The sequence below is a fragment of the Pelobates fuscus genome, chromosome 5, assembly GCF_036172605.1.
Source record: "Pelobates fuscus isolate aPelFus1 chromosome 5, aPelFus1.pri, whole genome shotgun sequence".
Classification (NCBI taxonomy): domain Eukaryota; kingdom Metazoa; phylum Chordata; class Amphibia; order Anura; family Pelobatidae; genus Pelobates; species Pelobates fuscus.
The window spans coordinates 300,723,617-300,795,705 of NC_086321.1; the positions used below are offsets into that span (position 1 = coordinate 300,723,617).

Sequence of the window (72,089 nt, forward strand, 5' to 3'; positions counted from 1 at the left end):
GGACCTGAGATGAGGCACCTGTAACAGGGAGGGGTGCAGAACCAAGGAGTTGGCTAGACTCCCAAATATATATAGGAAACATGGGGGGATGGTTGCACTCACCTAAACATGCTTAAATGGGGTGCTGCTGGGGGCCATATTATACAATAAATACACAAGATCCAGCGCACTCTCCTATCTACTAAACAGCAACTTCAATGTTGACAGATTTTATTAGTTTGTAAAAGTTTTTTTTAAAAACACCTAATCTAGGCAAAAAAATGGGGATTTAGTTACATTATATGATCATACATTGCATAAGCCTGCCACAACGTCAATGTACCCCATCTTTGGCAGGTCCTACTCTCACAGTCTAATGTCTGCTCTTATGAGATTAACCACTTACTTGGGAAAAAATTCCATCTGAGGCTCTCTGCAGTACAAGGCTAAATAGGGACCTGAGATGAGGCACCTGTAACAGGGAGGGGTGCAGACCTAATCCCCCCATGAGTGCAACCATCCCCCCATGTTTCCTATATATATTTGGGAGTCTAGCCAACTCCTTGGTTCTGCACCCCTCCCTGTTACAGGTGCCTCATCTCAGGTCCCTATTTAGCCTTGTACTGCAGAGAGCCTCAGATGGAATTTTTTCCCAAGTAAGTGGTTAATCTCATAAGAGCAGACATTAGACTGTGAGAGTAGGACCTGCCAAAGATGGGGTACATTGACGTTGTGGCAGGCTTATGCAATGTATGATCATATAATGTAACTAAATCCCCATTTTTTTGCCTAGATTAGGTGTTTTTAAAAAAAAACTTTTACAAACTAATAAAATCTGTCAACATTGAAGTTGCTGTTTAGTAGATAGGAGAGTGCGCTGGATCTTGTGTATTTATTGTATAATATGGCCCCCAGCAGCACCCCATTTAAGCATGTTTAGGTGAGTGCAACCATCCCCCCATGTTTCCTATATATATTTGGGAGTCTAGCCAACTCCTTGGTTCTGCACCCCTCCCTGTTACAGGTGCCTCATCTCAGGTCCCTATTTAGCCTTGTACTGCAGAGAGCCTCAGATGGAATTTTTTCCCAAGTAAGTGGTTAATCTCATAAGAGCAGACATTAGACTGTGAGAGTAGGACCTGCCAAAGATGGGGTACATTGACGTTGTGGCAGGCTTATGCAATGTATGATCATATAATGTAACTAAATCCCCATTTTTTTTGCCTAGATTAGGTGTTTTTAAAAAAAACTTTTACAAACTAATAAAATCTGTCAACATTGAAGTTGCTGTTTAGTAGATAGGAGAGTGCGCTGGATCTTGTGTATTTATTGTATAATATGGCCCCCAGCAGCACCCCATTTACGCATGTTTAGGTGAGTGCAACCATCCCCCCATGTTTCCTATATATATTTGGGAGTCTAGCCAACTCCTTGGTTCTGCACCCCTCCCTGTTACAGGTGCCTCATCTCAGGTCCCTATTTAGCCTTGTACTGCAGAGAGCCTCAGATGGAATTTTTTCCCAAGTAAGTGGTTAATCTCATAAGAGCAGACATTAGACTGTGAGAGTAGGACCTGCCAAAGATGGGGTACATTGACGTTGTGGCAGGCTTATGCAATGTATGATCATATAATGTAACTAAATCCCCATTTTTTTGCCTAGATTAGGTGTTTTTAAAAAAAACTTTTACAAACTAATAAAATCTGTCAACATTGAAGTTGCTGTTTAGTAGATAGGAGAGTGCGCTGGATCTTGTGTATTTATTGTATAATATGGCCCCCAGCAGCACCCCATTTAAGCATGTTTAGGTGAGTGCAACCATCCCCCCATGTTTCCTATATATATTTGGGAGTCTAGCCAACTCCTTGGTTCTGCACCCCTCCCTGTTACAGGTGCCTCATCTCAGGTCCCTATTTAGCCTTGTACTGCAGAGAGCCTCAGATGGAATTTTTTCCCAAGTAAGTGGTTAATCTCATAAGAGCAGACATTAGACTGTGAGAGTAGGACCTGCCAAAGATGGGGTACATTGACGTTGTGGCAGGCTTATGCAATGTATGATCATATAATGTAACTAAATCCCCATTTTTTTGCCTAGATTAGGTGTTTTTAAAAAAAACTTTTACAAACTAATAAAATCTGTCAACATTGAAGTTGCTGTTTAGTAGATAGGAGAGTGCGCTGGATCTTGTGTATTTATTATATATATATATATATATATATATAATATAAAAATAAATACGTTAAAAATGAAAAAAATAATTCAAAGATATATATATATATATATATTTCAAAAAATTGTCACTTGGCACACCACCTTTAATTGAACAAATAGATAGTACTCGCCTGGCTGCTATTCGTATGCGTTGAATATATAGAAAGTAAAATGAATCACGATGCACTCTCAAGATCCTTGATAAAGACCCAGAAGGGGTCGAAACGTTGATTTGATATGCACAGCATGTAATATTTGGAAATACACTTTATTTGATTTTTCAAGACCTGAGAGCGCAGTGATTAATTTTACTTATATATATACATACATATACAAAGAAATTAATCTCTTGGCACTCACCCTTTCAAAACAATCATCAAATATTTCAGCCTAGGTGCAATCCCACTTAGAATATATAAACAGAAATGAAGAGATGCATTCTCAGGACTTGTATAACATCAAAGATTAACCGATGTTTCAACCCATTCGGGTCTTTCTCAAAGTCACCTTGAGAAAGACCCGAATGGGTCGAAACGTCGGTTAATCTTTCTGTTTATTTCTTTATTTCTTTATATATATATGTGTGTGTGTGTAATTTCGTTCTAACTGTATTTTGATATTGGAACGAAATAATATATATCTATATACATAAATAAAAAAGTTAATCACTTGGCATGCACCCTTCCTCCTCCTATGTGGATATTATTTTGCCTTGGTGCAATCCCACATTATAGAATATATACAGCAAAGTAAGAGATGCACTCTCAGGTCTTTTAACAAATAAGCTGGTGTTTATTTCAAATAAGGTTTCAACATATAGTCCAATCAATGTTTCGACCCGTTCGGGTCTTTTCAAGATCAATATATTAACATAAATGCAATCTATATATAGAAAACATATAAGTGTACTCACCAATAGTGATAGACACCCTCAATCCCTCCGTGTGTACCCGGAAGTGGCTACCGGTGGTCACGTGACGTGACGTGATTGATGCGTGGTGACATGCTGTTGCTACGATACCAGTAAACAAGTGATTAGATCCTCGGAAAGCATCTCCGTGGGAGCATTAAAGCGTTCACTTTAGTTGGAGAGATCAGCTGTGACGGTAGGTACCATCACTGGGAGCATAATATGGACACTTCAATAAGATCCCAGAATGACTCCTATGTTTAAGTCCCCCTGTGCCAACTGTGGTTGCCATGTGTGTCTAATGTAATTATCGTTAGTGTTAAATGTTAGTGTGCTCTCCTATCTTGCTAATAGGTGTAATCAACTAGGTGGATTTGACTGTGGAGCCTGTACAGTTGGAAGGATATGCATTAGCTGGATAGCAATAATTGCTGATTTGCATATTGCTGTGTCGGCAGGCAGGAGAAATATTTTATGTTTATTATTGTCTTCCCCACCCCTCTATAAATACGTTATGTTATTATAAGTTCCTGTATCTTTTCTGATATGATTTGGTAACTGTATTTTATTCAGCAAGGTTGATGTAACAAACATATGGGCAAGTCCCAAGTAAAATAAAATATTGTATGTTTGCTTTATTTGGAACTGGGTGTTTTGAGTCTTATTTGGAATTCTGGTAACAGTCTTCGAACCTGTTGGCTGGCTGCACCCTGGGATTAATCAAGAGAACTAAGCCTGAGAGGCGCACGTGTCTTTGTAAAGGCAATAGCAATCACTGTAAGCAGCGCTGCAGAGGGGATAATACCTGCCTGGAAGGAGAGCTGCAGAAGAATAGGCAAAGTGGACGCTATCTGCCTGGAAGAAGGAGGGTAGCGGAATAGACAGAGAGGGCAATACCTGTCTAGAAGAAGGGCTGCAGTGGAATAGGTAGAGCCGCAGAAGGGATGATACCTGCCTGGAAGGAGCCTGGTCGGGTGTAAAAGCTCCAAAGAGACCCAAGTCAAGCCTCGGCGACTGGGGTTGAAGCACTTCAGGGTCCCTGTAAGCGGCTAGAAAGCGGACTGGGCGGAGGTACTCAATTGGAGTACAGAAGCTCTGTCACAGCAGCTATAGTACAGTCAGAGAATTTGGCTGTAGTGTCAAGGAATATAGGGGATGTAGTGTGGGAGGATGCAGATGCAGTGTAAGGGTTTTGAGTGCTATGGCATTTAGGGTAGAGGCCATAGTGTAGAGGGAGATAGGGGTTGTAGTGTTGAAAGATATATATATATATATATATATATATATATATATATATATACCCTGTATGCAGGGTTGGAATCACATTTTAGTCACATATAGGCCCTGAATTCTTGGGTTTTCCTCATATGAATATAACCCCAAATATTATTAAATCCAGAATAGGCCAAGAAATGCCAGTTACTAAAAGGGATGTCATGAACTGTAACGGAATGAACCTTGGACTGTCACCCTTATTCCTGCTATGGGTTGTCCATAGCTTGTGAACCCTGTTTTTCCTATGTTTTGTGCTCCTAGTCCCTGGATCATCTTGTTCTTTCCCCTGTTCATCTGGCTGTTCGGTAAAATAGCAGCCACCTCGTCTCTTAATGTATTGTTCGACAACCGAACAAATTACTGAACGGCCAGACCACCCATATGTGGAGTGTGCCGCTCATTAACCCCAGTAACCTCTGTTCACACCTTCTCCAACCGCAATAACCTGAACATTCCAAGCGGTCGGCTGGGTGGCCGCCGTTCGTATGTGCGAACAAAGACAGCGTTGTTTGGTCATCTAGTGCATGGAACCTTTTTGGGCAGGCCCCTCGTGTGCAGTCAGTATAAACTATACCCCGTTGGCGTTTCAGTAGCGTTCGTGGGATCTGAGCGCATTTCAGATATCTTGGGCGCTATGACCCAGGCTAATCAGGATTTTAGTACTTAAGGGGGTACCTTATGGGGAAATGTATATATTGGGGTGGTTAACATTGTACATGTCCTGGACCTGAGAGTTAATGTATTTATGTTGTGTACTTTGTCTCAGTCTACTCTCAGGTCCAGTGGGGAATGCCCCTGGAATGTGTATTTAGAAACCCCTTGCATGGGGATTCACATAAAAGACCGTGTGCGGCTCCATTAAAATCAGTTATACCCCCAGAGCTGAGTGTCGTCCAGTTGCTGGGGAGGTGGTGGGAGATTCCTGGAATACTATGTTTGGCTGTTCCCTTGGAGTGTTCTATTTGTTCCTGAGTGCATGTTAGAGTAACCAGCGGAGGAGAGTTCCTGCTAGGACTAGCGCTCCACTACATGAGTTACATCTACAAGCAATTCAATGCTGGCCTAGCAGTTGTCAAGGAGAAAGATGTTGCAAATATTTGCCTCCAGACTTACATGCAGCCTGTAGTTTACATGTGAATGCCTGTGTAACTGAAGCTGCATATGAAATATCAAGATGTTTGATTTTGGAATCAGTTTAGTTTGGGTAGCTGCCTCAATTTATCCTGTGGATATTTGCTGAATTCTTTAAAATATTCCATATCTCTATTTCCCTAAGTACATTGTTAGTGTCCTGAGATGTAATTTTCAGATTTTTAAACCAATACAAAAAAAATAAATAAATATTTTTTATTTTTTTTAAATCATGTGTGGTACTCAGCAAGATGCTGATCACGTTACAAGCCCAGTAGCTCACTTATTTCTAAATCTAACTTCTTTTACATTGCAGTAGGGATACACTCTCAGTCAGCTTCGAAACTCCAGTGCCACAATCCCATATTTTGCAATGTGCATAGAATTAGGTATAACAAATAAGCTCATGTATATGTAAGAGATGACTCCGTGGAGGTTATGTATAAAAATATGTAATTTTCACTTTTTAGTCTTTTTAATATATATTTTAGGAGCTGGTTTTTTTTTGGTTTTTTTTTTCTCAAGTCTATTTACTACCTAGTTTGAGCCAAAATATTCCTTACTGCACCTCTTCTGTTTTACCTTTGTGTTTCATTTTGGTTTTCTTATTTTGGGATCAAAGATCTGAAACTGCCACCATATAAAAAAAAAGGTAACGAAAAAAACTCTTGACATTTTGAAAAAAAAAATCAATAAACTTACCGGTTTCTATTTGTACATTTTACATATTAGATTGTACATGTTGCTATATTATAGATGTCACACAGTGAAATGGCTCTTTAAGTACTTATGAAATGTATATATTTAATATATGTGCAAAATAAAGCTGAGTTGAGGTTAACAGCTGTTGTGTTCCACGTCTTATCAAAAAGGCTATTGGATACTCAACTAAACCTCCCCTCCAGTATCTTGCAGATACAGGGCCTCTATTTAAGAAATACACAATTGTCAGGATCACTGCTTTATTCAAGACACAATTGGAGCACCAAGGCAACTACAGATATTTGGACTTGTTTCACAACCCCCAACACTCGCTATGAAACAAGAGGGGCTGTTAATCTGTTCTCAGCCAGCAAAGAGACCTGCTGAGTTTTAATTAACTATGCCCTGTCCAGAATCATAGCATTCTATTATTGTACCTACATATACAATGACAAACTGTAAGAGGTTTTATTCCAAGTCTTTAGCGTATTTTTCATACAGCTTGTCATGTCTATTTATTGACACACCACTCCTATTTATTAAGCAGACATGGACTCCTCGTAAATTACTTAAATCATCTGCAGCAATGCTTGCAATTAAAATCTAAAAATGTAAACTATATAATTGGATGAATTTATTTTAAAGCCATATTTCCAATCTGTAAAATACTAAGGAAGCACTAAAGATTGTCATTAAATATGCACTCCCTGGTATATAATATTGTGCCTTGTTTAAGGCAAAACAAGTTTGCATTCTTCCCCCCCTCCCCCCCTTATAGTAAGGAGTGTTTGTCTGTACTAATTTTAACTAAGATCCTTTTTTTCTAACAGGATACCCTTTATTGTAGCTATCATAACAATTACAGCCTGCTGTAGGGGTAATGGTGCCAGAAGTACCCTGACCATAATTCCCTAGTAAAGAATGACACAGGGAAAAGAGGGCTAAAGAGACGGGGGAGAGAGAGACACACAGGGAAAGGGGGGAGAAAGAGACAGGGAGGGGAGAAAGAGACAGGGGGGAGAGAGAGAGACACACAGGGAAAGGGGGGAGAAAGAGACAAAGAGGGAGAAAGGAGAGAGACATACAAGGGGAGGGGGAGAAAGACGCAGAGGGGGAATAGAGACTGGGAAGGAGAGGGGAGACATTGACACAGAGGAGCAGTGAGGGGGAGAAAGAAACATACAGAGGGACTGGGGGGAGACAAAAAGGCACACAGATGGGCTGGAGATAAAAAGAGGCACACATAGGGGCTGTATATATCACTGGTGGATGGGGGGCAACAAGGCAATTCCCCCCCTCCACGTGGATCTCCCCTGCCAGCTGATCTCCCTCCCCGTTCCACAGGCACCGTGCGGGCAGCCGGTAGGGGAGGGAGGAAGAGAGGACCCGGGAGCTCAGCTCCTCTGGGTCCTTCTCGCGCAAGCACATAGCATTGCCACGGCAACGCTCCAGCTCTCACTAGGGTGAACTCTAGCCCCGGAGCTATGGGATAGAGTTCACTTTCACCACTGTGACCACCACCAGGTCGCAGTAGTGAGAGTGAACTCTAGCCCCATACACACACTGCCCCCACAAACACACACTGTCCCCACACACATTCACACACTGCCCCCCCATACACTACACATCCACACACTACACCCCCCCCAACACACACACACACTGAACCTTTCACACACACTGCACCCCTCACACATTGCACCACTGCTCCTATACCCGACTACAGCCCCATATCCCAGCAGACTCCAGGTAAGTTGTCAAACTGTTCCTAAACGGTTTGACTACTTACTCTGGGAGGGTGTCCCGGCACTTCTGGCACCATAACCACTACACAGAGGAGTAGTGGTTATTGAGCATGGAATATTTCTTTAAATAATCTACAAGTGCCCCTCCCGGAATCAGGCTCTGGATCCATCAGGCTCTGGATCCGCCACTGGGATATGACATGTATATTAATGTGTGTAATTTATATATGTATATAGAGAGAGTCTTTGGGTCCAGTTGCTGGGTCAGTCCAGCAGGTGGCGTCTGGAGCTCCAGTTGCCATGGGAACTGCGCTGCAGGTGATGGAATCCTCTTCTCAAGCTGCTGTCTCTGCTATGATGCCACCAGCGGTTCCTGGGGTGCCGTCAGGTGAGTCATGTCTTCCTGTGCTGGCTGGGGCGTCTGCGCTAGCGGGGTTCATGTCAGGTTTGCAGGATCTCCTCTCAGTGGGAGTGGGGTGCGCTGGCGCTGGAGGCTCAGGGGTTGGATGGTCAGCTGCGCTCAGCGTCATACCCGCCTGTCGCGGCGGTGTGTCCCGTGGGGGGGGTGGGCTCAGTACCCTGCCTCTTCCACGTTGGGGGCTGTGCCCCCTCTCCCCTGCACAGTCGCGGGGTGTGGGGGTGACCTGGGGGCTTTGGATGGCGTCACGGATATGGCAAAAGGGCAGCTTACAGAGATTGGTCGGGACAAGGAAGGGTAGGACTCGGACGAAGATAATGATAAGTTCCGTTATAGGAAATTCCTATAATTTCTATATTTCCTATAAAGACGTTGGGGAATTGGGTTCGGTCATTCGCTATCTTGGCGGGCGTTATTGGGGAGAGGGCTCCCGAGCATTGCTCGGCGCTATTTTGCTAACTGGACACCAGTTGGAATGCGTGTCGTAATTCTGGTGGCCTGGGTTGGTGGCGCTATGATGAACAATTTTGTCAGCGCCTTGCGGTCCGGCCCTCTGTAGCATGGGTTTGCATGGACATTGGCCCCTGGCTCTCCATCATGACCTGGCCAATGGCGCATCAAGGGGGGTTGTCCTTCTCTCTTGGGGAGCGGTGGGAGGGGGTGGCTCCGCCCCATCGGCCTCGCAGCAACGACCAGATTGTTGCTGGGAGTTTCACATCAGTCAATGTCAGTGGGGCGGGTCATGCCGCTTTAAGCATGAATGCTCCCATCGTGGTGGGGCACACTAGGCCTCCCGCTGTTTCAAGCGGGGTAAGTCCAGGGAGAAAGGGATCTTGGGGGCTCAGAGCAACGACACTGGTGCTTGTAGGCGCCATGCGCCCATGGCTCGACCGCTATTGAAATCGGCGGGCTTTGGGTCTCTTGCTGGAGGGTGTCGCCCATGGCTTCTGGATCCCCTTCTTGGAGCGCCCAGTTTCTGGGGGCGGTGCAGAACTTGAAGTCGGTGCTCGACTTCCCTCAGGTGGTGCTGGATAAGCTCCTGAAGGAGGTAGCGGGGTCATTTGAGGCCACGCAGCTTCCCAATTTGCGGGTGTCCCCCTTGGGCTTGGTGCCCAAGAAGGAGGCAGGGAAGTTTCATCTGATTCATCGTTTGTCCTACCCTCAAGGGGGTTCGGTGAAAGATGTCTCTGCGGAGCTGTGTCAGGTGTCTTATGCATCCTTCGATGCTGCGGTGTGCATGGTCCTGCGGTGTGCGGTGGGCCCTGGGGCATTGCTGGCGGAGGCCGATGTCGAAGCGGTGTTCCGCTTGTTGCTTGTTCATCTGGACTGTCATCACCTCCTGGGTGGTGCAGTGGCGGATCCGGGGGAGGGGGCAACGGGGCAATCAGCTGGCAGGGGAGGAAGAGAGGTTGAGGGGCTGTGCCGGGATGTGGCGGTGGCTAGGGGTCTGAGGAAGATGCAGCTGTGCCAGCTGCAGTCTCTGTTGGGGAGGTTGACCTTCCCCTGCCGGATCGTACCCATGGGGCGGGTGTTCAGCAGGCGCCTGGTGCCAGCGACTACCGGGGCCGAGGCATATTATCCGCCTCACGAGGCAATTGCGGGATGACCTGGAGGTCTGGGATTCCTTCCTGACAGAGTATAATAGTATAGCAGTTGCCAGAGGTGTCCAGTTCGGACTTGCACTGCTATACAGACGCTGCTGGCTCTGTCTGGTTTGACCAGGGATCTTACCTTCCTGGAGCTTTTTCCCATTGTGGTGGCATTGGAATTGTGGGGTTGGGAGCTACGGGACCGTCAGGTCGTTTTTCACTGCAACAACCTGGGGGTTGTCCAGGCGCTTAACCAGCTCTCGGCTTCTTCTCTTCCGGTAATGTGCCTGCTCCAGTGCCTCGTGCTCCGGTGCCTGTGTCTTAATGTGTTGTGTTGGTCCAGTTCCTCTTGGGCCAGGTATTCCAAGGTATGGGTGGAATGGCAGGCGCTGGAGTCAGAGGTGGGTATCTTGCGGGTTCGCCTGCTCGTTACAGGGTCTGTTGTGGCTGCTGGAGCATTGGGGTTTCAGCGGGTATGATGCCCTCGGCGATATCCTCGCGCTTGTCCAGGATGAGTTTTCTGTTCAAGCACCAGGGTTGGGAGGATGTCACCACGGAGTTTCTGGTGTGGCAGGCGGTGAAGGGCCTGCGCAGGGGTCGGTTTACTGCGGATCCAAGGAGGCCGGTTTTGTTGGCCCTATTGGCAGGCTACTCAGACAATGAGGTGCGGCTTTTTCGCCTTGCCATGAGGTTTGGGGAATTGGTGAGTCCGAGCAGGTCGGCCGGTGGGGGGATCCTATTTGCGGATGTGCGTGAGGGTCAGGACCTGGTGTCCTTCAAGATTCATCCGTCAAAGACCGACATCTTTGGCAAGGGCAAGTGGGTAATGCTAGCAGCGGTCCCAGGATTGTCCACCTGTCTGGTCAGGGCGTTCAGGGAGTTCCGCGAGGTGCAGCCATTGATGGCTGGCCCTCTCATGGTACACGAGGATGGGAGCTTCCTCTCCCATTTTCAATTTGTCCGGGTTTTTCGCCGGGGTTGGCTGCTTTGGGGGTGGATGGCGAAGTGTTTGGTGGGCATTCGTTCCACATTGGCAGGCTGTGGGCTTGCTGGCTGTAAGCCTAACTGGTGGCCTGTGGGCTGGCTGGCTACTGGCCAGCCTGTGGGCTGGCTGGCCAGCCTGTGGGCTGGCTGGCCGGCCTGTGGGCTGGCTGGCTGGCAGGCTACTGGGGCACTTGTAGATTATTTAAAGAAATAATCCATGCACAATAACCACTACTGCTCTGTGTAGTCGTTATGGTGCCAGGAGGGGGTGGTGAGAAACTTTGGGAAGAAGGAATGAGATTGGCAAGGACGTGTTGGACAAGTACTGTATGACATCATGCAGATACTTACATGTTATTTATTTATGAGAATATTATGTAAAGTTATACGTTGAAGGAGTGATGCAGTATTTGTGTTTTAATAAATGCTGTGGCCTGTTACTTCCAAGATTCGGTTGTTATGGGCAAATGCAAATATTACAAGTTTTAGAATGGAATGTTGTATTTCTTAAACTGTGTACTTTGTCTTTAAGAGATATTGCAAATTGACAAGGTGTTAGAAATGGAACATATTGTTTTTCATAGATGTTTCTTTAAGCAATAATCTCAGTGCATAATATGTTTGCGCCATTTTGTCCCAGACGAATTACAATAACAATAATGCATAAACAAGATTCAAGGCTATGCTACGACTCTTTCAGTACACAATATACTGTGGTAACCCCAAGTTAATGGAACTTCCAAATCCGGGAATCTCCCGCGACTGTGCACTTACGTCTTAGTATAAACAACAGATAAGCTATTCAGACTTTAAGATGCCATCTTGAACTAAGTCAGGAAAATTTCCATGACGTATGCACCCTTTAGTTATGGCCTTGTATCTTTGCCAAAAGGGAGGTCCTAAATTGATTTAAAGTAGACAAGTTACTTTTTCATATATGAACTATGGTGATTCTAAAATGACGACACTTAAGGTATAAATAAGTGTACTTTTAAATGTTCACACACAGAGGAGAGACTTGGAGACAGACGCTGCTCCATCTTAAAATGACTGAGAGGCTGACATGATGACATGTTCAGAAGGGTATGTTAACCTATTAATGATATTTGCAAGCATTTAATTTCATCTTATAAACTCTGCTATAATGGATTTGATATGCCTATATTTATATTTTTATATAATAAATATCTAAAAGACAAAATCTATTGCTTCCAAGACAATCCTTATTTTATATTGTATTCTCAATTATTTATATATGTAAATAGAGGATCTCTTACTAACTATATAAAATTATGGCTAAGATATCTGTATGGTTAGCCCTGCTAAGTTCTATGCTTTAAGACATTATAGAGGTAAATAAGGGAACCGCCCACGGTTACAATTGGCGACCACGAAGGGACTTGTACTTGGAAGCTTTAACTATAAAATAATAAATACCTAGGTAACCTCTTATACGTAAGAGAAGACACAATACTTTGTCATGGCACAAGTCTTGAAATATCAAGAATCTAATGAGCTATTTGTAGCCCAGACTCAGAGAGAGATCTTCATCATGGAGAGATGATTTTAATGTGAACTTTTACAATGCACTTTAAGTTCAGGTGACAGGTACATTGTAATTAGCATACAATGCTGAAATTTTGTGGATCTTAATTAATATCATAAGAGAGCAAATATACATATTTGGTAAACTCCCTGATATGCCTAATACACCAGCACAGCATGGCCCATTAGTTCCAGGACAGTAGATTGCAGGCAGGGGGATATGTTCTCTTTGTAGCTGCGTAGTATCCATGCGCAGGAAAAAGATTAATGCAAAATGTTGTCAAAAGAAAAGTGATAAGACAGAGCGATGAAATTTGAAGTCTAATTCCAAGAATGCAAAGAAAATTGCATTGTAGCTTAATGAAAACATTCATGCAACAGACAGACAGGACTTTTAATTATTGCATTACTGCATTCTGGATTCTAATGTCCACTATATATGAAAAGTTTTATAAAACAGTGATAATTTCCATATTGTCAGTTACGCTAGCTGTTCATTAAAAATCAGGAATTATAACAGCATAACTGTTTTTGGAGTCTGGAGTTTCCAGCCAAGGTTGCGGAGATAGGAGACATGTAAACATTCCAAGGAATTGAGAAGTTGTTGTTTTATATTCCAAATTATGAACAACATTATTACATACAGCCATAAAGAGAAAGACATGGCTTTTAAATACATTCAGTGCAGTGCAATGCAGTACACTGCAGCATATATTTTATATAATATATGATAACTAGCTCATATTTGTTCCTAAACAGAGTTGAAATTATACTACCCTCCTAGAAAAAATGCAACCGGTGGTTATACATCCTTTGCTTCCCTAAATGCTCTGCAAAAATAAATATTTATAAAATGATTAAAAATAATATATATGTAAGATAAATCAGGGCAAAATAAAATTGTAACTATACAGGATCTCTGATAACTTTTAAACTGAAATTATTAAAGGCTTATTTAAATAAAATGTTATATACATTTACAGCTTTAAATGTGACCAAAATATACTAAATGATGTGTTAAGCAGCCAGCCCAATTCACTAGTATAGCATAAGTATTCTACTATTTAAAGTGCACAATTCCTGCACATAATGACTTTGCTTACTCAGGTACAGTATTTAGTCTATTGCAATGGCAGTATTAAAATCCACCAATTTTAAAAGGGAAAGCTTACTTAAATAACTGGTACTATCCCACTGTACCTGTAGTGCTAGCAGTAAGGAAATTAGAACAATGTTATTGTACTACTGACTGTAATCAGATCAGACACATGTAATCTCAGTGAATGTCATAAACTAGGTTTTCATAAAACATAAAATAAGATTAAATATCAAAGTTGTTTATATATAAATGTATATAGACTAGGTAATAAGAGCATTTACATGCATTCAGCAGCCTGCTCTCTCAGAGCCAGAAACGGATTTATAAAAAAATGTAAATAAAAAGTAGGTTTTTAAAAAGTCCACAGTCAACCACACATGAAGGGTGAAATAATTGCTTCTTTAAAAGCTATATGCTGCCGCAATTATGTATATAAATACAGATTAGGGCACAGCGTAGAAATAAAAATACAGTTTCAAATCTCATATATGGGGATTCAGTTCCACCACATATTGGTGTATCTTACACTAATTCCAGTGGTAGATAGTGCTAATACTGAAGGAGGCTAATTTTAATAATAATGAGTTGTAGGAGCATTGTAAATATAATAATGCAAAATTAGTTTGATATTGCAAAGCCTGCAATATTCTAAACAGACATTAAAATTTAAGAAAAAAAGAAAAATAATAATGCATAAAGAATAATGCATAAAAAATGCAGTGTCAATTAAAGTGATAATGATCTGATATAGTAAATCACATTGCATACAGGGGCGTATTAGCCGCGAGGCAAACAAGGCATTTGCCTTGGGCGGCATTTTTCACGGGGCGGCAAAAAAAGCCGCCCCCAAATGCCCAAGGCAAATGCCTTGTTAGCCTTGCGGCTAACAAGGCATGCTGGGCGGCCGGCAGGCTGCTGGGCAGTGCGGGTAGGTGGGCGGCCGGCGAGGGAGCACATCCTCTGAGCGGTCTGCTCAGCTCCCTCGCGCGCCGAAGAGTGAGGCTGGGAGCCGGAATATGACGTCGTCATATTCCGGCTCCGCCTCCCAGCATCACTCTGCGGCGCGCGAGGGAGCTGAGCAGACCGCTCAGAGGATGTGCTCCCTCGCCGGCCGCCCACCTACCCGCACTGCCCAGCAGCCACTGGACCACCAGGGAGACAGATACCCCCCCCAGCATTCCCAAAGGTAAGGAGGCTGGGGGGGTTAAATGTAAAAAAAAAAATGTATTAAATATGTGAGTGATTGAGTGTGTTTGTATGTCTGTTAGTGTGTCTGTGTGTGTATGTCTGTTAGTGTGTCTGTGTGTGTCTGTTAGTGTGTGTGTATGTCTGTAAGTGTGTGTGTGTATGTCTGTTAGTGTGTCTGTGTGTGTGTCTGTTAGTGTGTGGGCCTGTGTGTGTGTGTGTGTGTGTGTATGTCTGTTAGTGTGTGTGTATGTCTGTTTGTGTGTCTGTAAGTGTGTGTCTGTAAGTGTGTGTGTGTGTGTATGTCTGTTAGTGTGTCTGTGTGTGTCTGTTAGTGTGTGGGTCTGTGTGTGTGTCTGTTAGTGTGTCTGTTAGTGTGTCTGTTAGTGAGTGTGTCTGTTAGTGTGTGTGTGTTTCTGTTACCTAGTGTATGCGTATTTGTCAGTGAATGTGTGTGTGTGTATTTAGAAGGCGGGACGGGGGAAGGGTTGGGTGGGGGTGGCGCGGGTGGGGGGGGGAGGGTTGGGTGGGGGTGGCGTGGGCGGGAGGGGGGGGGCTGAGTTTTGTCCTGCCTAGGGCAGCACAAAACCAGGATACACCACTGATTGCATATCACATATCTGCTATATGAAAAGTATAATTAAGGTAACTTTACTGTCCAAAGCCCCCTCACATATATTTTATAGAATCTATACCAGTGATGGCGAACCTATGGCACGTGTGCCACAGGTGGCACGCCGGGCCCTCTCTGTGGGCACGCGGCCATAGCTTTGCCATCACTGCAGAGTAGGCGCCTGCCTGCCCGAAACGGCAGGTGCCTACTCTGCTTCCGTGTCGGGAGGACCGGAAGCAGGGGGGAGGGATCGAGGAAGCAGCTCTCCCGTCCTCCCGCGAGCTGTGTGGAGCGTTGCCGCACGTTACCATGGCAACGCTCCACACAGCATCGCGCGGTAGGACAGGAGAGCTGCAGGACCTGTCCTCCTGTCCTGCATACCACCACCGGACCACCAGGGATGGCTGTGTTCCCCCCCTCACCCTTCACCAAAGGTAACAAGAAGGGAAGGGGGGGATACTGATGTAATAACCTACCCCCCTTACCCACAGCACCCCTACTCCCAGCACCCTTACCCCCAGCACCCCTACTCCCTACTCCCAGCACCCCTACTCCTTCTACTCCCCCTACTCCCCCTACCCCCAGCACCCCTACTCCCACTACCCCCAGCACCCCTACTCCCACTATCGCCAGCACCCCTACTCCCACTACCCCCAGCACCCCTACTCCCACTACCCCCAGCACCCCTACTCCCACTACCCACAGCACCCCTACTCCCACTACCCACAGCACCCCTACTCCCACTACCCACAGCACCCCTACTCACAGCACCCCTACTCACAGCACCCCTACTCCCACTACCCACAGCACCCCTACTCCCACTACCCCCAGCACCCCTACTCCCACTACCCCCAGCACCCCTACTCCCAGCACCCACAGCACCCCTACTCCCAGCACCCCTATTCCCACTACCCACAACACTCCTACTCCCAGCACCCCTACTCCCACTATCCCCAGCACCCCTACTCCCACTACCCCCAGCACCCCTACTCCCACTACCCACAGCACCCCTACTCCCACTACCCACAGCACCCCTACTCCCAGCACCCCTACTCCCCCTACCCCCACTACCCCCAGCACCCCTACCCACAGCACCCCTACTCCCACTACCCCAGAATCCCTACTCCCACTACCCCCAGCACCCCTACTCCCACTACCCCCAGCACCCCTACTCCCACTACCTCAGCACCCCTACTCCCACTACCCCCAGCACCCCTACTCCCAGCACCCCTACTCCCACTACCCCCAGCACCCCTACTCCCAGCACCCCTACTCTCCCTACCCCCAGCACCCCTACTCCCTCTACCCCCAGCACCCCTACTCTCCCTACTCCCACTACCCACAGCACCCATACCCCCAGCACCCCTACCCCAGCACCCCTGCTCCCAGCACCCCTACCCCCCTTACCCACAGCACCCCTACCCACAGCACCCTTACCCACAGCACCCTTACCCACAGCACCCCTACCCCCAGCACCCCTACTCCCCCTACCCCAGCACCACTACCCCCAGCACCACTACCCCCAGCACCACTACCCACAGCACCCTTACCCACAGCACCCCTACCCACAGCACCCCTACTCCTCCTACCCACAGCACCCCTACCCCCAGCACCCCTGCTCCCAGCACCCCTCCCCCTTACCCACAGCACCCCTACCCACAGCACCCTTACCCACAGCACCCCTACCCCCAGCACCCCTACTCCCCCTACCCCAGCACCACTACCCCCAGCACCACTACCCACAGCACCCTTACCCACAGCACCCCTACCCACAGCACCCCTACTCCTCCTACCCACAGCACCCCTACCCCCAGCACCCCTACCCCCAGCACCCCTACCCCTGCACCCACAGCACCCCTACCCCCCTACACACAGGACCCCTATCCACAGCACCCCTACCCCCCTACACACAGGACCCCTACCCACAGCAGCCCTACACACAGCACCCCTACCCACAGCACCCCTACCCCCCTACCCACAGCATCCCTACCCCCCCTACCCACAGCACCCCTACCCCCCCACCCACAGCACCCCTACCCCCCCTACACACAGCACTCCTACCCCCCCACACACAGCACCCCTACCCCCCACACACACCACCCCTACCCCCCCACACACAGCACCCCTACCCCCCACACACACAGCACCCCTACCCCCCACACACACAGCACCCTTTCCCCCAAACACACACAGCACCCTTTCCCCCAAACACACACAGCACCCTTTCCCCCAAACACACACAGCACCCTTCCCCCCCCACACAGCACCCTTTCCCCCCACACAGCACCCTACCCCCCCACACACAGCACCCTACCCCCCCACACACAGCACCCTACCCCCCCACACACAGCACCCTACCCCCCCACACACAGCACCCCAACCCCCCACACACAGCACCCCAACCCCCCACACACAGCACCCCACCCCCCCACACAACATTACACACAGACACATACACTGCACCCCTCAGTGCAGTATATGTGTGTGTGTTCAGCAGTCTTTATGTATTCAGCAGTGTGTGTGTGTGTGTGTGTGTATTCAGCAGACTGTGTACTCAGCAGTGTGCGTGTATTTAGCGGACTGTGTGTGTATTTAGCAGTCTGTCTGTGTCTCGGTGTGTGTATGTATTAAGCAGTTGGTGTGTGAATCTGTTCAGCAGTCTGTGTGTATGTATTGCATTTGTTGGAGATACTAATATAAGCTTAATTTATATCATTATTTAACATTTTTAGAATTTAACTCTCTGTTGTGTTCTTCTTTTAAAACAAAAGTTGTTAACTGTACGAGTAGTTTTTTTCTAAACGTAAACCTCAGTATTCAGGTTTAATTGCCATGTTGGCACTTTGAGGGAAAAAAAAGTTGGCATGTATTGCGGTTTGGGCACTCGGGCTCAAAAAGGTTCGCCATCACTGATCTATACTTTTCTGTGGTCACCTCCAAAGAAGCCTCTGAAACTGGGGTGCTCATCCTAAAAGGAATCCGATTTCACACTTAAAAAAATAAAAATAAATAAATAAATAAATTATAATAATAGAAGAGGTATTGTGGGAACATCCAGAACATGCATTTTTGTATATAATCTTAATTTGCAGATATTTTATACCTTAAAGACATATAAAGGATATTTAATTAAATATTCAGGTATCTTTAAAAATTAAGCAATGTTAAAATAGATAAATAAATAATAATAAAAATATATATATATATATATTTTTACCACAATATAAACAGCTTTGTTAAACAGATTTTAGTACAAGTACTTATGTCAAGAAATATACCGGATCCGTTTACAACAGGCAGGTTTAGCATAAATGAAAAGTGGGGGATTCATTATTGCCCGAGAAATCTCTGAACATATTCAGAATTTTTGAGAGCAGCAAGTACAGATAGCAGATTGCAATGGACACCAATACAATATTGCTTTGCCGATTGAGGTCAGAGCTTTAAAGAATAAATAAATAAATGTTCTATAGCTCGCTAGACCACTGGCTTTTAATGAACAGTTTGCACAACACTCATAAAATAGTTTGTTATACTGCACAGTATAGCTGTGACAAAATAATATACAGAGTAAAAATGCTATTTCACTGTTTAATAGACTTACCCAGTATTTAGGGACGACATGTTTCTTCCAAAGTCATCGGGACTTTGAGGGAGGTTCTAGCTATGTTTGTTTAATTAATTAATTTACTAAAGAAAAAAAAAAGTTGTTTTTTTCCCTGCAAGTGAATTTCAGCGCAAGGTCATTTTGTGTTCACAGACTATTCGGATTTTTAAAAAAAGCTGTTCTTTATCTCACACTACGAACGGCCTTGTAATTCCTATCCACACTAAAAGTTGGCTTTTAAATTTAATTGTTTTAACTTTAATATATCATAGTTAATACAGAGGAAAAAGTATATTGAAAGTATATTAATTGATAGGATTTCATTTATCTATTTTGGTCCACTGTAAACTGATCTCTAGTCTCAGTCTGGTGTTCAAACTGTTTTTCTTACGATACGTTGTGTGTTTATATCCACAACTGCATTTTGCTTTGTGGTAACAAATTGAAAGCCTGGCATTGTAATACGTGTACGGACATGCTTATAACAAAGCATGGTCCCTCTCCTCATATAGTTGGCCGTTAACAGGCACTTTGATGCAATGTGTCTGTGGTCACTGGATCACATTGCATACCCTATCTCTCAGTCATGATGCAGAGTTTATGCTTGCAAGGATATCCAACCTTATCCACCTGGTATCCGTATAAATACTCCTATCGTTTAGAGGGGTTAATTACATAATAACCATTGAAGGTAATATGTTGGTTGTTCTTCCTATAGAGGAAAGATAGACTTGCCCAAAAGCTTTTTCATGGCTAGGACAAGCTCCTATAGAGAGAGGTAATGTACTTCTGACTCCTGAAAAGGAATATTGGTGGTCCAATATGGGAAATACTGTAATTCATGTGTTTAGTAATCATAAGCATTTGCTTGTTGTCACATTACTGATGTACGGTTTATTGAAATATTACTATCTAACGTACTTTTTGAATTACTATACATTGGAAGTTATCAACATCTCATGGTTATGAATATGCTTTTGTATGTGTTGATGCATGTACCAGGTTTACTTGGATATATCCTGTGCGAAGTGCAACCTCTGATACCACGTTTTCTAGTCTCACTTCCTTAGTATGCATTTGATAATCCCAGGACCATCCATTTGGATGGTGGTCCTGCAGTTACTGCAAAGGAAACCTAAAACTGGGCAACCACATTTGGGTTACTTTGGGATTTCAGTGCCCCAACCACCCCCAAAGTAGTGGGGTTGTGGTCTGGGAAAATGCTGAGGTTAAATGATTATTAACCAAGTTACTAGTTGCTTGCCCCACACAGTGGTATCTATTTATTCCTATGGTACATGTGAGCATTCACAACATACCTGATGATACAAATGGTGAGACACCATATGAAATGTTACATGTTTTTCACTGACAAACATATTTCTGCACCAGGGAGAGCTTAGAACCATTGGTTCTATTAGAGAAATTTAGGGAAAAATTTTTTTCAGCCCATCTCACCATGCACCACCAACTTTTTCTTACTGTTGGCCAGTTTGTCCTGGAGAGGGTGACTCCGAGAACTTTTACTACAGAGAACAATCAGAGCCAACAGAGAACAGTAAGTTTTGATATTTTACTAACAGGACGTTCACAGAACCACTGACTGACACAGTGAATGCTGTTAAAGATGACAAGATAAAACAAACAGAGGATGACAGAAATGCCACCAGAACACAGCCACCAGAATCATAGCCACATAACAGACTGAATCATGATCTGACATCTGAACCTGCAAATGTGAAGGAGAAAGGATGAACAGACAGGCGTGATACATTCACAGTTAACATGGAATGAATGAAAAATGAATCATAGACATCATTATAAGAAAGACTGGAGAAAACAGAGACTGAACCTGAATTATCTTATACAGTAAGAAAGAAATGCAAAGATGGAAGCAAAAGGATGCTAGAAAATTGGTTATGGTGTCTCCTTCTTACAATCTGCAGCATTATCATAACATCAACCCTAGCTGTCGTTTTAAAACTGCATTGGGATTATGTTAACAAGCAGGAAGCACCTGAACTGAATTGGACTGCACATTATACAAGTTCTGTGATCGTGAGGACTTCCTCCAAGAACTATCTCAAAAGGAGAGACATAGCTCACCTACACTGGTATTTCACAAGGAACCTATTGAAGATCATTCCAAAAACCGATTATACATGAGAGAGATGTGATTGGACTATTTCAAATCCTAATAATGGACTCAACGATGATGGCAAAGCATGCTGAAATCAGAAAAAGATGGGACAGATGCTTGTGAAAGACTTTGGATGCACCTATGAAGGTGATGTAAGAAAAGACTGCAATATAGTTTATCATTGAATGACTACCGCAAACAGCCTTCTTATGCTGAAAAGAAGTGCTATGTTAATTCTAGACATTGCTATTATCCAGACAGAAGATGACCGGAAAAAGAAATAAAGGCTGATAATTGTCAACACCCAGCTGTTTCTCAAGATGGAACATGGTACTGAGAAAACCTGACTGACTATCAAAGCGCCTCACAGTACAAGACACAGATTGTTGCCTACAACTCAGAAAACGTGGTTAATAGGAAGGAGCAGAAGAAGAGGAATATAGATTTCCTACTGGAGTGAAAAACCATCCTGGAACAATATTCTGTAACAATGAACTTTACAATGACATTTGGTGGCATATGAATTTAAATTCGGCAGAAACATATCAACTAACGAAAGAAACCTTGATGAAATTCATCAATAATAACAACACAGGCCTACTAAGAGCAGAAGCCCTGCCAAGAGAATGGAATATAAAAGATTAGCAAAATCTTTCAGAAACCTTACATCATGGGACACTTGTACTAAAGCACGATTTGCAGCTTTTCTTAAACTCTACATATTATGTACATACCTGCAAAGAAAGGAACTCCTGTAAACATAAACACATAGACATTGCTACAACAAGGAATCTGTAATTGTTCTGTTGCAGATGTGATCTACCGATGTACTCCTTGCTCTTTTGGTATAACATACCAATCAAAACGTTAAATGGCTCCATAGAATCAAACGACAAAGGATTTTTGCTATATTCTGGACTTCCAGGAATGTGGTGCATGGACAGAAAAATTATAATTACTAAAGCAATCATGCTATTTTTTTCCCCTGTATCAGAAATGTGTCAGTGACAATGTGTAATATAATACAGATACTATAATTAATGGTATAAAATAAACACATAATGTGTTAATTACAAAGGTGGATAGACTTTGTGAATATCTGAAACGCAATTGAAGGTTATTGCTAAAATGCCATATGCAGCTGCAGTCTGGCCTACAAACAAATATATTAGACATACATGTAAGAGTATAACAGCTAATTACCCAGATGAATAATGGAATCATGATAGTTAAAGATCATATGATTACAATAACAACTGCAATAACGTTTAAACTTTAGAAGAAAATGTGAACTGTTCTTATTAAATCAGAAACTACTCGATATTTGTTTAAGTTTGCAGAGTGGTATAATTAATATAAGTGAAGTACTTCAACTACCATAAAGTTTATTTATAATGATCAACATATTCGGTCTGCCATAGCTAAGGCCAGCCAATGGAAATCAAAGAGTATTATGGATTAACCCGTCCAGGTGATATACATGATGATTTTGGAAATTGATCATTTAGGTCACCTATTGCAAACTGGTGAAAAGATGTCAAAGATATAAATTCAACATCCATACCACTCTATGTATATATATTAAAATACACGTAATCAAATATTTTATCGGTTTTTCAAATACCAAGAAAATGTTATTTGGTTTGTGATGGTTAAAGGTACATAAAACCACTCATACAAAGGTAGAGCTAAAATATAAATACCTTCAATATTGTATCTGAGTGCTTTCTTAACTCACTTTTAGAAATAATAAAACATTCAAATCATCTTAAGTTACACCCAACAGCCACTGAAAAATATACTTGAACAATTAAGATTCACATTGTTAAGCATCCAATCTCACGAACGTAACTTTCCACAATGGCTGTCAGTTCTTGGTTTAAAAAAAAACAAACGTTTTTTAATTCAATTTTTGGGTGTTTCTGGTATTTTAAGCCACTAATAACTGTAGTTATTATATTTACTAATTGTAACTTAGGGAATAAGTTGTCTTCTACCTAACAGGACCAAGAAAGATGAATAATGTCATATTTCCAATTAGCATCTATTCTAAATATATTGAGACATTTTGAATAAAAGAGTATATTTATCATTTAAAGAGAATGTAATTTTACATACCATTGTGAACAAAGGCGGTAAATACTTTGCTGCTTCGAATTATCCTTATATCTATAAATCATATACAAGGGTGTTTGTCTTTAATACAAAACACTAGAAAGATTAACTATGTTACTATTTCATCTATCATTATTAAAATATACAAAAATACAAAGTATAACAAATGTAAAGATTTTTCCACAGATTTTACCTGTTAACATTTTTAGCACAACAGCACCTGATGTCATTGAGATGTCTATCACTGAGATGTTACAAAGATTCCAATACAGCAAAAAGAGGCGTTCTTGAGAATCCACTTCGATTGCTGTATCAACATAACATTTACTATAATGGGAACCATGTCACTTAAGACAATGTCTTGGAAATGCTGTCAATTAATTTATTCCGTAAAAGAATATCGGAGAGTATCTAATCTATACACATCATAATCGGTGTAAAGGTATTTCACGAAAAAACAAAACAAAAAAAGCAAAGACAGAGACAAATACCGACACCATCACCACGGTGATAACAGATGATGCCGATTCAATATCTGCAACCAATTCTAGCCAAATATTTGGAAAGCTGGACTCTACAACCTATACTCTACAACAAATACCCGGGTATTCTACAAACACAACTTCCAGCAATGTATCTAAGGAATGTAAACTTCTACAGGCCTTTAAAGACTTTGGATTACAAATACAATTACTACTTTTAACTTTGGATTACAATTCGTATCTGGATCCATCCAAGAATATCTTACTCTGGAACTTGGTGTTCTTTTCAATTCTTTCCTAGACAAAAGCTTTGCTCATTTTAATCAACCACCTTTACAGGTAAAGATCACACTACGGATGTTTTACTGTTACAACAATGATCAAGGATGTTGGGAGAACAAAAAAAAACCTAGACTGTTGGAGAACTTTGGTTCACTAATTTAAGGAAGAAATGCTCTACAATGCCCACAGTTTAATGGAGAGGGTGTTATGGGCAAATGCAAATATTACAAGTTTTAGAATGGAATGTTGTATTTCTTAAACTGTGTACTTTGTCTTTAAGAGATATTGCAAATTGACAAGGTGTTAGAAATGGAACATATTGTTTTTCATAGATGTTTCTTTAAGCAATAATCTCAGTGCATAATATGTTTGCGCCATTTTGTCCCAGACGAATTACAATAACAATAATGCATTAACAAGATTCAAGGCTATGCTACGACTCTTTCAGTACACAATATACTGTGGTAACCCCAAGTTAATGGAACTTCCCCAAATCCGGGAATCTCCCGCGACTGTGCACTTACGTCTTAGTATAAACAACAGATAAGCTATTCAGACTTTAAGATGCCATCTTGAACTAAGTCAGGAAAATTTCCATGACGTATGCACCCTTTAGTTATGGCCTTGTATCTTTGCCAAATTAAGGGAGGTCCTAAATTGATTTAAAGTAGACAAGTTACTTTTTCATATATGAACTATGGTGATTCTAAAATGACGACACTTAAGGTATAAATAAGTGTACTTTTAAATGTTAACACACAGAGGAGAGACTTGGAGACAGACGCTGCTCCATCTTAAAATGACTGAGAGGCTGACATGATGACATGTTCAGAAGGGTATGTTAACCTATTAATGATATTTGCAAGCATTTAATTTCATCTTATAAACTCTGCTATAATGGATTTGATATGTCTATATTTATATTTTTATATAATAAATATCTAAAAGACAAAATCTATTGCTTCCAAGACAATCCTTATTTTATATTGTATTCTCAATTATTTATATATGTAAATAGAGGATCTCTTACTAACTATATAAAATTATGGCTAAGATATCTGTATGGTTAGCCCTGCTAAGTTCTATGCTTTAAGACATTATAGAGGTAAATAAGGGAACCGCCCATGGTTACACGGTGTCTGTCTTTATTTGAGGGGAAGCTATGGTTTGGTAAAAGGTCATCCCATCCAATGCCCACTACGTACATACAAGGCCCAGGGCCGGATTAAGAGCACAGTGGGCCTGGTGCTGACAATTATGATGGGCCTAATTACGGAATCTTATCGACCAAAAACACTAAAACAGTCATACCTCCCAAGCGTCATGTATCTGATGGAGATGGTGCTGGAGGGAAACTCATAGGATGCAGCTATAAGAAAACACATACTCTATGCTAATCTCTCTCTAACTTATGCTTTCATCTTTCAAGTAAATCCATAACCCCCAACAGCAGTGTCCAGTGAAGCAGGAAGTCAATGGGTGGGGTAAAAGGGTGTGCCACTGGCACGAATCACGTGACCAGACCTGCCAAAAGGGGGTGAACATGCCAAAAGAATTGAAAGGTCAGCCTGGCATGAATGCATGTCAGGCTGCCTGCCAATCCTGCAGGCTGTCCAACTAAGGCCATACTATGCAGGCAGTACCCCGAGCTTGACATAAATCCTTACCTTCTTACTAGCAGGCAGAAGTTCCTGGTATATAGTCTGAGACAGAGAAAAGGTGTATATAGTGAGTATAGAAGAAAGGGGACATGCCACAGTGTTAGAGAGACCAACGTCTGCATTACCTAAACTAATTTTATTGTCAGCCAGTCCACACAAGTTTTGTTCCCATACATCCCTCTGAAGCTTCCAAACTTAAAGGGACACTATAGTCACCAGAACAACTATAGCTTATTGTATTTGTTCTGGTAAGTAGAATCATTCCATTCAGGCTTTTTGCAGAAAACACTGTCTTTTCAGAGAAAATAACTCCACTGGCCACTCCTTAGATGGCTGCTAGAGGTGCCTCCTGGGGCAGTACTGTCTAGTGTGCAGCACTGCCATTCAGTGTCTCCACCCTCTGCATGCAGACACTGAACTTTCCTCATAGAGATGCATTGATTCAATGTATCTTTATGAGGAGATGCTGATTGGCCAGGGCTATGTTGGACTTGTGCTGGCTCTGACCGTGATCTGCCTAGTTGACAGCCTCAGCCAATCCTATGGGGAAGTATTGTAATTTGCTCAGACCACCACTCCTGATGATGTCAGCAGACAGTCAGTTCAGAGGCAAAGCCAGCAGCTGCAGACTTTAATACAAGTCATATTTTACTATATTTAGGGAGGCAAGAAGGGGCCAGGGTGGTGGTTTTAACATAATAGGGTCAGAAATACATGACTGTGTTCCTGACCCTATAGTGCTCCTTTAAGCAAGAGTATGTGAAGAGTAGTTAAGGTTGCCACCTTTCTTGGAAAAAAATACCAGCCTTAATCATTTGTATAATTAATTAGTTATGCGTGACATCACATGATGTAAATCACAAGGAGTGACATTAGAGAAAATTCTGTAAAATCACCAACAAACTACTCACAGTTTGATTCTGCTGTATAGATGGATTGCTCCCAGTGTCTCCCTGTCTCCCAGTGTCTCAGTCTTGCAAGTCACCCAGTGTCTCAGTGTCCCTATGTATCACAGTGTCAGTGTCCCCATGTTGCCCAGTCCCCTAGTCTCCCAGTGTCTCAGTTTCCCCATTTCTCCCAGTGTCCCAATGTCTCAGTGTCACTAGGATACTGGGGACACAGTGAGACATGGGGACACTGAGAGAAATGGGGACACTGAGAGACATGGGTACACTGAGAGACCCGGGACACAGAGACATGGGGACACTGAGACATTTAGGGAAACTGGGAGAAATGGGGACACTGAGACACTAGGGACACAGACACTCTGAGACATGGGGACACTGAAACATTTGAGGACACTAAGACACTAGGGACACAGAGACATGGGAACACAGACACTGGGAGACTAGGGGACACTGGGAGACTAGGGGACACTGGCTGGGAGACCAACACTTGGGGACACTGGGAGACATGGGGGCAGTTGTGGACATAGACATGGGAACACTGGGACATATAGTGACACTGGGACATATGGGGACACTAGGCACACTGAGAGACATGGGACACAGACACTGGGAGACTTGGGGATACTAGGGACACTGGATGGGGGACATGGGGACATTGGGAGACATGGGGACATAGTGTCTCCGTGTTCCAATGTCTCAGTGTCTCCCAATGTCCCTATGTCTCACAGCATCCGCATGTGTCTCAGCATACCCATGTGTCCCAGTGTCCCCTAGTGTCTCAGTGTCCCCATGTTTTCCAGTGTCCCCAAGTGTCTTAGTGTTCCCAGGTCTCCCTGTGTCTGTGTCCCCATGTCCCCTAGTGTCTCAGTGTCCCCATGTGTCCCCTAGTGTCAGTGTCCCCTAGTGTCTCCATATGTCCCCTAGTGTCTCAGTGTCCCCTAGTGTCTCAGTGTCCCCATGTGTCCCTGCTGCCTTTCCCCCATCCCTCACTTACCTGAGCTGTAGAGCTGCTGTCTGGACTCTGTGCTGTGTTGCTGCTCCCCCACGGATCAGTGAGTAGTGGAGAGAGGCAGGGATATGCTGTAACTTCCTATCCCTGCCTCTCTCCACACAGAGTGACCCCTACTGGCTGGTGCTGGTATTGCACAGTAATCTCCATTTATTTGGAGAAAAATACCTGTGTTTGTATTGCAGGTATTACTGCAATACCGGCACGGCCAGGCAGCCTCAAATACCGGCTGTGCCAGTAAAATACCATTCAGGTGGCAAACCTAAGAGCAGTGTGTAAAAAAAAAAAAAAAAAAAAAAATTATTTTTTTTTTTAAATGGGCCTATTCCATGGGCCTGGGCCTGGAGCTGCAGCTCCATCAGCCCCTATGTTAATCCGGCCCTGACAAGGCCCCAGGGAGCGTGCGCAGCTTAGCGGATAAGGGCACATGTATGAGTGTGGGAATGGATGAAACAGGATGGGCTGTGTTTATGTTGGGGGAGTGTTGTATGAGAGGAAGTGGGTGGTGACAATTGGGACTGACCTCAGTACCACTTAGGACCTGGGCCAGCAACAAGTTTCCTGCCCACCCTCCCTTTTGTTTTTTGGGCCCAGGTTGTTGTCACAGCGGGTGGGGTGTATCCTTGCCAAGTAAGGGGTGGTGGTGTTTTGCAGGTTAGATAAGGTGGGGGGTAATAGCCGGGTCTCATCCTAAGTGGTACCAAGTTGGATGCAGCTATACGAAAACCCATACCCTATGCTAATCTCTTTAATTTATGCTTCCATCTTTCGAGTAAATCCATAACCCCTAACAGCAGTGTCCAGTGAAGCAGGAAGTCAATGGGCGGGGTAAAAGGGTGAGCCACTGCCCACTGGTCACGTGACCAGACCTGCCAATCATGCAGGCTGTCCAACTAAGGGCCCACTATGCAGGCAGAACCCTGAGCTTGGCATAAATGTGTCTAATGATGCGCTCGCTCCATGCTTTCTAAGGACTGTCCCCTAGCACTCGCTGGTCCACTTGTCTCCTTACCTTCTTAATAGCAGGCAGAAACTGCTGGTATATAGTCGGGGATAGAGGGGACGTGCCACAGTGTTAGAGAGACCAACGTCTGCATTACCTAAACGAATTTTTTTTTTATATATATATATATATAAATTTTTATTTTTCATTTAAGTTACATCCAAATAACACATTTTCAAAATAGGTTTGCAATATTACAATAAAGTAAATATTTTACATATCATTTCTAAAAACCATATTTTATACATTTATACAATAACTACATTCAAAATCAAAATAATACATGCATTAGCCTCTTTCTTACTCAAACACACACAAAAAAGACATTTGGAGCTGCTAAGTTTCCTTTGGGAGGTTGACTTTTGGGGAGTGTGAGGGGGATTTAAGTTTTTAAGCTTAAATATCTAACCCAAGGGGCCCAGATTTCATCATATTTCTCCTTGGTTACTCTATCTGTTGCTATACCTGCTTCCATCCTGCATTGGAAATCCACTTGTGTACAAATATCTTGCCAATTTAAGGGACCTATGCTTCTCCAGTTTCTGGCCATAACTATTTTAATTGCCATAAAGATATGGATCATAAGAATTTTAAATGTTATATTAACCCTTGGCATGTCTAAGTGGAACAGAAACATTTGAGCCGTTATAACAGTTTGTGCCTTCAAAATAAGATTTACTAAATCAGAATTAATTTCATAGGCTTCAACTCCTCACAATCCCACCATATGTGGGGGAATGAGCCTAGTTCCCTACCACATCTCCAACAATCGGGTAGAAGTGTGGATTGAAATTTATGAAGGCGAGCAGGGGCGGACTTAAGCGCTCTCTTAAGAGCCTCAGGCGGCTGCAGCTTCTCACCTCCCCTCCCCTCCCCTGTAGCGTGGCCGAGCTGCTCTGCGGTCCGCGGTGCCCGGCCAGAGTGATAGGAAGGTGCTTAGTGTGCACCGCAGAGCAGCTCGGCCACGCTACAGGGGAGGTGGGGTAAGAAGAGAGGGGGGGGGGGGGGATGTGTGTAAGAAGAGAAAGGGAGGGGGGGGTGTGTGTGTAAGAAGAGAGAGGGAGGGTGTGTGTGTGTGTGTGTGTAAGAAGAGAGAGGGAGGGGGTGTAAGAAGAGAGAGGGAGGGGGGGTGTGTAAGAAGAGAGAGGGGAGGTGTAAGAAGAGAGAGGGAGGGGGGTAACAAGAGGGAGGGGGTGTAAGAAGAGAGAGGGGGGTGTAAGAAGAGAGGGGGTAAGAAGAGATGGGGGGGTAAGAAGAGAGGGGGGGTAAGAAGAGAGGGGGGGTAAGAAGAGAGGGAGTAGGGGTAAGAAGAGAGGGAGGGGGGTAAGAAGAGAGAGGGAGGGGGGGTAAGAAGAGAGAGGGAGGGGGGAAGAAGAGAGAGGGAGGGGGTGTAAGAAGAGAGAGGGAGGGGGTGTAAGAAGAGGGGGTTAAGAAGAGAGGGAGGGGGGTAAGAAGAGAGAGGGAGGGGGTTAAGAAGAGAGAGGGAGGGGGGTAAGAAGAGAGAGGGAGGGGGAGTAAGAAGGGAGGGGGAGTAAGAAGAGAGGGGAGAGTAAGAAGAGAGGGGGGAGTAAGAAGGGGGTAAGAAGAGTGGGGGGAGGAAGAAGGGAGGGGGAGAGTAAGAAGGGGGTAAGAAGAGGGGGAGGGGGGAGTAAAAAGAGGAAGGGGGAGTAAGAAGGGAGGGGGGGAGTAAGAAGGGGGTAAGAAGAGGGGGAGGGGGAGTAAAAGGAAGAAGGGGAGTAAGAAGAGGGGGAGGGGGGAGTAAGAAGAGGGGGAGGGGGGAGTAAGAAGAGGGGGAGGGAAGAGGGGGGAGTAAGAAGAGGGGGAGGGGGAGTAAAAAGAGGAAGGGGGGTTAGAAGAGGGGGTGGGGGAGTAAGAAGAGGGGGGTAAGAAGAGGGGGTAGGTGGGAGTAAGAAGAGGGGGAGGGGGTAAGAAGAGGGGGAGGGGAGTAAGAAGAGGGGGGAGTAAGAAGAGGGAGGAGTAAGGTGAGGGGGGAGTAAGAAGAGGGGGAGAGTAAGGAGGCAACGTTACGGCTCTTGCGAGAGTAAACTCTAGCCCTGGAGCTACGGGCTAGAGTTCACTCTCAACACTGTGACCACCAGGGATTCCTGGTGGTCGCAGTGGTGAGAGTGAACTCTAGCCCCATAAACACACTGCCCCCACACACCATGCACATTAACACACTGCCCCCCATACCCACACACACCATACACATTTACACACATTGCCTCACACACACACACATGCACTGCCCACCCATACACACACAGCCCCCCATACTAACATTGCCACACACATACACAGCCCCCTCATACACACATTGCCCCACACACCCTACACATTCACACACTACACCCCCTCACACACACTGAACCTTTCACACACACTGCACCCCTTACACATTGCACCACTGCTCCTATACCCTACTACAGCCTCATATCCCAGCAGACCCCAGGTAAGTTGTCAAACTGTTCTTAAACGGTTTGACTACTTACTCTGGGAGGGGGGCCCGGCCCTCCTGGCACCATAACGACTACACAGAGCAGTAGTGGTTATTGTGCATGGATTATTTCTTTAAATAATCTACAAGTGCCCCAGTAGCCTGCCGGCCAGCCAGCCCACAGGCCGGCCAGCCAGCCCACAGGCCGGCCAGCCAGCCCACAGGCTGGCCAGTAGCCAGCCAGCCCACAGGCCACCAGTTAGGCTTAGAGCCAGCAAGCCCACAGCCTGCCAGCCAGCAAGCCACAGCCAGCAAGCCAACAGCCTGCCAGCCGCAGCCTGCAAGCCCACAGCCTGCCGGCAGTAGCCAGCAAGCCCACAGCCTGCCGGCAGTAGCCAGTAAGCCCACAGCCTTCCAGCAAGCCCACAGACTGCCAGCCAGCAACAGTAATTAAGGTAAGAGGAGCCAACTTGGCCTAGGTATCAGCGAGCTATGTTGTGTTGCTATATTGTGAATAGGAACCAGAGTGTTGGAGAGACCCCCCTCCAGGCCCCATTAGACTCCATTGTAGTCTCTAATGGGACCTGGAGGAAATTCTTTCTAACACACTCTCTAAAGGACACTGAGATAGCCTCTGATAGAATGCTCCCCCCCAACACACACTCTGCATTGACTACACTGACACACACTCTGCATTGACTACACTGACACACACTCTGCATTGACTACACTGACACACACTCTGCATTCACTACACTAACACACACACTCTGCATTCACTACACTGACACACACACTCTGCATTCACTACACTGACACACACTCTGCATTCACTCTGCAGACCTTGTGCTTTGTCAGGGGCCCCAACATTTCTGATGGCAGCCCTGCTGCCATTGAAACTCTCTGGCCGGGCAGACTGGAGCGGCCTCACAACCAGTGACAAACAGAGCAAGCTGCCGGCCCCCTCCTGGTGTCAGGTCCTCAGTCACTAACCAAGGGTCTGATATAATCTGCCCTAAGGCAATGTAGGTGGCCGCGAGGCCCCAGGCAGCATGAGGCCTGAGGCGGCCGCCTAAAATGCCTAATTAGAGAGCTGTCTCTGACCACAGTCTAGCACCTGGTATTAAAACAGTGATTATATTAAAGCAGGAGTGCAAGGCATATTGAACTGTGTGTGTGTATATATATATATATATATATATATATATATACAGGGAGTGCAGAATTATTAGGCAAATTAGTATTTTGACCACATCATCCTCTTTATGCATGTTGTCTTACTCCAAGCTGTATAGGCTCGAAAGCCTACTACCAATTAAGCATATTAGGTGATGTGCATCTCTGTAATGAGAAGGGGTGTGGTCTAATGACATCAACACCCTATATCAGGTGTGCATAATTATTAGGCAACTTCCTTTCCTTTGGCAAAATGGGTCAAAAGAAGGACTTGACAGGCTCAGAAAAGTCAAAAATAGTGAGATATCTTGCAGAGGGATGCAGCACTCTTAAAATTGCAAAGCTTCTGAAGCGTGATCATCGCACAATCAAGCGTTTCATTCAAAATAGTCAACAGGGTCGCAAGAAGCGTGTGGAGAAACCAAGGCGCAAAATAACTGCCCATGAACTGAGAAAAGTCAAGCGTGCAGCTGCAAGATGCCACTTGCCACCAGTTTGGCCATATTTCAGAGCTGCAACATCACTGGAGTGCCCAAAAGCACAAGGTGTGCAATACTCAGAGACATGGCCAAGGTAAGAAAGGCTGAAAGACGACCACCACTGAACAAGACACACAAGCTGAAACGTAAAGACTGGGCCAAGAAATATCTCAAGACTGATTTTTCTAAGGTTTTATGGACTGATGAAATGAGAGTGAGTCTTGATGGGCCAGGTGGATGGATTGGTAAAGGGCAGAGAGCTCCAGTCCGACTCAGACGCCAGCAAGGTAGAGGTGGAGTACTGGTTTGGGCTGGTATCATCAAAGATGAGCTTGTGGGGCCTTTTCGGGTTGAGGATGGAGTCAAGCTCAACTCCCAGTCCTACTGCCAGTTTCTGGAAGACACCTTCTTCAAGCAGTGGTACAGGAAGAAGTCTGCATCCTTCAAGAAAAACATGATTTTCATGCAGGACAATGCTCCATCACATGCGTCCAAGTACTCCACAGCGTGGCTGGCAAGAAAGGGTATAAAAGAAGAAAATCTAATGACATGGCCTCCTTGTTCACCTGATCTGAACCCCATTGAGAACCTGTGGTCCATCATCAAATGTGAGATTTACAAGGAGGGAAAACAGTACACCTCTCTGAACAGTGTCTGGGAGGCTGTGGTTGCTGCTGCACGCAATGTTGATGGTGAACAGATCAAAACACTGACAGAATCCATGGATGGCAGGCTTTTGAGTGTCCTTGCAAAGAAAGGTGGCTATATTGGTCCCTGATTTGTTTTTGTTATGTTTTTGAATGTCAGAAATGTATATTTGTGAATGTTGAGATGTTATATTGGTTTCACTGGTAAAAATAAATAATTGAAATGGGTATATATTAGTTTTTTGTTAAGTTGCCTAATAATTATGCACAGTAATAGTCACCTGCACACACAGATATCCCCCTAAAATAGCTATAACTAAAAACAAACTAAAAACTACTTCCAAAAATATTCAGCTTTGATATTAATGAGTTTTTTGGGTTCATTGAGAACATGGTTGTTGTTAAATAATAAAATTAATCCTCAAAAATACAACTTGCCTAATAATTCTGCACTCCCTGTATATATATATATATATATATATATATATATATATATATATATATATATATATATATATATATATATATATACACACACATACACATTACATTGCACAAGGACTTATGGGGCTGGCATACATTTTTTTTCCAGGGCTGCTTTGAATTCCCAGTCAAACCCTGCCGCTACGGATTAGTGAAAAATGACTGCTGCATTCCTGGTCCGGCGATAAGTCAAATGCAAATAGTGTGTAGCCTGACACATACTCATCTCTGTTTATTATGATTCCAGAATCTCCACAGCTTTTCTGCGCCAGTAATAAAATTGACATATATTCACGCACTGCATTAGAATGTTCGAAATCCGGTTGGAATGGTTTTGAAGGGATTTGCTCACCATCCAGATATAGCGCTGCAAAATTCACGCTGTTATGTTTGAAACACAGTGGATTTCTGTCATATGCGCCTGAAAAAGCTTCATTGTCTACAAATGCTAAAACGACAAACTTTGGTAACTGCCCCAGAAACAGGTTTTCTTGGTTGCAGACACGACTGCCGGCCGGTATGCTGAATACTTTCATACTGATGCGCTCTATGGCATATTTAGCATTACCGTTTAAAAGTCCTTGCGCGTGACCTATTCTCACCGCTGGTGATATTTGTACTCTTTTGACAAATAGTGATGCGTTTAGAATTTGAAGTTTCAGAAGGTCAGCTTCTGCAGACATTAAACAAAAAGAATCTTTATTTTGGGTCAGTTTTATTTTTAAATCCAATCCACTCAGTATAAGCTTTTCTTGAAAAAAGAGATCACTGTGTAGATGTCCTAGTAATTCAACAGTCCTTCCGCGATCAGTCATCTGTGCACGCTTTACGAATCCTTCGTTGTCACCAGCCAATACACGATCTTCATGATGGCCCGCTGTATCTTTGTAAAACAGACCAGCGGTAAATTGCGTGGATAAGGCTTCTGCGCTGTAATTAAGAAGCGTCTCAATGTATGCCCGGTATGCGTACAGATTATTGGATTGTGATATCAGCCGGTCTCCAAGCGTTACATCTAGCTGGTTAAATAGTGTTGCTACTGGGTAATTGATTAGACTTACCCGCGAACTTTCAGCGATCTGTGAATTATCATTTTTAACGATTTTACAAACAATATATAAAAGGGTGTTATTCAGATCGTAATAATGCTCGCCGCTGCCTGAAATATAAAATTCAAGCGGTGATGTTTCAGAAATTGCGGCGAGCGGTTGAACCTTTACATAGAGGCTTTTTTCTATACTTGTTTGTGTGGGCTTTATTTCAAAAAGATCCAATTCTGACTTTGCGCATTCTACAGATGAGGAATGAATAAATGCCATGGTTTAGATTTAAAAGATGTCGCTAACCCCGCGTCTTGTTGCTCTTCTCTTTCTTCTAGATTTGCAACTGGTCTTTTTGTTTAGGAACTGTTTGATGTCAATTGGAAATGCCACATTGTGCTTCCATTTCCTATTAGCCACCCGTTTACCGGTGTATACTAAACCAGATCCATTTTGGGGCTCACCAGACACTTTATTGATAACCGCCGTTGACACACGACTGACTACACCTTTTGCAATGTTTTTTGCAGCATTTTTTACGTGTGGTTTAACAAGTTCAATACCACGTCGAAAAAGCGGTACCGCTTTTCTGAATAAACTTAGAAAAATACCTCCTAAGCCGCGTCCATACATATAGGCACTGCCATGAAAACCGGGCAAACCATATCCGGCCTGTGTCTTATAATAAGTACTGTAAATGTGTGGTTCGCCATAGATTTTAACGGCCACCATGTTTGTTTCGCTAGTAGTAAACACTACGACGGGGACGAAAGTGCAGCTTAACGATAGACTTGCCGTATTTGAATGAGACATTTCTATTTTGGTCGTTCTTTATCTCTATTGTGATCAGACATGGAGGCCCCCCCAAACTCCAACCCCACCCCCCACATGCACGCTCAAGGTCTGGGCCCCGCCTGCACCCGGGTCCTCCCCCCCCCCCCGAGTCCGCCCACAGGGATGCAGTGTCTGCAGGGCCGGTGCAAGGATTTTTGCCGCCCTAGGCAAAAGTAAAGTTTGCCGCCCCCCATGTGACATCACAGTGCCCCACCCATATGATCTGCCATGTTAACTAACACAGTGCTGCAGTGCCGCCGTGTTTACAATAAAAGGCCTGCAGGGACAGGCTATAGACACCAGAACCACTACATTAAGCTGCAGTGGTTCTGGGGACTATAGTGTCCCTTTAATGTGAGGTAAATTAGAGATTAGTGCCACGAATAATATACTAGATTGCCTACTTACAACCAGATGAGGATGATGATGGGCTTCAGCTGCCGTCTGGCTCCACTGGTCTGGTGTAGAACAGGCTCTCTGGAGGCGGTTTGTAACTGTGGTCACAAAAATCAATGTTCTGGGAGAACGGGAAGCAGCTCCATTTTTTGAGGGCCATTTACACAGCTCAAGGTCTGGGTCCCAGGGTCCACCTTCATGTTCCACCAATGAGTTTGTTCACAGGGGTGTGTGTGTGTGTGGGGGGGGGGGTGTCCTGATGTGTGTAAGGAATGCATTGTGTGAATCTGTGTTTGTATGTGTAAGGGCTGCAAGGTGAGTTTGTGTATGTATGGGATGCAGTGTGTGTGTCTGTAAGGCAGTGTTTCCCAACCCAGTCCTCAAGGCACACCTACCAGTCCAGGATTTAAGGATTACCCAGTTTTGTCTAAGGTGTTTTTAGAAAAAAAAGAAAAAAACACCTTAGACACAACTGGGTCACCCCTAAATCCTGGACTGGTAGGTGTGCCTTGAGGACTGGGTTGGGAAACACTGCTGTAAGGGATGCACTGAGTGTGTGGAAGGGGTGCATTGTGTGTTGCTGTGTGTAAGGGATGCATTGCTTGTGTATGTGTGTCTGTGTGTAATGCATTGTGTGTTTTTCTGTGTGCAAGGGGTGCATTGTGTGTGTGTGATGGATGTCAATCTCTCCCCCTACCCCCGTCAATTTCCTTCTTCTCCCCCCTCTCCAATTTCCTTCTTCTCCCCCTCCCTCTCATTGCCTTCTCCCCCCTCCAGTTTCCTTCTTCTCCCCCTCCCTCTCATTTCCTTCCTTCTCCCCCTCCCTCTCATTTCCTTCCTTCTCCCCCCTCCAATTTCCTTCCTCCCCCCTCCAATTTCCTTCCTTTCCCCCCTCAAATTTCCCCCCTTCCTCTCCCCCCTCAAATTTCTCCCCTTCCTTTCCCCCCTCAAATTTCTCCCCTTCCTCTCCCCCCTCAAATTTCTCCCCTTCCTCTCCCCCTCCCTCTCCCTCTCCCCCCTCCCTCAAATGTCCTCCCTTCCTCTCCCCCTCTCTCCCTCAAATTTCCTCCCTTCCTCTCCCCCCTCAAATTCCTACCTCTCCCTCCCCTCACTCAAATTTCCTTCCTCTCCCCCCCTTCAAATTTCCTCCCTTCCTCTCCCCCCCAAAATTTCCTTCCTCTCCCCCTTCAAATTCCCTCCCTTCCTCCCCCCCAAATTTCCTTCCTCTCCCCCTTCAAATTTCCTCCCTCCCTCTCCCCCCCACCCACTCAAATTTCCTCCCTCCCCCACTTCTCAAATTTCCTCCCTCCCTCTCCCCCCCACCCACTCAAATTTCCTCCCTCTCCCCCCCACCCACTCAAATTTCCTCCCTCTCCCCCCTCCCACTCAAATGTCCTCCCTCTCCCCCCACTCACTCAAATTTTCTCCCTCCCACCCACTCAAATTTTCTCCCTCCCCCCACCCCCAATCACTTAAATTTTCTCCCTCCCTCCCCCCACCCCACTCACTTAAATTTTCTCCCTCCCTCACCCCCACTCACTTACATTTTCTCCCTCCCTCCCCCCCCACCCCCACTCAATTAAATTTTCTCCCTCCCTCCCCCCCCACCCCCACTCACTTAAATTTTCTCCCTCCCTCCCCCCCCACCCCCACTCACTTAAATTTTCTCCCTCCCTCCCTCCCTCCCTCCCCCCCACCCCCACTCACTTAAATTTTCTCCCTCCCCCCACTGCCACTCACTTAAATTTTCTCCCTCCCTCCCCCCCACCCCCACTCACTCAAATATATGCGTCAATTTATCGCTGGCTATAAATGTATCACAACCAACAACATGTACATAGCGCTCCAAAGGGTCATATTCCAGTTTAATATCCACCGGAAGATCATTGTTCGCAGCATTAATCTTGTTAATACTCCTAACCAGCTTCTGAACATCATCATAATATCCTGCTTTTACGTTCAGCTGTTTTAGGGGTCCATCGGCTAAGCCAACATAAATGATCCTTTCATTGGTTTCAAAAGTGTTCCATGTATGGGGATATTGTATCTCTGCCATCCCCACTTCCCATTCACCTTTCAAAACAATTGGTTTGGACAGTTTGGTTGTGTAAATGGATATTTCATTTTGGGGGTAGGTTAAATACGATGCGTTGCTTGGCAGAGTGATATAAAATGGGGCATCCTCCATATTGTCTTTTAGAGGGTGGTTAGCTGTTTTTCTTCAATCCAACTATTGAATGTTTCTGGGTATCCCACCCACTGGACGTAGTCAAATCTTTTTCCCTTTTGAGTTTTTTGTTTTAGTATTTTTTGAATTCTATACACCCTGTTGTGGTCTTTGGGTATTTTTTGTATTTCTTCAGCGTAGGAAGACCCTTCAATCATATCGCCATTACAGTCTTTTAAGTGATATACCGGTTTCCTACCTTTGGTATTCACACCGTTAACTTCAAATATTTCATCTGTAAATGTCTGTTCATAGCCTTTTACAAAGGGACCTTTATATTTCGAAATCCGCACATGATCTCCAATGCTGATTGTTGGTTTAATCTTCTGCTGTATGAAGTAATTACTGTACAGTCTCCTCCATACTGTAAGTGTATTGGATTGGGTCACAGCTGCCGGAGGACAACCTATTGAGCGGTGTGTTGTGTTGTTGTAACTAAATATTAAGTCATCCAGAATATCCGCGTATGTAAAGGTATTGCGCGCTGTAAAATACCTCCACATTCTAGTTTTTATTGTACGGTTAAATCATTCAACCACCGCTGCTTTGACATCATTATTGGTTAAGAAGTGGTGTATTCTGTATTTTGTAAATGTTGTTTTTACACTCTTATTCAAAAATTATTTTCCTCTGTCTGTTTGCATCTTTTGAGGCACACGACCCTTACCAAATATTGATTCAAAAGCTTTAGCAATACTTTGAGCGGTTTTATTTATTAAAAGCGCTACCCAAGCGTATTTTGAAAAAATGTCTATGACGGTAAGAATGTATTTAAATCCATTATTGTATTTTGAAAATTCAATCATGGAGACTAAATCAGCCTGCCATTGTTCATCAAATTAGAGACGCATATTCTGTTTCGTTCAAAGTGACGTATCACCGGCTTGTGAAGCGTAAGTATCTTGATATGATAACCAATTTTTAATATTTTGCTGTGTGATTTTGTGTCTTTTTGTTTGTTTATAGAGATTATGAATTCCGCCATAACTACCAATTTATTTAGGATTAAAATATATTTTTTTCAACACCGCTGAGTTGTTTAATTCGGCCATTAGTAAATAGTATTGTTTATCAGATCTGTTTTTATGAGCTAATTCAAAACTTTACTTCTGATTATGGATGTTTTCTGTATTTCTTCTGATCAGAAAGATTCTTCGAGCATATTGACCTGTTTTTAATAGTTAATTCAAAAAAGTTTACTTTTGAGCATATTTGTTTTCATATCACATGATATTAATAGATATGGTTTATATCTGCTGATGTAGCAGATCTTTCACACTACGTAGTTCTATACATCATTGTATGACCTATCATGACCTCTTAAGACTTTTAGAAGCCATCAATTATACATCGGCGTTATTCTCAGTATCCTGTTTGTGATATTGATGACCTATCCAGACATCTTAAGAACACCAGGTGTCCTTTTTAGAAACCATCAATTATACATCGGCATTATTCTCAAGATCCTGTGGGTCCCCCGCGGTTCAGAGATCACATCATGACCCATGATAACCTGTAGAGCCTGTGATGTTGATGCCCTATCAGGACATCTTAAGAACTCCAGGTGTCCTTTTAAGAAACCATCAATCATACATCGGCGTTATTCTCAGTTATTTATTTATTTATTTATTTTAATTAGCCCTGTTTTTTCTTTTTCAATGTCTGTAAAATTTATTGGTTTTTTGGGGGTTCACTAACACATATGCCATTAACAGCATCGGGGCTCACTACACCCCTTGGCTATTTACTACCTAGAAAGCATTCATATACACGGCATACCCCTGAGTGGCTAAAGTTTTAATTGTCTATATACATAGTTATATAATCACCCCTGTTTTCTGTACTTTAATGGATTGAAACGTATTATGTTTTTTTATTCATGCGTACTTTTTTATTGTTTTACAGATATAATACTGCCTAATAAATACATTTTGTTTTAAAACATATCGCTTATTGTCCTGGTCATTTTTTTTGCCTTCTTATTTTCTATAAAAAATCTTTCCTCTATTATGTACAATATGGTCAAAATAGGGGGGTGGGGGCCAAAACATGTTCTAGTTGTCTGTAAATACGCATAGGGCTTGGTTTACAATTCTTTTTGTTTTAAAGCGCTCCTATCCCCTAAAACATGCCCAAACATGTCCTAATTGTCTGTAAATACGCATAGGGCTTGGTTTACAATTCTTTTTTGTTTTAAAGCGCTCCTATCCCCTAAAACATGCCCAAACATGTCCTAATTGTCTGTAAATATGCATAGGGCTTGGTTTACAATGCGCATGCACTGCGTTTCTTGGTTCAGAGGGGGGCGCTCATACGCAGTGGGTGCGCACGCTGTGGGTGTGGTGGTGCCTCAGGGGTCATGGTTCAAAGATTCGCGCATGCGCCGTGCTCGCTCCAGCATTGGGTGTGGCGACACATATGTTGTGGGCGTGTGTTCATGGTAAAGGGGCGGTGGCTGGTCGCTCCATTTAAATTTACTGAAGGCCCGAGTATGGCTGCCTAGTCACAAGACAACCATGATGTAGCGGCGTAATAACCTATGATTGACTTTGTTATCTTGTACTACTGCACACAAACGGAAAATGTACAACATAAAATGAAAAATGAAAAATAAAGATTGTCAAAAAAGAAAAAGTAATTCTAAATAAATTAATTTATGTGTCTTGATTTATAGAGTACATCATATGTATAGGATTTCAGCTTATTTTGAAAGTTACAGGTCACAAAATACAAGGACTAAAATAGAATTTCAATGTGCAACAATTTTAGAAGTTGGTATGTTTGTGTTGCAGGTTTAGTAGACATCACAGGCTATTTACCTAAAGTTAGTTTGACACTTTTTAAGTAGCCATTTCATCGCCAATCTCTGCTAAATATTGGAGTAAAATTGTGTTTTCTCTTTATTTTGGCATATACACATATAACAAGGTTTTGTGTGTATTTCGTAAAGCTGGTGTGTGCTTTTCCTGCACAGAACCCCATATTGTGTTCAGCTACATCTGCTGAGTATAACGATACCCCCATTGTATGCCTTTGACACTATTCTGTAAAGATACAATGCCATATAAGAGACAAAGCTATTTCAGTTTTGATAGCATTTTCGTAGATGGATTTGACAGGCCTATGTCTCATTTTAGGGTATTATAGCAGTGTGAATGTTCAAATAACCCCACAATGGCCTTTGATTTGATAACGCAGACACACCAGGGTATCTTATATGGTGTATATTGTGCCTTAACTTGACACAATTTTTTCACCAATTTATGTCAATGTTTGTGGTGAGAGAAAAAAATAAATAATTTTTACATATATGTAAAATACATTTTTGCTGAGTATGTCTTACACTTGATATGTACCACTGTCATAAAACCCTCAAATTATGCTAACTTACATCTTCTGAGTAAAACAATATGCCCAATGTATGACCTAGACACTATTTTGTGAAGTTACAGTGCTGTAAAAGAGACGTGACAAGTTCAGGTTTTTATGTGTGAATTTTTATGGAGGGTTTTGATGCGCCCGTGTCCCACTTTGGAGCACTTGAGCAGGCTACATATTCCAACTACACCATAAAGGCATACCATTTCTTAATTAAGGCATCCCAGGATATTTCAAAAGACTGTCACGATTCGGGGAACCCAACACGCTAACACACACACAGACACACACACAGAAAGTGTGCAGTACCGGTCCTTAGAGTGGCCTGGTTGAGCACACACAGAATAGTCAGGAGACAAGCCGAGTAAGGGGAACCAGAAAACAGAATAACGAGAAACAAGCCGAGGTCAAATGGTAGCAGAAAATCACAAAGTCAGTATAACAAGCCAGAGAGTACGTAACCAGAAAGCACATGTTCAGAATCAATACTATAAAGCAAAGACCACAACAGGGCAGGGAGGAACAGGAAAGGTAAGTATTTAAACCAGAAGGTTAATTCTGATTGGCTAATTTCCAATCAGAATTAACAATCACACGTGGGAGATATCTAAACCTCCCACTGTGATTGAGGCACTGTGCCTTTAACGCCGGGTCAGGTGACTGACCCCGGCATGTAACAAATTGGGCGGTCTCCCAGCGTGCAGCGTCATGCATGCTGCCGCCGGGGGACCCGGAAGAAGACGCAGGCGGCACCCGTGGCTGGGAGGATGCCGCCCGCCGAACACATGGCAGGAAGGGGACCGCGGACGGCTGGAGGGTGAGTGCCGCGAGCGGACTGCAGCCTCCCCTCGCAGCCGCCCGTGGGATCCTGACATTACCCCCCCTCGAAGACCGCCCGGAGGGCGGGAAGCAGAAGGCTTCAAAGGAAACCGGGCATGAAAGGAGCGGACCAAAGAGGGAGCGTGCAAATCAGAGCTCGAAACCCAAGACCGCTCCTCAGGGCCGTACCCCTTCCAATCCACCAGATACTGTAACCGACCCCTAGAAACACGAGAGTCGAGAAGGGCAGCCACCTCGTACACGTCACTGGAGACCGCGCAAGGGGAAATGGGCCGCCCGAGGGGACGAGAGAACCGGTTACACAGCAAGGGTTTCAAAAGAGAGACGTGAAACGTGTTCGGAATACGCATGGAAGGAGGCAGGTCAAGGGAGTAGGAAACGGGGTTAACCCTACGCAACACCTTGTAGGGACCCAGAAATCTGGGAGCAAATTTCATTGAGGGAACCTTGAGACGGAGGTTCCTGGAGGACAACCATACCCTATCACCCGGAATATAAGAAGGGGCCGCAACCCTACGGCGATCAGCAAACCTCTTCTGAGCAGCTGCTGAGCGAGACAGCGCAACATGGACCTGATCCCACATCTTCCGCAAAGAGGCGAGGTGCTGGTCCAAGGCGGGCATTCCCTTGTCGGAGAACGCACCGGGAAGGACAGAAGGCCGAAACCCATAAGCAACCTCAAAAGGACTTAAGCCAGTAGACGAGTGAGACACCGTATTCCTGGCAAACTCAGCCCACGGAAGGAGGTGAGACCAGTCGTCCTGGTGCGCATTAGTGAAGCAGCGCAAATACAATTCCACAGACTGGTTAGCACGTTCGGCTGCACCATTAGATTGCGGGTGATAGGAGGGAGTGAACGACAAGGAGACCCCCATCTCAGCACAAAAGCCCCTCCAAAACCGAGAGACAAATTGAGGACCCCTGTCAGACACGATATCCTGAGGAACCCCATGCAAGCAGAACACTTCTTTGGCAAACACCTGAGCCAACTGAAATGCAGAAGGAAGCTTTCTAAGCGGAATGAAGTGCGCCATTTTAGAGAACCTATCCGTCACAGTCAAAATCACCGTCTGACCATCAGAAAGAGGAAGGTCTACAATGAAATCCATGGATAAGTGGGTCCATGGTTTCTTTGGTATAGACAGAGGCAAGAGTAGACCCTGGGGTCTCACATTAGGGGACTTACACTGCGTACAGACCCGACAAGCCTGTACAAAATCTACTACGTCCTGCTTAAGCGAAGGCCACCAGAACTGTTGAAGGAGGCCCTTATAGGTTTTGGTTACTCCCGGATGACCAGCAGTTTTGGCGGTGTGAAATAAAGTTAACAGCTTTTTTCTGTCCTTTGTTTTAACATATAGTTTACCAGCCGGCGTCTCAGGGGGTGCTTGGGTTTGGTATGTCTTAATACTATCAAGAAAAGGAGATGAAACAACCAAACGGGTAGCAGCTATTATCCGAGACGCAGGAACAATAGGTACAGGAGTCAGGTTAACAAATTCTAAAGGTTCATGCTGTCGGGAGATAGCGTCAGCTTTGGCATTACGGCAACCAGGTCTATAGGTAATAACGTATTGAAAACGTGAAAGAAATAGAGACCATCTAGCCTGCCGGGCAGATAACCTTCTAGCGTCAGCTATATAGGAGAGGTTTTTATGATCAGTAATAACCATGATTTTGTGTCTAGAACCCTCTAATAAGTACCTCCATTCCTTAAAAGCTAACACAATAGCTAATAGTTCCCTGTTCCCAACATCGTAATTCTTTTCTGGATCGGACAACCTTTTTGAAAAGAAACAACAGGGATGGAGGGGTTCGTCATGCGATAACCTCTGTGACAGTACTGCTCCCACACCTGATTCAGAAGCGTCTACTTCCATAACAAAGGGAAGAGAAGGATTAGGGTGGTGCAGTACTGGAGCAGAGGCAAATGCCTTCTTGAGAGTTTCGAAGGCCTTAAGGGCTTCGGGAGTTCAAACCCTAGGGTGTAGACCTTTTTTTGTCAGCTTCGTTATAGGAGAGATAAGGGGTGAAAAGTTCTTTATAAATTTCTTATAATAGTTGGCAAATCCTATAAAACGCTGGATAGCCTTAAGTCCTTGGGGAAGTGGCCAGGACAGTATGGCTTCCAATTTAGCAGGATCCATACTGAAACCCTGTTCAGTAATTATATAACTAAGGAATTGCACCGAGGTTTGATCGAACAAACATTTTTCTAACTTACAGTAGAGTCCGTTCTGTAATAATTTCTTGAGCACCATCCTAACATGATTATGGTGTGACTTCAAATCAGGGGAATACACAAGTATGTCGTCAAGGTACACCACGGCACAGACATGCAAAAGATCCCTAAGGACATCGTGTATGAGGTCCTGAAACACAGCAGGGGCATTACACAGTCCAAAAGGCATGACCAGATATTCGTAATGCCCACTGCGCGTATTAAACGCTGTTTTCCACTCGTCATTCTCCTTTATACGGACGAGGTTATAAGCCCCCCTGAGGTCTAATTTGGTGAAGAACTTAGAACCTTTCACACGATCAAACAACTCAGTGATGAGGGGGATAGGGTAGGCGTTTTTAATCGTTATGTTGTTCAGACCCCTGTAGTCTATACATGGCCTCAAGTCGCCCTCCTTCTTTGCCACAAAAAAGAAACCAGCACCAGCAGGAGAAGAGGACCTTCTAATAAAACCTTTACTTAAGGATTCCCGTATGTACTCCTCCATGATCTGGTTTTCTTTCTCAGAAAGAGGGTAGACCTTACCCCTAGGAGGCATAGTACCCGGTAACAGGTTTATGGCACAGTCATACTCCCGATGTGGGGGTAGTTTATCTGCCTCCCTTTTTTCAAAAACCAATGCAAGGTCTGCATACACAGAAGGGACAGAAACAGAAAGTGGTTTAGCCGTGGGCACATTGAGTGAACAAACAGGACGTACATGAGCCATACAGTCTCGTTGACAAGATTCCCCCCAGGAGAGTATATCTAAACAACCCCAGTCAAATACCGGGTTGTGCTTAACTAACCAGGGAAAACCCAGAACGATGGAAGCAGTAGGGGAGTCAATTATTTGAAAGGTTAACCTTTCCTTGTGCAAAGCACCCACAGACATAATGATTTCTTGGGTTTCATGGGTTACCAGAGGTTTCTCAAGCGGTCTACCATCTATGGCCTCAACGGCCAAGGGTGTGGCCTTTTGGATCAAAGTCAAGGCTGCGGTTTTGGCAAAGTTCTCATCCATAAGGTTGTCTGCCGCACCTGAATCGATCAAGGCTTTAGTTGTTATGGTGGTTTTATTGACCAAAAGAGAAACCGTAATATGGAGATGGACACATGAGGGGACAAAGTCATAACACCCGAGGCCGACCCCTCTCTAGGCCTTAGGTGCTGTAGTTTCCCTGTACCTTAGGGCAGGCATTACAGTGGTGCCCCCTCTTTCCACAATAAAGGCATAACCCCTCCCTTCTACGGTATGCTCTTTCAGCCTCAGTTAACCCCGTAGCGCCTAATTGCATGGGTTCAGGGGATGGTGGCCTAGGAGCGGGTAGTGCTAGTAATGCAGTACTGGGTAGAGCAGGTAACACCCGTGTATCCAGCCGTCTTTGACTACGCCTCTCTCTAATACGGTTATCAATAAGGATCACATAGTCTATAACATCATCCAAAAGAACAGGCAATTCCCTGGATGCTATTTCATCCAGTATGTAAGCGGCCAAACCCTCCTGAAAGGCTGTTACGAGGGCGTCATTGTTCCAAACCACTTCAGCTGCTAGAGTGCGGAATTCGATAGTGTAATCCGCTACAGATCTATTACCCTGTCGTACCTTAAGCAGAGCTTTGCCAGCAGAAGCAACCCTACCGGGTTGATCAAATGTGCGTTTGAAAGCGGTCAAAATGTCTGCAAAGGACATTGGGGAAGCATTCTCCCACATGGGATTAGCCCATGCTAAAGCTCTCCCTGACAAGTGGTTTATCAAAAAGGCTATTTTAGATCTGTCAGTGGGATAGGAACGTGGATTCATCACCAAATGGATGTCGATTTGGTTGAGGAAACCACGACACAATGCTGGGTCACCGCTGTAGCGCTGTGGCAGCGTCATATGCACTACATGAGCAGGAACGGGTACCGGAGTGGGAATGGGCTCGGGTACAGCAGCAGCAGCCTCCTGAACGGCAGGCTGCAAGTGTGCAGTACGAGCCAGTATGGTTTGCAAAGCTTGAGCAAACTGATCCATACGGTGGTCCAAACAATCCATTCTAGCCTCCTGATTAACTAGGAGCTGTGGTATGTCAGCAGGTTCCATTATGGCCCTGTTGTAATGTCACGATTCGGGGAACCCAACACGCTAACACACACACAGACACACACACAGAAAGTGTGCAGTACCGGTCCTTAGAGTGGCCGGGTTGAGCACACACAGAATAGTCAGGAGACAAGCCGAGTAAGGGGAACCAGAAAACAGAATAACGAGAAACAAGCCGAGGTCAAAGGGTAGGAGAAAATCACAAAGTTAGTATAACAAGCCAGAGAGTACGTAACCAGAAAGCACACGTTCAGAATCAATACTATAAAGCAAAGACCACAACAGGGCAGGAAGGAACAGGAAAGGTAAGTATTTAAACCAGAAGGTTAATTCTGATTGGCTAATTTCCAATCAGAATTAACAATCACACGTGGGAGATATCTAAACCTCCCACTTCGATTGAGGCACTGTGCCTTAAAAGCCCGGTCAGGTGACTGACCCCGGCGTGTAACAAATTGGGCGGTCTCCCAGCGTGCAGCGTCATGCATGCTGCCGCCGGGGGACCCGGAAGAAGACGCGGGCGGCACCCGTGGCTGGGAGGATGCCGCCCGCCGAACACATGGCAGGAAGGGGACCGCGGACGGCTGGAGGGTGAGTGCCGCGAGCGGACTGCAGCCTCCCCTCGCAGCCGCCCGCAGGATCCTGACAAAGACATATTTTAAACCTTAGCGTTGGATAATTTTTCCGCTAGCTTGTACCAAGTATAGTAGTAATAAGCATTTTTTCTGCCTTTTTGACACAAAGTGAGTTTGCACAGTATATTTTGCAAACCTTATGTGTGCTACGACTGTATAATACTTCATATGTTGCTCAGCTATGTCGTCTGAGTACAGCAATAGCCCCGTATGTACATTTTCCAGGTATATGTGGATGTTGAAGGGGCACATTTGAGACGCAGACAGTTTTTTTCTAACTTTTAAGTTTTATGCTGTGTCCATGTTCCATTTTGGAGTAGTTTAGCTGGCTGGTTATTCAAACTTCCCCACAAACATATACTATTTATTAAAGAATACACCCCAGGGTAATTCAAAAAGCATATTTTGAATCTTAGTATGGGATAATATTTTCTCTAGTATGTTCCAGGTGTTTTTAAACCTTTTTTTTTTTTTTACTTATTAAAAATGTTTTTTGACATTCTTTATTTTAGTTTTATTAAAGCGTGACATGTTCAGGCATTACATTTAAACTGGTTTCAACAACGTTAGTATAGTGACAGTATGCATAGCATCATATAGGTAGTGACATCAATTAACTAAAAAGCCACATTTGTTCTTTGTTGCGTAAACATAGCAGTAAACTTTTGTTAACGTAAGGTTGTGGTGTTAGGCTCGTCTCACGATTAATTAATAATACAGCTGGGAGAAAAAAACAGGTCGCAAGAGTATTCTGAGAACGGACAGCAGCTGAAATAGCCTGCCCTTCGGTGGGTCCCCGCTCAGAACTCAAGCGGGTTTTAGCTCATCTTGTGCCATTACAGAGAGAACATATCTGAAGCATATCAGACTGGTCCCACCCATACGGGCAGCCCAGATCCGAAATGCCAGCAAGTTCTCTCTGCACGAGAGATACAGCAACCCCAGACGATCGTTTCAGCCTTGTTAGGCATCATCAGTGAGGCATAGCTGATATCTCTCTAGGCACCGTGAGCAAGGGGTCCACGTCTGGATTACCCTTTAAACTTATGGAGAGAAAAAACCAGGTCGCAAGAGTATTCTGAGAACGGACAGCAGCTGAAATAGCCTGCCCTTCGGTGGGTCCCCGCTCAGAACTCAAGCTGGTTTTAGCTCATCTTGTGCCATTACAGAGAGAACATATCTGAAACATATCAGACTGGTCCCACCCATACGGGCAACCCAGATCCGAAATGCCAGCAAGTTCTCTCTGCACGAGAGATACAGCAACCCCAGACGATCGTTTCAGCCTTGTTAGGCATCATCAGTGAGGCATAGCTGATATCTCTCTAGGCACCGTGAGCAAGGGGTCCACGTCTGGATTACCCTTTAAACTTATGGAGAGAAAAAAACAGGTCGCAAGAGTATTCTGAGAACGGACAGCAGCTGAAATAGCCTGCCCTTCGGTGGGTCCCCGCTCAGAACTCAAGCTGGTTTTAGCTCATCTTGTGCCATTACAGAGAGAACATATCTGAAGCATATCAGACTGGTCCCACCCATACGGGCAGCCCAGATCCGAAATGCCAGCAAGTTCTCTCTGCACGAGAGATACAGCAACCCCAGACGATCGTTTCAGCCTTGTTAGGCATCATCAGTGAGGCATAGTTGATATCTCTCTAGGCACCGTGAGCAAGGGGTCCACGTCTGGATTACCCTTTAAACTTATGGAGAGAAAAAAACAGGTCGCAAGAGTATTCTGAGAAAGGACAGCAGCTGAAATAACCTGCCCTTCGGTGGGACCCCGCTCAGAACTCAAGCTGGTTTTAGCTCATCTTGTGCCATTACAGAGAGAACATATCTGAAGCATATCAGACTGGTCCCACCCATACGGGCAGCCCAGATCCGAAATGCCAGCAAGTTCTCTCTGCACGAGAGATACAGCAACCCCAGACAATCGTTTCAGCCTTGTTAGGCATCATCAGTGAGACATAGCTGATATCTCTCTAGGCACCGTGAGCAAGGGGTCCACGTCTGGATTACCCTTTAAACTTATGGAGAGAAAAAAACAGGTCGCAAGAGTATTCTGAGAAAGGACAGCAGCTGAAATAGCCTGCCCTTCGGTGGGTCCCCGCTCAGAACTCAAGCTGGTTTTAGCTCATCTTGTGCCATTACAGAGAGAACATATCTGAAGCATATCAGACTGGTCCCACCCATACGGACAGCCCAGATCCGAAATGCCAGCAAGTTCTCTCTGCACGAGAGATACAGCAACCCCAGACGATCGTTTCAGCCTTGTTAGGCATCATCAGTGAGGCATAGCTGATATCTCTCTAGGCACCGTGAGCAAGGGGTCCACGTCTGGATTACCCTTTAAACTTATGGAGAGAAAAAAACAGGTCGCAAGAGTATTCTGAGAACGGACAGCAGCTGAAATAGCCTGCCCTTCGGTGGGTCCCCGCTCAGAACTCAAGCTGGTTTTAGCTCATCTTGTGCCATTACAGAGAGAACATATCTGAAGCATATCAGACTGGTCCCACCCATACGGGCAGCCCAGATCCGAAATGCCAGCAAGTTCTCTCTGCACGAGAGATACAGCAACCCCAGACGATCGTTTCAGCCTTGTTAGGCATCATCAGTGAGGCATAGTTGATATCTCTCTAGGCACCGTGAGCAAGGGGTCCACGTCTGGATTACCCTTTAAACTTATGGAGAGAAAAAAACAGGTCGCAAGAGTATTCTGAGAAAGGACAGCAGCTGAAATAGCCTGCCCTTCGGTGGGTCCCCGCTCAGAACTCAAGCTGGTTTTAGCTCATCTTGTGCCATTACAGAGAGAACATATCTGAAGCATATCAGACTGGTCCCACCCATACGGGCAGCCCAGATCCGAAATGCCAGCAAGTTCTCTCTGCACGAGAGATACAGCAACCCCAGACGATCGTTTCAGCCTTGTTAGGCATCATCAGTGAGGCATAGCTGATATCTCTCTAGGCACCGTGAGCAAGGGGTCCACGTCTGGATTACCCTTTAAACTTATGGAGAGAAAAAACCAGGTCGCAAGAGTATTCTGAGAACGGACAGCAGCTGAAATAGCCTGCCCTTCGGTGGGTCCCCGCTCAGAACTCAAGCTGGTTTTAGCTCATCTTGTACCATTACAGAGAGAACATATCTGAAGCATATCAGACTGGTCCCACCCATACGGGCAGCCCAGATCCGAAATGCCAGCAAGTTCTCTCTGCACGAGAGATACAGCAACCCCAGACGATCGTTTCAGCCTTGTTAGGCATCATCAGTGAGGCATAGTTGATATCTCTCTAGGCACCGTGAGCAAGGGGTCCACGTCTGGATTACCCTTTAAACTTATGGAGAGAAAAAAACAGGTCGCAAGAGTATTCTGAGAAAGGACAGCAGCTGAAATAGCCTGCCCTTCGGTGGGTCCCCGCTCAGAACTCAAGCTGGTTTTAGCTCATCTTGTGCCATTACAGAGAGAACATATCTGAAGCATATCAGACTGGTCCCACCCATACGGGCAGCCCAGATCCGAAATGCCAGCAAGTTCTCTCTGCACGAGAGATACAGCAACCCCAGACGATCGTTTCAGCCTTGTTAGGCATCATCAGTGAGGCATAGCTGATATCTCTCTAGGCACCGTGAGCAAGGGGTCCACGTCTGGATTACCCTTTAAACTTATGGAGAGAAAAAACCAGGTCGCAAGAGTATTCTGAGAACGGACAACAGCTGAAATAGCCTGCCCTTCGGTGGGTCCCCGCTCAGAACTCAAGCTGGTTTTAGCTCATCTTGTACCATTACAGAGAGAACATATCTGAAGCATATCAGACTGGTCCCACCCATACGGGCAGCCCAGATCCGAAATGCCAGCAAGTTCTCTCTGCACGAGAGATACAGCAACCCCAGACGATCGTTTCAGCCTTGTTAGGCATCATCAGTGAGGCATAGTTGATATCTCTCTAGGCACCGTGAGCAAGGGGTCCACGTCTGGATTACCCTTTAAACTTATGGAGAGAAAAAAACAGGTCGCAAGAGTATTCTGAGAAAGGACAGCAGCTGAAATAGCATGCCCTTCGGTGGGTCCCCGCTCAGAACTCAAGCTGGTTTTAGCTCATCTTGTGCCATTACAGAGAGAACATATCTGAAGCATATCAGACTGGTCCCACCCATACGGACAGCCCAGATCCGAAATGCCAGCAAGTTCTCTCTGCACGAGAGATACAGCAACCCCAGACGATCGTTTCAGCCTTGTTAGGCATCATCAGTGAGGCATAGCTGATATCTCGCTAGGCACCGTGAGCAAGGGGTCCACGTCTGGATTACCCTTTAAACTTATGGAGAGAAAAAAACAGGTCGCAAGAGTATTCTGAGAACGGACAGCAGCTGAAATAGCCTGCCCTTCGGTGGGTCCCCGCTCAGAACTCAAGCTGGTTTTAGCTCATCTTGTGCCATTACAGAGAGAACATATCTGAAGCATATCAGACTGGTCCCACCCATACGGGCAGCCCAGATCCGAAATGCCAGCAAGTTCTCTCTGCACGAGAGATACAGCAACCCCAGACGATCGTTTCAGCCTTGTTAGGCATCATCAGTGAGGCATAGCTGATATCTCTCTAAGCACCGTGAGAAAGGGGTCCACGTCTGGATTACCCTTTAAACTTATGGAGAGAAAAGAACAGGTCGCAAGAGTATTCTGAGAACGGACAGCAGCTGAAATAGCCTGCCCTTCGGTGGGTCCCCGCTCAGAACTCAAGCTGGTTTTAGCTCATCTTGTGCCATTACAGAGAGAACATATCTGAAGCATATCAGACTGGTCCCACCCATGCGGACAGCCCAGATCCGAAATGCCAGCAAGTTCTCTCTGCACGAGAGATACAGCAACCCCAGACAATCGTTTCAGCCTTGTTAGGCATCATCAGTGAGGCATAGCTGATATCTCTCTAGGCACCGTGAGCAAGGGGTCCACGTCTGGATTACCCTTTAAACTTATGGAGAGAAAAAAACAGGTCGCAAGAGTATTCTGAGAACGGACAGCAGCTGAAATAGCCTGCCCTTCGGTGGGTCCCCGCTCAGAACTCAAGCTGGTTTTAGCTCATCTTGTGCCATTACAGAGAGAACATATCTGAAGCATATCAGACTGGTCCCACCCATACGGGCAGCCCAGATCTCAAATGCCAGCAAATTCTCTCTGCACGAGAGACACAGCAACCCCAGACGATCGTTTCAGCCTTGTTAGGCATCATCAGTGAGGCATAGCTGATATCTCTCTAGGCACCGTGAGCAAGGGGTCCACGTCTGGATTACCCTTTAAACTTATGGAGAGAAAAAAACAGGTCGCAAGAGTATTCTGAGAACGGACAGCAGCTGAAATAGCCTGCCCTTCGGTGGGTCCCCGCTCAGAACTCAAGCTGGTTTTAGCTCATCTTGTGCCATTACAGAGAGAACATATCTGAAGCATATCAGACTGGTTCCACCCATACGGGCAGCCCAGATCCGAAATGCCAGCAAGTTCTCTGTGCACGAGAGATACAGCAACCCCAGACGATCGTTTCAGCCTTGTTAGGCATCATCAGTGAGGCATAGCTGATATCTCTCTAGGCACCGTGAGCAAGGGGTCCACGTCTGGATTACCCTTTAAACTTATGGAGAAAAAAAAACAGGTCGCAAGAGTATTCTGAGAACGGACAGCAGCTGAAATAGCCTGCCCTTCGGTGGGTCCCCGCTCAGAACTCAAGCTGGTTTTAGCTCATCTTGTGCCATTACAGAGAGAACATATCTGAAGCATATCAGACTGGTCCCACCCATACGGGCAGCCCAGATCCGAAATGCCAGCAAGTTCTCTCTGCACGAGAGATACAGCAACCCCAGACGATCGTTTCAGCCTTGTTAAGCATCATCAGTGAGGCATAGCTGATATCTCTCTAGGCACCGTGAGCAAGGGGTCCACGTCTGGATTACCCTTTAAACTTATGGAGAGAAAAAAACAGGTCGCAAGAGTATTCTGAGAACGGACAGCAGCTGAAATAGCCTGCCCTTCGGTGGGTCCCCGCTCAGAACTCAAGCTGGTTTTAGCTCATCTTGCGCCATTACAGAGAGAACATATCTGAAGCATATCAGACTGGTCCCACCCATACGGGCAGCCCAGATCCGAAATGCCAGCAAGTTCTCTCTGCACGAGAGATACAGCAACCCCAGACGATCGTTTCAGCCTTGTTAGGCATCATCAGTGAGGCATAGCTGATATCTCTCTAGGCACCGTGAGCAAGGGGTCCACGTCTGGATTACCCTTTAAACTTATGGAGAGAAAAAAACAGGTCGCAAGAGTATTCTGAGAACGGACAGCAGCTGAAATAGCCTGCCCTTCGGTGGGTCCCCGCTCAGAACTCAAGCTGGTTTTAGCTCATCTTGTGCCATTACAGAGAGAACATATCTGAAGCATATCAGACTGGTCCCACCCATACGGGCAGCCCAGATCCGAAATGCCAGCAAGTTCTCTCTGCACGAGAGATACAGCAACCCCAGACGATCGTTTCAGCCTTGTTAGGCATCATCAGTGAGGCATAGCTGATATCTCTCTAGGCACCGTGAGCAAGGGGTCCACGTCTGGATTACCCTTTAAACTTATGGAGAGAAAAAAACAGGTCGCAAGAGTATTCTGAGAACGGACAGCAGCTGAAATAGCCTGCCCTTCGGTGGGTCCCCGCTCAGAACTCAAGCTGGTTTTAGCTCATCTTGTGCCATTACAGAGAGAACATATCTGAAGCATATCAGACTGGTTCCACCCATACGGGCAGCCCAGATCCGAAATGCCAGCAAGTTCTCTGTGCACGAGAGATACAGCAACCCCAGACGATCGTTTCAGCCTTGTTAGGCATCATCAGTGAGGCATAGCTGATATCTCTCTAGGCACCGTGAGCAAGGGGTCCACGTCTGGATTACCCTTTAAACTTATGGAGAAAAAAAAACAGGTCGCAAGAGTATTCTGAGAACGGACAGCAGCTGAAATAGCCTGCCCTTCGGTGGGTCCCCGCTCAGAACTCAAGCTGGTTTTAGCTCATCTTGTGCCATTACAGAGAGAACATATCTGAAGCATATCAGACTGGTCCCACCCATACGGGCAGCCCAGATCCGAAATGCCAGCAAGTTCTCTCTGCACGAGAGATACAGCAACCCCAGACGATCGTTTCAGCCTTGTTAAGCATCATCAGTGAGGCATAGCTGATATCTCTCTAGGCACCGTGAGCAAGGGGTCCACGTCTGGATTACCCTTTAAACTTATGGAGAGAAAAAAACAGGTCGCAAGAGTATTCTGAGAACGGACAGCAGCTGAAATAGCCTGCCCTTCGGTGGGTCCCCGCTCAGAACTCAAGCTGGTTTTAGCTCATCTTGCGCCATTACAGAGAGAACATATCTGAAGCATATCAGACTGGTCCCACCCATACGGGCAGCCCAGATCCGAAATGCCAGCAAGTTCTCTCTGCACGAGAGATACAGCAACCCCAGACGATCGTTTCAGCCTTGTTAGGCATCATCAGTGAGGCATAGCTGATATCTCTCTAGGCACCGTGAGCAAGGGGTCCACGTCTGGATTACCCTTTAAACTTATGGAGAGAAAAAAACAGGTCGCAAGAGTATTCTGAGAACGGACAGCAGCTGAAATAGCCTGCCCTTCGGTGGGTCCCCGCTCAGAACTCAAGCTGGTTTTAGCTCATCTTGTGCCATTACAGAGAGAACATATCTGAAGCATATCAGACTGGTCCCACCCATACGGGCAGCCCAGATCCGAAATGCCAGCAAGTTCTCTCTGCACGAGAGATACAGCAACCCCAGACGATCGTTTCAGCCTTGTTAAGCATCATCAGTGAGGCATAGCTGATATCTCTCTAGGCACCGTGAGCAAGGGCTCCACGTCTGGATTACCCTTTATACTTATGGAGAGAAAAAAACAGGTCGCAAGAGTATTCTGAGAACGGACAGCAGCTGAAATAGCCTGCCCTTCGGTGGGTCCCCGCTCAGAACTCAAGCTGGTTTTAGCTCATCTTGTGCTATTACAGAGAGAACATATCTGAAGCATATCAGACTGGTCCCACCCATACGGGCAGCCCAGATCCGAAATGCCAGCAAGTTCTCTCTGCACGAGAGATACAGTAACCCCAGACGATCGTTTCAGCCTTGTTAGGCATCATCAGTGAGGCATAGCTGATATCTCTCTAGGCACCGTGAGCAAGGGGTCCACGTCTGGATTACCCTTTAAACTTATGGAGAGAAAAAAACAGGTCGCAAGAGTATTCTGAGAACTGACAGCAGCTGAAATAGCCTGCCCTTCGGTGGGTCCCCGCTCAGAACTCAAGCTGGTTTTAGCTCATCTTGTGCCATTACAGAGAGAACATATCTGAAGCATATCAGACTGGTCCCACCCATACGGGCAGCCCAGATCCGAAATGCCAGCAAGTTCTCTCTGCACGAGAGATACAGCAACCCCAGACGATCGTTTCAGCCTTGTTAGGCATCATCAGTGAGGCATAGCTGATATCTCTCTAGGCACCGTGAGCAAGGGGTCCACGTCTGGATTACCTTTAAACTTATGGAGAGAAAAAAACAGGTCGCAAGAGTATTCTGAGAACGGACAGCAGCTGAAATAGCCTGTCCTTCGGTGGGTCCCCGCTCAGAACTCAAGCTGGTTTTAGCTCATCTTGTGCCATTACAGAGAGAACATATCTGAAGCATATCAGACTGGTCCCACCCATACGGGCAGCCCAGATCCGAAATGCCAGCAAGTTCTCTCTGCACGAGAGATACAGCAACCCCAGACGATCGTTTCAGCCTTGTTAGGCATCATCAGTGAAGCATAGCTGATATCTCTCTAGGCACCGTGAGCAAGGGGTCCACGTCTGGATTACCCTTTAAACTTATGGAGAGAAAAAAACAGGTCGCAAGAGTATTCTGAGAACGGACAGCAGCTGAAATAGCCTGCCCTTCGATGGGTCCCCGCTCAGAACTCAAGCTGGTTTTAGCTCATCTTGTGCCATTACAGAGAGAACATATCTGAAGCATATCAGACTGGTCCCACCCATACGGGCAGCCCAGATCCGAAATGTCAGCAAGTTCTCTCTGCACGAGAGATACAGCAACCCCAGACGATCGTTTCAGCCTTGTTAGGCATCATCAGTGAGGCATAGCTGATATCTCTCTAGGCACCGTGAGCAAGGGGTCCACGTCTGGATTACCCTTTAAACTTATGGAGAGAAAAAAACAGGTCTCAGAATACTCTTGCGACCCGTTTTTTCTCTTAATAATACAGCGGGATACATGTCATTCTGCGAGTAATGCCATTAATCAACAAGAATGTTGTAATTTTTCGTATATTATAAACATAACTTTAAATGATTGTTAGTATGCAGCTGGGGGAATACATATGCCCTAATAGTGGTGTCTGGCCTATATCCACTGGTAGCTTATCAAGTCTGAGGGCATAGCTCGGATTGATCAGTAACCCTTTATATTACTTTGGGTTAGCAGTGAATCGTTGTACACTGAAGAGCGGGGATAGGGAAGGGTGTGTGCAAGGATTGTGATATGTCGAGTAAGTTTGGTGGGGTTGATGGGAGTTTGGGACAACAATTTTGTGAGTATGTCAAGTCAGTGAGGTCCTGGAGGTAGTAGATGAGTCGAGGGGGGGGGAGGGGGTCTAATATGTCTGGGCGGGGGAGGGTCCAGGATTATTGCCTCCTCCCTCCTCTCCTCCGGGGGTTCGCGCCTGCGTGGTGCCCCTGGCCCCTAATTCAGTCCATGGGCACCAGGTCAAAGCACATTTATCATTTATCCGAGCGTCCCTGCAGGGAAGCTGTCATCATTTCCATTTTATGTATATCTTAAACCCTATCCACCCATTGCCGGAAGGTGGGTGCGTCCGCACATTTCCAATGAATGGGTATAAGTAATTTTGCGGCAGTGAGTAGGTGTATGGTGATACTTTTTTTGTATGTCTGTAGTGGAGTGTGTGTGTGGTTTAGGAGCATTGGCATGGGTTGGAGCGGTAGGTTGGTGGCCGTGATTTCTCTTATCTTGTGATTTACCATTCGCCAGTATGGGGTTATTCGTGGGCCTGACCACCATATGTGTATCCCAGTGCCCGTTTCAAATCCACATCTCCAGCATTCACCTGAGATCAATTCGTGTACATGGCTGAGGATGTCAGGGGTCCTGTACCATTGTGTTAGAATTTTGTAGTTGCATTCTTGATATTTCCAGCTAATGGATCCTTTATGTGTCAGCATGAAGATCTTCTCCCATTCTTGGTCAGTGAGTGTCACCCCTGAATTTTCCCGTGAATCCCAACGGAGTCTTAGTTCCTGTCACCAGGAGCGTTTTGAAGAGTATGGAGATCCTGTGGCTAAGCAGTTGTCTGGCTGCGCATAAGTGTTCAAGGTATTGTAGGGGTCTGTGGAGATGGTTCTTACCCGTCATAGAGGCGTAGTATTTCTTTATCTGGAGGTAGTGGAATTCCTCCCGCACCGTCGGTCTACGTTCTGGCATCAGGTCTGCAATTGGTTTGAGTCCCGTGTCCGAGCTCCATTGGTGTATGTATATCCAGTCTGACCCTTGAAAGTTCTTTAAGGTGGCGGGGTGTAATGGGGTGCGTGATGGGTGTGAGTGGGTTAGGTGAGGTTGTGAGTTGCGTCAATCATGGGGTTGCCCGTGCGCTTCTCCTGGTATATGACCCCCCCCCAACCAAAACATCGGGGGGATCTTCCCTCACGCTTGGTGGGTTCCATCTGCACCCACTGCTTGTCTGTAGGGTTTGCATGCCAGTCGACCAGTCGGTGCAGATGAGATGCTTGGTAGTATGTTAAAATAGACGGTAATCCCGCTCCTCCTTCACTCATGGGTCTCTCCAGCGTAGTCCTGCGGACTTGCATGGGTCATTGATTCCAGATGAAGTGGTGGATCGCCGTCGACAAGGTGCGGTAGAAAGATTTCGGGATGGCAGTGGGGACCGTCTGGAAGAGAGAGAGCAAGCGGGGAAGCAGGTTCAAGCGGCCGAACCAGGTGAGGTATTGCGGTGTCCACCACCGCATGTCTTCCTGCAAGGACGCTAAGAGGGGTACGTAGTTCTGGTGGTACAAATGCGTGAGGTTTTCCGGTAGCCACACACCCAAGTATCGAAGTTTGGTAGTGCACAGCTTAAACGGGAAATGTGCCCTGAGGTGCGGGATCATGTATTTGCTCTGGGAGAGCGACATCACCTCAGATTTGTCCCGGTTCAACTTCAGATTAGAAACCGCACTGTAGCCTTTGAACGTTTCCAGTAAGTTGGGGAGCGAGATCCGTGGTTGCTCCAGGAAGAACAACATGTCGTCCACATAGGCGGCCACCAGGTGTTTGCAGCCTCCCATGCGGAACCCCGTAATACCCCCGTTCCATCTGACCACCTCCAGAAAGGGTTCAAGAGAGAGGGCAAACAGGAGAGTGGACAGGGGGAAGACTTGACGGGTGGCGTTGGTGATGGAAAATGGCTTTGTTAAGGCTCCGTTGATGCGAATACGGGCGGTTGGAGTTGTGTAGAGTGCCGCCAACCAAGAGCTAATGTTCCGGCCGAACCCCATGTGTCGTAGTGTCTCCGCCAGGAAAGTCCAGTCCACCCGATCAAAAGCTTCGGTGGAGAGGAGAACGGTTTCTTTCCCCCCAGTGTTGGCCGCATGGATGATGTTGTTGGCCCGGATGGTGTTGTCTCTCGCCTCACTCCCTAGAATGAAGCCGACTTAGTCTTGATGTATTAAAGGACCACTATAGGCACCCAGACCATCTCAGCTTAATGAAGTGTTCTGGGTGCCAGGTCCATCTAGGTTTACCCCTTTCTGCTGTAAACATAGCAGTTTCAGAGAAACTGCTATGTTTACAAGTGGGTTAATCCAGCCACTAGAGGCTGTCTCATTGACAGCCGCTAGAGACGCTTCCACGCTTCTCACTGTAATTTTCACAGTGAGAAGACGCCAGTGTCCATAGGAAAGCAGGACTGGCTGAATGCACGCACGGATCTTGCCGCGCGTGCGCATTCAGCCGATGACGGCGAAAAGGAGGAGGAGAGTTCCCCGCGCCAAGGGAGCCCGGCCGGGGAATACAGGTAAGATTTAACCCCTTCCACCCCCTAGTGCCCGGCAGAGGGTGGGGGGGACCGAGAGACCCTATAGTGCCAGGAAAATGAGTTCCTGGCACTATAGTGGTCCTTTAAGTCCGGCAGGACTTGGGAAACTCTGAGTGCCATTGCTTTGGCAAAGAGCTTCAAGTCGGTGTTGAGCAGAGATATGGGGCAGTAACTGGCGCAATTGCCCTCCTTGAGAAGGATCGTGACCACTACACTGAGCATATCCATCGGGAATTGTCCTCCCTCTTGGAGTGAGTTCAGGCCATTCAAGAGTTTTGGTAGTAAAATGTCTCGGAAGACGCGTATGTAGGATATCGGTAAACCATCCGGTCCCGGAGCTCAGTGGGGTTTGGTAAGCTTCATTGCATTGGCTAGTTCTTCAATCGTCAGGGGGTGTTCCAGTTCCTCTGCTGTCTCAGGGGACAGTTTTGGGGTGATGTGCCGTTCGAGATATTCCGCGATCCGGTGTTCGCGGTGTTGTGCGGTCATGGTTCTCCTGGATTGCGTCTGATTGTATAGATACGCGTAGTATTCCCAGAATGCTTTCAGTACTCTTTCCGGGACCCTGGTGATGCCTCTGCCTTTTGTTTGGACTTTGTGGACATGTTGTCTTCTCCTTTTCTCCTTAAAGGATCACTATAGGCACCCAGACCACTTCAGCTTAATGAAGTGGTCTGGGTGCCAGGTCCTGCTAGGGTTAACCCATTTTTTTTTATAAACATAGCAGTTTCAGAGAAACTGCTATGTTTATAAATGGGTTAAGCCTTCCCCCAAAGCCTCTAACGGCTGTCTCATTGACAGCCGCTAGAGGCGCTTGCGTGATTCTCACTGTGAAAATCACAGTGAGAGCACGCAAGCGTCCATAGGAAAGCATTGATAATGCTTTCCTATGCGACCGTCTGAATGCGCGCGCAGCTCTTGCCGCGTGTGCGCATTCAGCCGACGGGGCGGAACGGAGGAGGATCGGAGGCAGAGAGCTCCCCGCCCAGCGCTGGAAAAAGGTAAGTTTTACCCCTTTTCCCCTTTCCAGAGCCGGACGGGAGGGGGACCCTGAGGGTGGGGGCACCCTCAGGGCACTATAGTGCCAGGAAAACAAGTATGTTTTCCTGGCACTATAGTGGTCCTTTAAGCATCTGCGCTAGTGGTTTCCCGCTTTTGTTGGAATGTTCATAAAAGAACCTAGTAGATTTCCTCATCACGAGTAGATGCCCCTGTGATAGGATGTTCCTGAGGTCTCTGCGGGCTGTGGTGAGTTGTACGTAGATGCCGTCATCTAGAGTGTGTTTATGTGCGTGTTCCAGGTCGGCAATTTGTTTAGTCAGGTCTGTTATGCGCTGCTTTCTGTCTTGTTTGCGTCGGGTGCTCTCCCTAATGAAGTGACCCCGAGCTACACATTTGTGTGCCTCCCAGAGCGTCAACGGGGACACCTCAGGTGATTCGTTGGTTTCAAAGTATTGAGTCAGTGTTTGGGCTGTCGTAGTGGTAAGTTCCAGGTCATCGAGTAGGCTTTCTTTTCCACTGTCGGTCTCTGGGTTTAAAAAGCTGGGAGTCAGTGCTAATCGTCACCGGTGCGAGGTCCGAATCAGTCATGATCCCTATGTCTGCGTCCATGAGAAGGGTCAGATATTCTTGTGCCATGAGTATGTAATCAATCCGGCTGTAGTGTGAGTGTACGGCCGAGTAATACGTATAATCTCGTGCGTCCGGATGCACCACCCTCCAGCAATCTACATACCCCAGTTTCTTCAGCGACCGAAGGATCGATCGTAGGCAGTGGGAGGGGATTGCACTTAGTCCCCTGGATGTGTCCAAGTAGGGGTCTAATGGGACATTTAGGTCCCCGGCAACTATGAGCAGGCCTTCCCTGAACGTCTCTAGCTTAGCCAGCGTTCGGGACAGGAAGACATGTTGTGTTTTGTTGGGGCAGTATAAGCATGTGAATGTATAATTGTGGTCTGCAATAGTGCCCTTAACGAAGAGGTATCTCCCCCAAGGGTCGATTAGTGTTGCCGAGCAAATGAAGGGGGTCGTTTGGAAGATGAGAATCGCCACTCCCGCTCTTTTGGCTTCTGGGTGGTTTGCGTAGTAACCTAGCGGGAAGCGATTGTTTACTAGTTTGGGTGCGTCGTGCCCTTTAAAATGCGTCTCCTGCAGGAACGCTACGGACACCCTTGCCAACCATAGTTTTTTAAGTAGATGTGGATGTTTTTCAGGGACGTTTAGTCCGTGGACATTACCTCGCAGGCTCGCTGCTTGGGTGTTCTTTTTAACTCCAACCTCTCCTTCACCCCCCATGTCCAATCAATCACCAAATCCTGTTGCTTCCATCTCAAAAACATAGCACGCATCTGCCCCTATTTAACCCAGGATGCGGCTAAGGTGCTGGTCCATGCTCTTGTTCTCTCTTGCCTTGACTCAGTGGTCTTACGTGTTCCCAGATTGCACCGCTGCAATCTATAATGAATGAGTCGGCGAGGCTCATTTTCCTGTCCGCTCGCACCTCCCATGCCTCCCCGCTCTGTCAGTCCCTGCATTGGCTTCCAGTTAGATATAGGGCTCAATTTAAAATTCTTGTGCTTGCTTACAAGTCCCTACATAATGCTGCTCCAACCTACCTATCCTCCCTAATACACAAGTATGTCCCGTCGAGGCCCCTACGCTCTGCCCTACGTATATCCTCTGTCTGTACTCCCACCTCTAATGCTCGCCTCCAAGATTTCTCCATGGCTGCACCTCTTCTGTGGAACTCCCTTCCCTTCTCCGTAAGACTTTCACCCAGTCCCCACTCATTCAAAAAAATCATTGAAAACTCACTTCTTCAAGAAAGCATATCAATGAAACTGTTAGCAGGTTTTTATCCCCCCATGACTCCTCTCCAGCAACTGTCAAAAATTACATACTAAGCCCTCAGTGAATACTTTTCTAACAACCTATTTAGTAACCCTCCTTTTACCCTTTGTGTCACTATACCCCACTCCCTCTAGAATGTAAGCTCATTGAGCAGGGCCTTCCACCTCTGTTCCTGTTCATCCAGGTGTATGTTTATGATCACATGTCTGTTAGTCCACCCATTGTACAGCGCTATGGAATCTGATGGTGCCATATAAATAATAAAATAATAATAATAATATTAAAATTATGGAGTGATAAGTAAAAAAAAACTTTTACTTTTTTATTTGTTAATTTCCCAAGGATCCCAACTTTTTATTTCCTCCCCAAGGTCTACAAATCCTTTGATAAACTGCTCGGAAGACCTATCATTAGTGGCATAGACTCACTTGCGTCATGTTTGTTGGAATATATTGACTCTTTCCTACAAAAGAATGCACAAGTCATACCTCAAAGACATGACACACTTGATACAAGAAATGGAATGTGTCACTTGGAAGGAGGGAAATATTCTGGCTACATTAGAAGTGATGTCTCTATACACTATAATAATTTAGGTCTCCGGGCGTTAAAGCATGTTTTAGAACAAGATGATGTTGCCCCTTCTTTTAGTAACATTTTTTTTTTTAATTCTTTATTTTTGTTGTGCAGGTAGGTACATTGTTAGGTCAAGCGCCACAACAGCGCACACGTTGTATACATGGTAAACAGTGGCAGGAGTATATGCACAGTTTTTTCTGTTAATATTTAAACAATTCTATCTTAACCAATGAGTATGCTTAATAAAATGTAGTATACATGGTAGGTAATGATGAAATACTAAGGAGACATGCCTGTTAAGACTTGCTAGATTTAACTAGGTTAACTTTGAGCACCGGCTGATTAGTGACTGTAGCTTAGGGTTGATTCTTTGTTAAGTGTCACCGCTTTAGTGTCATGGTTATGCTTGACTATACTGAAGCGAGGGATATACGTTTTGGTCAGTAACAGCCTAACATGCGAAAGGTGAGACAGTAATTTACTTTATGATAGATTACACAGTGCAGACTAAAGAGTATGCAGTCCTATTTTAGTTTCCAGCTTAGCATTAAAGCAGGGTGCCACCAGGCAGAGCATCACACATTCCGCCATCTCCCGCAGTCCGCATTAAACTTAAGTAAAAATAACTATATACAAGGTTATATGCAGAGGTTGTGTTAGTCAACGCGCACTATACATTACGCTTCATTTCCGAAATATTGACGGACGCCACAATAGCGTACATGTGCATATCAGCGGGTTAACAGTGGTAGCGATACTTTTTTTTTTTTTTTTTTTTTAGGTACAGGCTTTTCCATGCGCCATAGTTGCGTTCGTATATACTTATACATGCTCAGTATTGGCGAGAGTGTATATACATGTTAAAACAAAAATAAACTAGACAATAACGTGTTGAACATTACTAGTAGAGTATAGCGTCGCTATAGATTACCCTCGCATAGTGGTAATAAACAGTTGCGCCTCTAGCATACTATGATTACAAACTAGTGGTCATGTCATAAGGCTAGAAGCTAGAAAACATTTGAAGCGTAGGCAGGGTGATTTCCTATGGCGTCATTGCATTAATATTAATAACATGGTGACATGGCAATGGTACAAATTTACTATTTACAGTTGAAGCACAGTGACATGCATGGCAGTATAAGCAGTGCAGTAGACAGAGTCTTAGTGTTACTCTAGTCCAAGGGGGCACATATAATGCTCTGGATAGAAGAGCTGTTAAACAGCAACTTGCCCGAGGTCACCTGGAGGACTCCAGATGATGTGGTTAACGCCGACGCTGTGTGCTACCAGAGTGTCTCCGATGCCAGGGACTCTTTAACAGGCAAACAATTAAACACGAACTGGTTGAGTTCTGCATAGGTAGGTTGGCAGCAGGTCCCCTTCTAGAATTTATGTCCGGAGTTTAGGTAGTGGCTGCCTTGTAATTATCATCGTGGAGTCTTCGTGGCACAAATGGGGCTGAGCCTGCCGGGTCCCACGTGTGTGTCGTGGCTGTGGCGCTCGCTCCTCCAGTAGTGAGTGCGTCCCGTGGGAGGCCCAGAGTCTCCAAGATGGCTGTTGCTCCTTCGAGGTCCCGGATTGGGTAGGTGCTGCCAGCCTGGAGGACCGTTAGGACATGAGATCCCCTCCAGCGATAAGGAATGTCCCTGGCTCTGAGTATCGACTCCCCGATAAGTCGGCAAAGAAAGTGAGGTTCGAGTTCTTGAAATTGTAGGGGGTTTTCCCCTTGAGTGCCCCCATTACTGCAGCTTTGTCTTGCTTTGTTTGAAAACGAACTATTCGGTCCCGTGGGGCTGTGGTGGGTGCCTTTGATGGTCTCGGGATGCGGAACATATCTTCAATCATCACCGCTTTCGCCTGTTTAGGTGTGAGTATCGCCGTTATCAGCCGCCTCACACAGTGCGGTATTTCTGCGTCCGGGATCTCTTCAGCTAGGCCCCTGATTTTAAGATTTTTGCTGCGCCTGTAATCTTTCATTGCCGCGAACCTCTGTTCCGTGGCTGCATGTTGTCGGTGGAGTGTTTGTATCTCCTGTTGCAGGTGGGTGATTTGTGCCTTTGTGTCGTGGGAATCCTCTTCCATAGTTCCCATCCGACCCTGTAGGCCCTGCAAGTCTTTTCGGAAGGCCGCCATATCCCTTGGAGGTCCCTCCACAGAGTAAATTTGTACTTATTGCGATAGAAATTATTTTATCTCACAATTTTTTTTAGTTTCAACTGAGATTTCTCTTTACAACTCAAAGGTATGGCTATGGGCACCAAGTTCGCGCCTCGTAACGCTAATATTTTTTACGTTTTTGGGAAGAAAATCAAATTTGGCACAACAATCCGTATGGCGCGAACTTGGTGCTTTGGAAACCCTATATAGATTACATTTTTATCATTTGGGATGATCAGAAGCTCCTTCTTTTTACACCAGAGATTGACAACAATAGAATTAACTTTTTAGATTTTTTATTTATTGAGAATGCAAAATTAATCACCTACTTTAAAACTACTGATGCAAATAGTTTTATAGACATTAAGAGCAGCCACCATCCTCCATGGCTTTGAGGAGTCCCCAGCAGCCAATTTACTAGGATAGGAAGAAATTGTTCTGACAAAAAAGTGTTTTTAGAGCAATCTAATCTTTTAAAAAAATACATTTTTGGAGAAAGTATACGAGGGGACTTTTTTAGATAGAGAAATAAAACAAACAGAACTTCTGGAAAGAAAAGATTTATTAAAAAAACAAAGAAATAAATAAAAATAAAAAGAAGTTTGACTACTCATTCAGTACGCAGTTCAACTCTCAGTCATTTCAAATTAATACGATTATAAGAAAACATTGGTCGCTTTTAATGGAGGATGAATTTTTAAAGCAAGAACTACCCAAATTACTTAATGTAATTGAAAAAAAAAGCCAGAATGTTTAAAATATATTAGCTCCTAGTCATTTTAAAATAGGAGAGGAAGATAAACCTAATACAAAAGGTTTTCACAATTGTGGTTTATGCAAAGGTTGTCGTAGTCTCCCAAAGAAAACATTAACTTTTAACCCCTTAAGGACACAACTTCTGGAATAAAAGTGAATCATGATGGAATATTTCCGTCATGTGTCCTTAAGGGGTTAAAAGCCAAATTACAGGAGAGACTTTTAATATAAAATATTTTTTTACGTGCACCACAACCCATGTAGTATATTTACTTACATGTGGTTGTGGTGCACAATATGTAGGTAGGACGGGAAGACAACTTAAGGTTAGATTTTTGGAGCATTGTAACAACATTAAGAAAAGAATCACCACCCACTCAATTCCTGTACACTGTAACCATTGTTCTAAATTCACCTTTAACACTTTCACATGTGTTAGAATTGAAAAAGTCACCGTAGGTCAAAGAGGTGGTGATATCATGATGAAACTGTGAAAAGGGGAGGGTTTTTGGATTCACAAATTGCAAACATTAAAACTAAGTGGAATAAACATTAATTTTGATTTAATTTGTTTTTTATAATTGTTAGTTTTGAATTGTATTTTTTAATTTTTACAATTTTAATTTTATTTCTTTATTTTTTATACACGATTTAGATCTATGACCTTTTTCACTCTTTTCATCATGATCTATTTTGTAATACATGCTCTTTTATATGTTCCTATTTTATGTTTTAACTGCTTTTTATTACCTTATATCGCCAACCTTTTGATATACATATGTTTAGCAGATTTATTTTATTTCCATTGATTTAACTTTTGTATGATGTTTTTTATTATTATATTTGGAATTCTATGAGTGTAGGTTATTTATTTATTTATTTATTTTGCCTTGACTATTATGTTGTTCTTTGCGTCTTTAATATTTGTTTTGTGCCTTTACAATATGGATATTTCCAAAATGTGATAGTTTTCTTTGTCTCCTCCAGTGGAACACATTTCCAAGATGAAAAAACAAAGAACTGGACTGCCCAGTGACCTTAAGAGAGTTATAATATAACTTTTAATGAAATCTCGATGTATTAATAAAAATAAACTTTTAATGAATTGATTTAATAAGAGCTGAATAGATATCAGGCTTTAGACGGACATAACATAAAGGAAAAGAAAACGTTAATAAACGTATATGTCCCTACTTGAATAGTAAGTTTCTCAGACTGCAGGTGCAGACTAATACTGAGTGTTTATACTGAGAGATAATAGCTGATCTCAATGTTAGTAGGGGCAAAGTGAAAATGATATATACAATGATATATACACAAATAAATAGTCAGACAAGTAAAGCCAGAGATATAATGAGGTAAGTATTATGTCTTAGTCCCAAACAGGGGGGGGATTAATTATATTAATAAATCCCCCCCTGTTTGGGACTAAGACATAATACTTACCTCATTATATCTCTGGCTTTACTTGTCTGACTATTTATTTGTGTATATATCATCGGCTGCGACTGGGCCCGGCCCACCAGGAGGCCCGGCCGCCCTGCGACCTGGTATGTACCCACTGTGGCCAGCCTCTTCTCCTGGGGGGGGCCCAGGAGCCGGCCATCTCAGGGCCCCCCGAGGCTGGCCCTGGTATCACCCGGTGGGTGGATGGGCGGGCACGCGCGCGAGGGAGCACTCTCCCCTGAGTGCTTCCTCTTTAGCTCCCTCGCGCACCGCTGTGATACCGGAGCCGGAAGATGACGTCATCTTCCGGCGCCAGCATCCCTACGTGGCACGCGAGGGAGCTGAAGAGGAAGCACTCAGGGGAGAGTGCTCCCTCGCGCGCCCGCCAGCCTGCCTGCCCGCCGGCCGGGTGATACCACTAGACCCCAGGGAATCCCCTCAGCTCTCCAAAAGGTAAGGAGGCAGGGGGATTGTAAAATCTGGTTGGAATGATCGTCAATGTAAAATCTTAATTTCTTCTTCTCTTCAGTTGATTGATATATACGTCTTTTGTATATATATAGTCTTGGGCCAAATTTGCTCGACACATATGTCTATATTAATGAAAAGTACTAATGCGCAATCTGACTTACGGTTTCTTCAGGTTTATTCTTAGTTACTGATACATAATAAAACAACAAAGGAAAACTGCTATGTTTTCAGCTGCAGGGTTAAAACTAGAGGGACCTGGCACCCAGACCACTTCAATGAGCTGATGTGATCTAGGTGTCTGTAGTGGTCCTTTAAGTGTATGTGTATCTGCATGCACTGGCGTACATACCGCGGTCGCAGGGGTCGCAGCCCTGCGACCAGGTGCCCGCCGCCATGTGTTGCGGCCCCAGCCCGTGCAAAGTGCGCGGGGGGCCCACTGATCAGTTTTCGCACTGGGGACCCATGGGTTGTGTGTACGCCACTGCTTAGGCACACATATCATTTAGGGTTAAGTGAGGGTTCAAATTAGGGTTAGGTAAGTTATTTTAACCTCTCTCACCCTCTATTCTTACCCTAACCCTCGGGGTAAGGGTTAAAACAGAGTGTGATAAATCACAGTTTATAGATATTCCCCTAATAAACCCTAACATTAACCCTAAATGTCCCATGTCCTAAGCTTAGTGAATGCACTAACTATAATAAAAGTATAAAACTACCTTTACTTACCTTCCAGGACCTTGCTGTGGAGGAGTAGCAGGAGTGCTAGCAGCATGTGCAGCACAGGATCCAGCTGATTTCCCTCACCAGAAGTGAGGAGGGTAGGGGATTTTCACAGGTAGGGAAATTTCATAGAACATCCTGCACAAAACTGAGGGCTGTGTAATATCCCAGTACTCAGTGCATATTACATGAGCTTTCATGCTTCCCAATATTTCATAAGACAAAGGGGGACTCTTATGGGTGTGAGTGGGGGTGCGACCAGGGGAAGGGCTATTCTGAGAAAGTTTAGATGATTTATTAGTAATAATTTATGGAACTGAAATGTAATTAAGGACAAGAACAATGTTTATTATTTACACAGACTGATAGCTGTAGTGTGTAAATGTGTACACACTACAAGCAGGGCCGGTGCAAGGATTTTTGCCTCCCTAGGCAAAAGTAAAGTTTCCCCCCCCCCCCCACCCCCATGTGACATCACAATGCCCCACCCATATGATCTGCCATGTTAACTAATGCCAGTTCTGCTGTGCTGCCGTGTTTACATTAAAAGGCCTGCCGGGACAGGCTATAGACACCAGAACCTCTACATTAAGCTGCAGGGGTTCTGGGGACTATAGTGTTTCTTTAATGTGAGGTAAATTAGAGATTAGTGCCACAAATAATATACTAGATTGCCTACTTACAACCAGATGAGGATGATGATGGGCTCTAGCTGCAGTCTGGCTCCACTAGTGTGGTGTAGAACAGGCTCTCTGGAGGCTGTTTGTAACTGTGGACACAAAAATCATTGTTCTGGGAGAACGGGAAGCAGCTCAATTTTTGGGGGGCCCAGCTCAAGGTCTGGGTCCCAGGGTCCACCTTCATGTTCCACCAATGAGTTTGTTCACAGGGGTTGGAGTGTGAAGGAGATGTCCTGATATGTGTGTAAGGAATGCATTGTGTGAATCAGTGTTTGTATGTGTAAGGGCTGCAAGGTGTGTTTCTGTGTATGTATGGGATGCAGTGTGTGTGTCTGTAAGGGGTGCATTGAGTGTGTCTAAGGAATGTATTGTGTGTTTCTGTGTGTGTAAGGGATGCATTGTGTGTAAGGGTTGCATAGCTTGTGTGTAATGCATTGTGTGTTTTTCTGTGTGCAAGGGGTGCATTGTCTTTGTTTGTAAGGGGTGCATTGTGTGTGATTGTGTGTGATGGATGTCAATCTCTCCCCCCCTCCCTTGTCACTCTCTTCTCCCCCCCCTTGTCCCTCTCTTCTCCCCCCTCCCTTGTCACTCTCTTCTCCCCCCCTCCCTTGTCACTCTCTACTCCCCCCTTGTCACTCTCTTCTCCCCCGTTGTCACTCTCATTCCCCCTCCCTCCACCGTCAATTCCCCTCCCTGTCAATTTCTTTCTCTCACCCCTCCCTGTCAATTTCTTTCTCCCCTCCCAGTCAATTTATTTATCTCCCCCCTCCCTGTCAATTTATTTCTCTCCCCCCCCCTGTCAATTTATTTCTCCCCATGTCATGTCCTGCTCTGTTCTGTTCTGATGTCTGGACTTGGCTTCTGGTATCCAGTACTCTTTTTGCTATTCTTGCTTAGTTTTCCTTGTTTTTTGGTTTTCTAGTCTATGTCTGGTTTTCTTTATGCTGGGATTTCTGGGTTCATTCCTATAGTTCGTCCCTGGATTTCCCAGTCTCCAGGTTTTATTTAAATGTTTGTTTTATTTGCCACACCCGTATGTTTCCATCTTTCATTATGTTTCAGTGTACCTGCAGGCAGCTGCTCACTGCTTCTGTCCTTTCTTGCAGGTAAGTGCTATATATGTGTGTTCTGAATCAGTGGTTATTTTAGCATACATTAGGCAGTGTAGGACCTGCCAGATATGGGGTACATTGGCGTTGTTGGCAGGTTTATGCAATGTATGATCATATAGTGTGACTAAATCCCCATGATTTCCATATGTAGTACTTAGTTATGTCTCCTCTTGTTTTGCCTATGTTATCCTGTCTTGTTTTAGTTTGTATCCCAGTCCATGTACAGTCCTGTCCAGTCATGCCCATGTTATGTTCATGTTTTCCTCATGTCTTGTGTATATGTTCTGGGTTTAGCTTACTATCCTTCTCTGATTCTGGGTTCTATTAGTTCTGTCTTGTTTTCATGTTTGGTGCCTATCTCTAGTCTTGCCTTGTTTCTAGTACTGGATACAATCCTGCTGCAGAGCCCTTTTCAGCCCTTGGGAGGTCTGCTTAATTTCCAAGCTCCTAGTTCCTGGTATCCGCTGAAGCTGATTCAATCTCTTGGTATGTGGCTGCACTAACGCTGGTGCTCAACACCAGGGGGTGTGCGGTTACCCTGCACCAGACCCTGCTAATCCACCTCCACGCTGTGACTCCTACTCTGAACATCAGGAATACTGGGTCCTGGTCCTGCTCCGCCGCCTGGATTGTGTCTGGGTCCCGGGCATCGGACCGCCACCCTGACACCCCTGTTAATTTATATCTCCCCCCTCCCTGTCAATTTCTTTCTCCCCCCCATCAATTTCTTTCTCCCCCCCGTCAATTTATTTCTCTCCCCTCCCCTACCTCTGTTGTAGCATGGCCGAGCCCTGTATGGTCCGCGGGTACAGGGAGCTTTTTGTTTCCCTGTTTCAGTGTGCACTTCCTGTTAGTACGGCCGGGTATAGGAGACAGATGCTCCCTGTACCCGCGGACCATACAGGACTCTGCCACGCTACAGTGAGGGAGTGACAGGAGGGAGCACTGAGCGCTTCCCTCCTGTCAGCCCCTTTCCTCATGCTGCGCCCAGGTGGTGCGCCCTCATGGACGCACCAGCCCGGGCAAAGCTGCAGCCACCTGAGGCTCTCTACAGAGCGCTCGGGCGGCTGCAGCATGAGGGGGCGCCCTAGGCGGGTGCCTAGTCCGCCTAACAGGTAGCGCCGGCCCTGACTACAAGTATGCACAAGTATAATAGGTTATTATATAAATGGTATATTCACTAAAAACCGAATTGAGGTGAATTGGTAAGGGAATTGAAATATCTAGATCACAGGTAAGCAATCTTCAGGAACTCCAGATGTTGTGGACTACATCTTTCATTATGCATTAAAAAAAATATGACTAACAGCTAGTGATGTCGCGAACATAACATTTTCCATTCGCAAACGGCAAACTTCCGCAAATGTTCGCGAACGGGCGAACTGGGCGAACCGCCATAGACGTCAATAGGCAGGCGAATTTTAAAACCCACAGGCCAGACTCTTTCTGGCCACAATAGTGATGGAAAAGTTGTTTCAAGGGGACTAACACCTGGACTGTGGCATGCCAGAGGGGGATCCAGAGGGGGATCCATGGCAAAACTCCCATGTAAAATTACATAGTTGATGTAGAGTCTGGTTTTAATCCATAAAGGGCAGAAATCACCTAACATTCCTAAATTGTTTGGAATAACATGCTTTAAAACATCAGGTTCACAGTGACAGACCAAACTCCCCGTTTAACACACCGCAAACAACCGCAAACAGTCCATTTGC

At 45.3% G+C, this 72,089-nt stretch overlaps 1 protein-coding gene across 1 annotated transcript; it reads right to left on the reverse strand.

Annotated features, from left to right (window-relative positions):
• Window positions 1–33,943: 33,943 nt before the first annotated feature.
• Window positions 33,944–35,134, reverse strand: LOC134612213 (uncharacterized protein F54H12.2-like). The gene has a single exon (XM_063456563.1). The coding sequence runs from the start codon at window positions 35,132–35,134 to the stop codon at window positions 33,944–33,946; it is 1,191 nt and encodes a 396-aa protein (XP_063312633.1).
• Window positions 35,135–72,089: the final 36,955 nt, after the last annotated feature.

What these genes read in the sequence shown, in the direction of transcription:
- LOC134612213 (XM_063456563.1), bottom strand. Translation starts at nt 35,134, where the DNA reads ATGGCATTTATTCATTCCTCATCTGTAGAATGCGCAAAGTCAGAATTG.